The sequence below is a fragment of the Cervus elaphus genome, chromosome 10 (genome assembly GCF_910594005.1).
Source record: "Cervus elaphus chromosome 10, mCerEla1.1, whole genome shotgun sequence".
NCBI classification, from domain to species: domain Eukaryota; kingdom Metazoa; phylum Chordata; class Mammalia; order Artiodactyla; family Cervidae; genus Cervus; species Cervus elaphus.
The window spans coordinates 49,191,459-49,259,567 of NC_057824.1; the positions used below are offsets into that span (position 1 = coordinate 49,191,459).

Below are 68,109 nucleotides of genomic sequence, written 5' to 3' on the forward strand. Positions count from 1 at the left end.
TTGCGGCCTGACCGCGGGTGAGATGCCCGCAGCTGAGCGGAGCCGAGCCGGAGATCCACGGGCGGGGCAGGAGCCCGCGAGGCTGCTCGGCGACCCCGGGGCGCGGGGGTCTTTGGCCCAGAGCAGGCCTCGCTCTGCTCCTTTCAGGGTCCCGGCTTCTGCCTCTTGGGGTCTCCTCCCTTCCCAACCGTCTTGGGTTTCCCGTTTCCTCTATCAGTTTCTCCGATCGGGTCCCCAGGGTGTTCGGCTCCGTGTCCCCTTTCCAGCTGCTCTTACTAATCTGGCGGCCGGAGGTCGGAGGGCCGGGCAGACTTTGCTGGGGACCCTGGAGAAGGGGAACAGAGGGGCGGGGGAACTCCCAGGACCGAACTTAAAGATGCTGCGGGCACTATGCGATAACTCTGCCAGCCGTCACTCCACTCCACCAAAACTCAAGACACCTCCCCACCCTCAGTACCGCTCCCCACCAGGGACAACGGGGAGGTCTCATCAGCAGCCCTAGAGGCCACCCAGCTGTGCCCACCTCACAGCCCAGGGAAGCTCCGCTTTCCCCCGCGCTCTGCCACCCTATCTGCCCCGCGCCCCCGCCAGCCCCCGGCCGCAACAAAGTCCGCTCCAGATCCGCGCCGGGTTTCCTCCGCATCGCTGGGGTCTCCGCCCCTCCGAGCGCCGCCGCCGGGGCCGAGCCGGAGCGTACCGGCGGGAGCCACTCGCAACGCCGGAATCCCAAAGCGCTAGGAGCCCGAGCCCGCGAGCCGCTCTGAGCGGCGGTGCTGACCCCGCCTTCTATCAGAACTCCGAGTCGGGACCGGACGGCGCGGCCGGGTCCCCGGGCCTCGTCGGAATATGACCCTCGGAGCTCCGAGGTGACCCCTCTCTGCGCGGCCGGCCTTGATCGGCTTCTCAGCATCCCGGCCCTGGCCCTGGCTCGGGAGAGGTAGGGGGGTGCAGCGGGGTCTGGGGGCGGGAGGATGGTGTGCTCCTCCCCCGCGGGATGGGGACAGCGGAAGGCCACGCCCCCCCAGGAGAAGCAAGCAGCCGCGCCACCTACGGCCCAACCCCTGCCAGTCCCGGGGATGACAGTAACTTGAGACCCGACTTGGTTCGGGTGCTCAGAGGCACCTTTCCTTCTTCACCCCGTCACCATTTGGCTCCCACCGTTCCCCAGAGTCTGGCAGTGTCCGGGGGGACCCTTGCCAAGTAGACAGCTTCCTTTGGGATCTCCCTGCCTCCTGCTTCCCCAACAGACCGGGACGACCCTCCAGTATAACACCCCCTCTCCATGATTCCGGCCCTCTGGAGCACCCCCTCTCCCCAGCTCCATGATCTTCCTCGTCCCCTGCCTCTGCCCCACTTCGCCTTGTCTCCCTGCCTCTGCCCTCAAGTCTGTTCTCTTCCAGCCTCTCCTCTGGTTTTCTCTTCCCCTTCCTGGACCCCTTTCCCCACCACACACCTGCGGGGAGAAGGGGGTGTGTCACTCTGCTTTCTATTTCTGGTCTCCTTGGGGAGGGGGTGCAAGTTAGGAAGGTTTGTTTTGGTTTGTTTTTTTTTTTTTTTTTGGCGTCTACTGGGCTCTGAATCACCAGGTGTCATGTCTGTGACTCATTATCTGTGCCCCCCCAGATCCTCTCTTGATGGCCTTTGTCTCCTTTCTGCCTCAGTTCTGATCCTTGTCTCTCTCTTCTTTGGGCGCTTCGTGTAGCCGCGGTCTCTTTGTCCCTGCCTTTCCTCTCTCCGTTTCGTCTTCCAGCTCAGAGAAGCAGCGACCTCGGGGGCATTAATATTTCAGGTGTGTGGGGTGAGGGAGGAGGGGAGAGGGGGGTGGGCTCCCGGCATGCCCAGGGATGACTACAGTTATCCTCTCACCAGAGTGGATCATTCATATTTATGAGACTGAGAGAATGGATACAAGGATGATAAAGAAAATGCTGCTCCCTTTCCTGGAACCTGGCCCGGGGAGGGGTGCTTGGACTACATCTCCCATAGTACCCTGGGGCATAGGGCTGCCTCAGCCTCTGCCTCGACACCTAATGGGAGTTATAATTCAAGGAGCCAGGTTGGAGGGTGGGAATGGATCAGAGTGTGTAACAGGGTTGTGGGGGCCGGCTGGCTGTTTTGGCTTGGCCTGGAACCCCTAACGTACTTTGTTCCCAGCACCCACCTCCCCCAGGGCTTAAGGACCTTGGAGCCTTTCCATCTCCTGCAGGGGGAATAGGAGTAGAGAGTGCTGGGGAAGAAAAGACGAAGGGTGAATTGGTAAGCTCCCTCTTCTTTCCTGTGGCCCTGGGAATCCCCTCCCCTTAAACATATCCGTATCTGAGATGTAGACACACTCTTTGGAAATAGTCTCCCCATCTTGAAAGAGAGAGGGAAAGCAACATCTAGCTACATGTGTGGCAGTCTTCAAGTTGCTCACATTCTGCCCCCTTTGAGCAACAGTGGAGAACTGTTGGAGTTATCACTGAACTACCAGCTTGTATCTTCCAGGGATACAGGAACTGCTGGTGAGGTTGTCTGGAAATCCAAATGGGAGCCTCAAGCTAACCTACTTATCTCTGGGACCCGTCATTCCTAGAGCCTGGCACAAGGAGTCTGATTGAGCTCATTTTTGGCATAGAAATTGCTGACAGTGGAGAGATGGCAGTGGGGGTTCCTCTCGCAAGCTCATCTCTGGTTCTGAGTCAGCTCAGCCCTTAGCACTTGGAACCTTTGACTCCTGCCAAGGACCCAGTCATTCCTATCCTTGCTCTTCAGGCTGGGGTCAGAGATCTCCCCACTGGCCTCGGAGCCAGGAAAATGGAACTTTTTGCCTGGCTTTGCCTAGCTGAGTCACCTTAGGCAAGATCTTAACCATCTTGAGCCTCGATTAATTTCATCTCCATGAAAGGATGGAGCTAGATGGTCCTGATGGCCCTAGTGACCGCTCTAAGATCTTCTGAGCCTGTGCTGGCCTGAGCTATCTGACCTCACCCCAGCTTATGTGGGAGAGCCTTGAGCATCATTAGACTGAAAAAAGAAAAAAAAGGAGATGGAGCCCTTGTTTGAAACTTGCTGGTATAGGAAGCATGTTGTGTTTACATAAGCCATGTTTGTGATATGGAAACTAAACTGAAAGTGAAAGTTGCTCAGTCATGTCTTTTTGTGACCCCATGGACTATACAGTCCAGGGAATTCTCCAGGCCAGGATACCTGGAGTGGGTAGCTGTTCCCTTTTGCAGGGGATCTTCCCAACCCAGAGATTGAACCCAGGTTTCCCGCATTGCAGGCAGAATCTCTACCAGCTGAGCCACCAGGAAATCACCCCTAAGCCACCCCTTGCTGCCCTTACTGGTCCCATCTCCCAAATCCGTCATGTTTTATAAGACTGAGGCAGCCCTGTGCCCCAGGGCACTTTGGGAGATGTAGTCCAAGCACCCCCCTGGGCCAGGTTCCAGGAAAGGGGACAGCATTTTCCTTATCATCCTTGTATTCATTCTCTCAATCTCAATCAAATTAATATCGCCCCCCATAAAGTAGCAGGCACATGTGTCCCCTGGGATGTTGGTTACTGAGGCTTATGTAGGTTACACGAGGGAACAATTCTACCTGGCTGGAAGAGAGAGGAAGGGATTTGATTGGTTTATTTTGTTGATCTGGAGAAGAGAGGTCTAGAAATGAGGAGTCATCTGGGCTTGGGCAGGGAGCTTTCTCTTTGGCCCTGTCTCTGAGCAGCAGGGGGAAAGACGAACTGGATACCAAAGGGTTAGCAGATCCACAGGGAGACTTGGAGATCCAAAAAGGAGACTTGGAGGAATGGGAAGAGCAGGGGCAGGCTGAGTGGGACATGAAACAAGGATTATAGGAAGAAATTTCCAAAGAAGAAGAAGAGAGAGAGAAGGGAAGGGACTCCATCTCTAGAGGTGAAGTCAGTGGGGAGAGGGGATAGGTAATCTTGGTGGATATTTGTTTGCTGAAGCTCCAACAGAGCTTTTTTCAAAATAATCACCTAGCCAAGTCTCCCTCTGGAAAAGGAGGGAACAGACTCAAAGAGGAAGGAAAGGATGGTTTTGATCACCCTGAAAGGAACAGCTTGACATTTTCTAATAGAACTGTTCATCTGTCCACTCCTTGGTTTATGTTTGAATACGTGGGGTGGAGGACACTGGGGCAGCAATATGGAGAGATCTGATGTCTACACCCCCACTCTTTGCTCTGAGATGAGCAGTATTGGGAGTCGGAGGCAGTTGAACCCTCTCCTTCCCCACTTTCCGCCAGCTGGGAAAGACAGCTCCGGGAACCCTCCTGGGGAGAGTGGAGGTGCTGGGAATTTCTTCACCTGTCATTCTGCAGAGAGGTGGTGCAGCCCTTGAAGGGGGTGGAGTCCTTCTATTACCCCCCACAGGGGCCTTCTGTTCTTCATCTCAGTTCTGGGGGTGACCAGGGTGATCAGGGATGAAGGAATTCAAGGGGTCCTGAGTGTGTGAAGAGCATCCCAGAGGGTGGAACAGTGCAAGATTGGGAGCTCTGGGAGCTTGTGGTGGGAGGGGAATGGCCAGCCCTCTATTCCCAGAGTCTGTGAGAAGAGAAGGGGTGTTTAAGTAGGAAGAGCTTAAGTGTGGATCGGGTGGAGGGGGCCTGCTGTGGAAACAGGGGGCTCTGAACCCTGCGCTGGGTTCTCTCTTTTCTGCAGGATCATGATGCTGGGAGCCAGCTGTGATGGAGTCACCTCAGAGGTTTCTAAGCCTGAAAAAGATGTCGAGCCAGATGCAGAGGTATGCTCAGAGATCCCAAGAGGCCAGGGCCAAGTCCAATTCCAGATCAGGGCTTGAGGCTGAGTTCAAGCTCCCAGGGCTAGGGACCGAGTCAGGACCTGAGGCCAAGGCCAAGTCCCTGGGTCCAAGCCCAGGTCTGGATCAGGGCCTGAGGCTGAGGCCAGCCCTTTGGACTTCATAGTGGCCACAGAAGGAATTTGAGGAGGTGCTGGCCATCCTGGGTGTGTGTGTGGGGGGGTATCTAGTGACCTTGACTACCTTCCCAGCCCCTGCCACAGCTGGCTCTAGGAACCGACCACAGAGCAGTGCCGGCCAAGTGCAACGAACAGGTGAGAGCCGAGGGTTCGGGAAGCAGGTGAAAAGGGGTTTGGGTGCTTGGGTCTTTGGGGGAGGACAAATGGAGCCTCTCCTCGGCCCTGGTCCGGTTGCTGAGGAAATAGACTCGGCTTTTGGAACCAAAGAGCAGGGCGTGTGGATCCAGGGGCCTGCTCAGTGGGGGTGGGTGGGGGATGTGTAGAGAGCTTGGAATGGCCGAGGAACTCGAGAGACAGATGACAGCTTCAGTATTTTAGGATTCTTTTGAGGAGTTTCTGGGGGGGGTAAGAGCACAGAAAGAGGGGAGCAGTCAAGAGGGAATAGTCTGGGGATGGGAGCAGCTAGAATGGGGTCCGGACCCCTGAGTAGACTGAACTCTCCCAGCAAGAGAGCCTGTATGCAGCGTTGGCTCAGAGATGGGCTGGGGGCTGGGCTAAGAGGTAGCAGGGCGTGGCAAGCGCCTGGGGGTGGAGCCAATGCGAGGGGGCGTGGCGAACGGGCAGGGACCGATGCTCCCGGGGTCTGGAGCATCTCAAGCGGTGGGAGAGACGCCCGGCAATGATCTTTCTGCAGGCTCTCGAATCCGAGACCCAGGCACTGAGGAGAGCTCCTTGGGCAGGTCACGGGTCTGGCCTGGCGCCCCGGGGGGATGGCGACGGAGTGCGCAGCGTGTGAGAAGAGGCGAGTCCTTTGAACCGAGAGCCCCGTTGCAGAGCAACCCCCACCGCCAACAATGGCCTCGGTTGCAGATCGCGAAGGAGTCGGTACACGGGATCGACGCCGGGGAGACGGCGCCCCAGGAGCGCGGCGAGAGGGTGGCCCGGCTGCTAGAGCACTTCTGTTCGCAGCTGGTAAGAGACAGCACTCGGGGCATCAGAGTGGCAAGACTCAGCAGGGACGATCAGCTGGGGCCCCGGAAGCTGAAGAAATTCCGCCTAATCACCAAGCAGAACAAAGGAGCTCGGAGGGCCAGGCCTCTTCTCAAGGGGCCTCCGGGCTTCGTCCCCTCTCCTGCAGTCAGTCACCGCCTTTCTTTCGCTGCCCGCTCTGCCCAGTGGAGGCGCCCATGACCCCTGCCCTGGGAATCCCAGTCCTTACCCAGGCCCTTTTGCCCAGGGAAAATCAAACAGCTTCCACTTCCAATCTTTAAACCCTCGATCCTTACTCTGGGAGGCTGGAGCCCAGGAGTCCAGGCTTCGTGACCCTGCCTCCCCTACGTGGATCCCGCCTCGGTCCAGGGACTGAAGCATTCTAATCTGAGCCTTTGTCCTTAATCTCCGCCTCCCCCATCCTACCGTGATCAGGGGCCTTTCAAGATCAGCTTCCCTTGCTTCCGCTGTTGAGGCCCACATCCCCAGTTCCCCGACTACTCCACGTCAATCCCTGCTGTCCTCGGGGATCCAGGTATTCGGAGGCCTTGCCCCTGGTTCCTCCTTGCTCTCACATACCTTACCCCACCCGGCCTTGCACCGTCGGCCCTCCCCAGGGACCCAGATGGGAGCCCATGGTGTGACTGTGGAAGTGAAGAAGCCAAGAGGCGCCGGCTCTCAGCCCTCCCGCCGCTCAGAGCCGTGCTCGCTTGTGCCCTACGCAGGGCATCCTTTTGGTCCAATTCAACTCGTCGGCGCTGCTAGGCCTCCGGCGTCTTCTCGCAGCTGCCCCGGGAGGCCGTATGGGAGGCTGGTGGTGACCTGGCACGCCTCCTGCTGTCGCCCTCCTTGCAGCGCGACGGGAGGAACCATCCCAGGAGTGGCCGCCCTACTGGCCGAGTGAGAGTAACCTGCGCCTCCTGGCGGCCAAGGGCCTGGAGTGGCGCGTGGACAGCCGCGCGCGCCCGCGCGGTGCTCACGCTGTGCACGCTCCCTCCCGCATCCCTCACCGTGGCGACAGCATGTGGCGCTACCTCCGCGTCGACGCCTTCAGCAGCGACGGTGCGCAGAGGCAGAGCCAGCTTCTGTAGCATCTGCAGCGCCAGAGCCCATTTCAGCCTCAACGTCGTGTGCCAACTCTTCCCGGCGCCCCAGTTGTGGTCTCAGGTGGCTGACTTCCACCAGGCTGGCTGGGGGCTCGCGCTGGTCAAGGGTTATACTGAACAGTAGTTGCTGGAGGCCGACAACTAAGGCTTTCTCCAGTACAGTCGGAGAGGAGAGAAAATGCACTTTAGACCCACCTCCTTCCTCGGATCCCCGCCCCCTCCCCCAGCCCTGCCCCTACTGTTTTCAAGTTCCGCCCCTTCCCCCTGCTCTTGGTCCTCAGTCTGTTGTTCCGTCGCTCAGTGGTGTCCGATTCTTTGCGACCCCATGGACTGCAGCTCGCTAGGCTTCCCTGTCCATCACCATCTCCCCAAGCTTGCTCATATTCATGTCCACTGAGTCTGTTCTGCCATCCAACCATCACGTCCTCTGTCGTCCCCTTTTCCTCCTACCTTCAATCTTCCCAGAATCAGGGTCTTTTCCAACGAGTTGTCCCTTTGCATCAGGTGGCCAAAGTATTGGAGCTTCAGCTTCAGCATCAGTCCTTCCAATGAACATTCAGGATTAATTTCCTTTAGGATTGACTGGTTGGATCTCCTTGCAATCCGAGGGACTCTCAAGAGTCTTCTCCGACACCACAGTTCAAAAGCATCAATTTTTCCTCGGCTCTGATGCCTACACTTACCCGCTGTCTGTTCCTCCCTTCCCTTTTCCCCTTACCTCTGCCATCTGGATTCTAGCTCCCACAAACGCAGTTGACCACACCCTGATCTGAACCGCGGAGTTTGGGGGAGCCACTTACTGCTCTTGTCCACCCATCCCGTTTCCCGGCCAAAGAATGAGTTCCTTCACAGCTTCAGAGCCTTCCGCAGTCGGCCCCGGCCTGGGAAGGTACTTTGCCCTTTCCGGCTTCTCCCTCCTGCCCCCTCTTGGAGGGAAGCTGGCAGAAGTACGCGCAACGCCCAGCGCCCAGCCGACAGCTCTGCGGCCCAATTCATAGTACTTTTCTTCCTCCCCATCTTCCTCAGGACCTCAGAGCTTGCCTCGCGCTCCTCCCTCGCCCCGTCTCGGCCTCCTGTGCCTGGACCTCTCTTGGTTCTCCATTTCTCATTTGCCTGCCCGCCACCCCCGCCCCGATTCCCCTTCCCCATGAATCCTTTCTCACCCTGTGTGTGTAATATGGAGAAAGACTCTGTAAAAGGAAATAAATTTGTAATGCTCCATCTCCATCTGGCCCCTGCTTATGCTCCGGTGATGCACCTTTTTGAGGCTGCCTCTCCTGACTGGGGTTTCCTCCAGCTTTGCAGGATTTTGCTGGCTCCCTTCCCTATGCCACCAACCGGGAGCCTGAACCAGGTCTGTGAATCAGAGTTCTGGGTGGGGAGTCTGGTATGGCGGAGGGCAGGTCCCAGAGCCTGGTGCGAGGCTATCTCGTCCTTCTAACGGGGCTGCCTTCTAACACAACTGGAACCCCCACCTCCAGATATTTCTGGACACCCCTCCCATCCTCTGTACGCTTTCTGTGGACTTTGACAGTCTTCTATTTAAATGCAAGTAGTAACAGCTGCATTTGCATAGCGCCGACTCCAACACGGGATCCTGACGTCTCCCGCAGAGGGAGGACACGGAGGCTCCGAAAGACCGGAGTGACTTCCAAGTGCCTCACAATAGCTGGGAGCCTGGCAGGGACCAGAAACCAGGTGTCCCCAGGCCAGAGCACACGTCAGAACCTCACTGTCCATGGACAATGGACAGTCTTGTCCAAAGGGAGTCATTGAGAGCGGGCACGGCGAGGTGGGGGGGCGGGGAGGGTGGGTGGGATGGAATCAAAGACGTGGACAGAGGAGGGCGACAGGGGGGTGCGCGGGGGTGGACCAAGGGGACAGCCTCTGTTCCCCACTTTCCCCAGTTTGGGCTGTGCTGCCCTGCGTTGCTTGGCTGCTTCCTGCGCCTGGCCGAGCTGCCGAGCCTCCCTGCCACTTCAACCGTGGCTGTGTTGCAATAAAACGGGCCCCTTAGCCCACCTTCAGTGTCTGTTTCACTTCTCAGTGAGGAGGGCTGAGATGCATAGTCCTCCCCCACTTCCCCAGCAGCCTGTATTAGAGAGGATCTCTAAGCCCTGTGGCAACGGGGCTAATGACTTCCTGGAGGGCTGCTGGCCGTGGCGCGCCCCCACCCCCACCCCAGCCAAGCGGCAGAAAGAAGTGATTGCTCAGAACCGAGGCGGGCAGCGGCGCGGCGCCTGAACCGGCCCCGGGCCTCGCTTTCCCCGGGACCGGGGACGGGTGTGTGTGTGTTGGGGTAGGGGGCGGTGGAGGGGTGGTCCACTGCAGTTTCAAATTCTTGCTCTTCTAAGCAAGTTCCCCGAGGCATCCGGAACCAGCCTGCCTCATCCCCACGACTCAGGGGTCTAACTCCCAGCTGTCGGCGCTCTCGTGGCCAGCGCGCTCCCCTTCTCCCCGTTCCTGGGTGGGCACCGCACCGGAGGGGCAAGAGGTGGAGGGAGCCTGGGCGCCGCCCCGCGGGAGCCGAGCTCCGGAGCGGCGGGGACTGCGATCCCGAAAAGTACCACGCGGGGGCGCCAGGACCTGCGCGGACGCGGGCGAGGCAGCGCAAGGTGGTTTCCGTCCATGTGAGTGTGTCCATGGGCGTCTTTGTGTGTCTGTGTTTCTGTACATGTGTGTACTTATCAGGGGGTGTCTGGGTGGGATGTATTCGGGGCTACGCGCCTGGCGTACCCCAGAACCAGGCACTTCAAGTGGCTTCTTGATAAGGAGGATTCTTGATAGGTTACCATGTATGTGTGCATGGGGAGGTGGGGGACTCTGTATTGTTGCGTGCGCAAGGCATAGCCTGTGAGTCTTGGATTTTTGAAGTTATATCCCTTTAGGGCTTTTACCCCCTCCCATCATCCCGTGTAAAAGAAATCGAGGGCTCTCAATCTGAACCTCCATTCCACTGTCTTGGTTACATCTTCAACATGTGTCTGGTTGACTCTGCTAGACTAGGTGTGACATTGTGTTTGTGTAAGAGGGTGTGCCTCAGAATATCAGTGTAACTGTGAATGACAGTGGTGTGTGTGGCAAGTGGATGTTGAAGAAGTCTGGCTCAGGACTATGGAAATACACAGTCTCCTTTCTCTTGTTAGTTTGTGGCCACCATCTTCATGGTGTGATGGTGTCAAGGTGTGTGTATGTGTGTCTTCCTTTCTTGGTCTTTCCAGTAGCTGTCTCTCTTTGTGTCTCTCCTCATCTCTGTCTCTTTTCCTCTCTCTCTTTTCCTGTCCTGGTGACTCATCTCTGCGGCTTTGCCCTCCCCCGTCTTGCTGGGTCTCCCCTCCCCCACCCAGGAGTGGGTGGGGGTATGAAGTAATAGGACCCTGGGATTAAAAATCAGAGTGAGGACCCCCTTCCTATTATTCATCCTTCCCAGACCCACCAGTAGCCCCTAGCCCTCTTTCAGTCCCCTTCCCAGGACTCCAAACCCTCCTGAACTGGGGTGGGCAGGGGATAAACAATGATGCATTCTAATGGGGTCATTTCCAGGGGGTTCTTAAGCACCTTCTTTCAATTCAAAGTGAAGACCCCAGCCTCCCTCATAAAGTGCCCCTCCCTGCCGGCCCCCCCCCCCACCGGTGACGCATTAAAGGCTGCAGAGGTGAGTCACCGGTTGGGGGGAAGGGAAGAAGACAGGGGAGTGAACTGCACGGTGGGGAGGGGGACCCAACCCCCTACCCTCTTCTTTCCCAAACCTTCTCAGGGAAAAGACCCAGGGCTCTGTCCCTCTTCCTTGGTTTTCCAAACCTTCAGCTTGGATCTCTACTTGGTTGGACCCCATCTTTTCTTAGCACCCTCCTGGAGAGTATGAGACGTTCAGAAACAAAGACACAGGGATGGATTTGTACAAGTATCTCAGAGCAAACAGGCATCTCCTCCTACTCCCCATCTCAGCTTTGCCTTTTCCAGCTCTGTCTCTCTTTGCTCCTTCTTTCCTGCCATCTCCCTCCTCTCTCCAATCCCAGGAACCTGTCCCCAGCCCAGCTCTTTTCCAGAAGCCCCTAGAGGCAGTAGGATGTGAAAGGCACCGCACATCTTTGAGAGGTGGGGTGTGTGTGAATGAACTGACCCCGGGCAGGGAACTGGGGTGGAGAGAGGCACAGTCAGACCCAGAGACTCAGAGCCCATGCAGACATCATCTAGATGGTGGAATTACCAACACTGTTGCCCTTGGCTTCTACCTCACTGTCCCCTCCCCCATGCCATAATGACTGAGACTCTTGGGATGTCAATTTCTGAGAAGCTCCCCTGGACTTCTGGGCTGGGTGGAGGAAGAAAGGGTTGGAGAAGAATGAAGGAAAGAGGGAGTACGCTAAAAAAAAAAAAAAAAAAAAAAAAAACCAAGGGGAAAAGCTTGAACTTGGGGGCTGCAGAAGAGTGGCTAAGATACTGAGACTTTCCTGCACAGAAATTTAGAGATGAAGGTAAATGTGGGGGAGGGGTAGGAAAGATCAAAGGCATGTAGAAGTCACATAACAACATATATCAACAAGCACAGAAGGATCCAAAGAAATGCACAAAGACACAGGGGTACACACACGTTGTTGACACACCAAGCCAGTTGACGCTTTTCAGACACTAGCAGATGCCCAGAGTGGATGCACTCAGACTCCCAACCACACAGGCATACAGGCACTCAGAGGAATCAGGACCCACAAACACTCTTAGTTACACACAGACACCTGGAAACAGGCAAAAACACAGCCCCACAGATTGAAAGAGAAAATTCACGTATTTGAATTGGAACGCTCCCATGCCTATCCATTCTCTATCTGATTAAACACATAATTGGCCTCCCCATTCCCTTTCTTTCCACCCCTGTTTCGTTAATCTCTATACACACAAACACAATGCATACATATGTACATGCACATACACAAGCCCACGGGAACACAGTTTCTCTAGATGCCTGTCTCCTTCCTCTCACACTTGGTCTCTTAGCCCTGTCAGCCTCTCAGTCTGTCCCCCTTGCCTCCCTCCCTCTTTCCTTCTCTCTTGGATGGCCTCCCCTCCCCCCACCAGATGTCTGAGCCATCTCTCTCTGATTCATCCTCCTCAGGAAGGTAACGTGACCCCCCCTCCCCATTCCACTGCTCTCAGTAACCAGGCAGGGAGGATAAAGGGGAGGTGGGACGAAGAGGAAGAGGAATGAGGGGAACCCATGGGGGTAGGGGGAGGCCCTGGATAGTTTGAGGGGAGGGGGATGAAACCCAGTCTCAGGTCTGCTGCCCCCTCCTCTCCCTCCTTTCTTCGGCATCTTCACAGTCACCTTGGTTCTCCTTTCTTTTTTTTTTCTCTTTAGCCTGATCCTTCTACCTGTTCCAGATGCCTGCCTGCCTGCCTCCCTCTCCTGCCCCCATCTCTTCTCTCTTTCCTCTCTCTCTACTCCTCCCCACCTTTTTCCCCGCAGAGCTGATGGGCTTTCTTCTGGGAAAGTGGAGCCACTGATGGACCCGAGAAGCCACTGCTGGCTATAGAGGGAAAGCACGTGAGTGTGTGTGTGTGTGTGTGTGTGTGTGTGTGTGTGAGAGAGAGAGAGAGAGAGAGAGGAGAGGATGAGGGTCAATACTAGGAAGATGAGGAAGGGGTTGAGAACTGGCTCTGAAAGAGTCTCTGAGCTCCTGGCAGGCAGCCCCAATCCTGGTTTCCAGAGTCTTAGGGCGAGGGTGCCCTGTATGTGCCCACGGGCAGCCGTGTGTCCGCAGTTCTGGTGTGTCTGGCATGTGTCATCCACTCCCCCTCTCCCTGCCCACACCCCCGCACAGCTCTCTGCCTGCACCGCAGCCCCCCTCGAGCTTCCCTCCCACCCCCTCATTCCTGCAGTGGCTGCTCCCTTTGCCTCCCTCCCCTCTCCCTGCCCCCTCCTCATTTCCGCCCTCCCCGCACCCCCGCCTACGGCTGGTCTCCCTTCACTGGACCCGGCTGGCTGATGGATTCTCTTTGCGCAATCTGTGCGTCATCGCCCCCCACCGTCCCCCCCACCCCGAACCTCTAACTATCCAAGCCCCCAACCCCAAGCCCTCTGACAGGAGATTCGGACGAGGGGTCTGGTAGCAGAGAGGGGTGATTTCTGACGTTGCACTCCCACCCTCCACCCCCCACCCGCATCGCGTTCAAATCTTCCCTTTAAGCAACGAAGAGAGATTGAACTGAGTCACCCCACCCCCACCACCTGCACAACCCCCTGCCCACCAGGTCTGCTCTCGTCCTCCAAACGTCCTTTGGGGGGTAGCAGCGGGTGGGAAAGAAGCAGGAAGGTGGTGGGGAGAGGTGGCCTGAAAAAGGGCACAGCGGGGGCGCCAACATACGCTACAGACTCAACTGGACAGAAGGACAGACACACCTTTTTCTCCAGACACGCACCGACCATGGACAGACACGACACAGAGGCACACACATCCTCAGTCTTTCCCCTGTCTCTTCCAACTCGAATCCTTTCCGCCCAGAACACTCAAACCGCAAGATCCACCCATGTGCCCCAGCCCAGGGCACGCACCCCGCACCGCAGATCCGCGGACAGCGCCCGCAGGCGCGCAGAACCATCCCTCCTCTCTCAGGTTCACGCCGTCCTTGGGCGTGTTTCCCATGGACCCTGCAGTCAGGAGACGGAGAGTCTGGCTCCCTCCTCAGTTTTGGAGTCTTATCTTCCCCCTTCCCAGTATGGATCTCCTACTGGGGCCCAGTCAGACGCTGAGAGTGCCCCCACCCTATTCCACTCGCCGGGTTCCCACCGCTGCAGGTTGCTCTGTAACCCACCCTCCCGCCTTGAAGCGGCTCTGCATTCACCCTTCCATTCATTCTTCCATTCATTCATTCATCCTTTTCTCCTCGTCCCTCCTTCATTCATTCATAGCCCCCTGCCCCGCCCGCTTCAGCATTTCATTCATTCATTCCTTCATTCATTCATTTCCCCGGTGCTAGGCTAGCGCACGCCCCTCCAACCGAGGCTTGCAGTGCGCAGGCGCGGGCCGGGAGATGCACGCATCCTCCAATCGTTGGGCGTCCTCCCGCCTCTAGGCGCCCGCCCGCTTCCCCATGAATGAACATTGACGTCAATGGGGCGGGGCGACTCCCACGTGACCTTGCGCGCTCCTCTTTATAAGGCGGTGGCGGCGCGGGCGCTGTCCAGCGTGCTGAAGCCTGAGCGAGCGAGTCTCCCGGAGCCGCGCGGACCCAGCTGAGCCAAGCGCACTGGACGCCAGACCTCGACCATCGCTCGTATCCTAGCCACCGCTCGGAGCCGAGGCGGACGCGTCCCGATCTTCCCCTGTCCCCACCCCGCCCCGACCCTCCTCTCCACGTCCCGCGTCGTGGCACCAGCTGGTAAATACTCTGCTGTCCGTCCCTCAAACCCTCGACAGTCGTGGGCGTGAAGGGAGGGTTCTCTCTCCCCACAGATGGGAGTGTTGAAAACACAGAGGGGAGCCCCCGGGAAGGGTCCTTGTAAGTGGGGGAGTCGCCGCTTTTCTCTTGCTGCTGAAGTCGCCCACGCACCATCCGGGGAGTCCTGCGGGGAGGGAGCAGATTTTTTTTTTTCCCCCCTGCATCCTTGCTGCTTAGTATGTGGGCGCTGGCAGTGAGATGGCTCAGGGAAGGGGGCGAGGAGGCACTGGGGGAGCAAGGGTTGCAGGCGTTTCCCCATTTACACGACTCCAGAGATCGGCACAACGTCGTCCTCCTTTGCTCCTAAACGTCCCTTTTCTGGGTAAGGTTAGGGGGACAAGGGAAGCCCCGGATTTCCTGATTAAATATGGGGGAAGGGGATATAAAATCAGGGAGCGGAAAAATTCTTACAGAAACGCTTTCTTTGGTCCCTTCTATTTTTTTTTTTTAATTTTTTTTCAGTCTCCGGCAGTCCTTCGGTCATGAAATCGCTCAGGTTGCCGGCTACTATCCTCTTCTGCCTGCTCCTACTGATCAAGGGGTTGGGAGCAGCGCCCCCCGGGCACCCTGAGGCTCAGCCACCTCCTCCCAGCTCTGAGCATAAAGAGCCGGTAGCTGGGGACGCAGTGCTCGGGCCGAAGGATGTTAGCGCCCTAGAGGTCCGAGCCGCTCGAAATTCAGAGCCGCAGGACGAGGGAGAGCTTTTCCAGGGCGTGGATCCCCGGGCGCTGGCCGCGGTGCTGCTGCAGGCACTCGACCGCCCGGCCTCGCCCCCGGCGCCCGGCGGCTCCCAGCAGCGGCCAGAGGAAGAAACAGCAGAATCTCTGCTGACCGAGACCGTGCGCAGCCAGACCCACAGTCTCCCAGCGCCAGAGACCCAGGCGCCCGCGGCCCCTCCTCGCCCTCAGACTCAGGAGAATGGTGCCGAGGCTGCCGACCCCTCGGAGGAGCTCGAAGCGCTAGCTTCCCTGCTTCAGGAACTGAGAGATTTCAGTCCGAGCAGCGCCAAACGTCAGCAAGAGACGGCAGCAGCAGAGACGGAAACCCGCACGCACACGCTGACCCGAGTCAACCTGGAGAGCCCCGGGCCAGAGCGCGTGTGGCGCGCTTCCTGGGGAGAGTTCCAGGCGCGCGTCCCAGAGCGCGCGCCCCTGCCGCCCCCTGCTCCCCCGCAATTCCAGGCGCGTGTGCCAGAGAGCGGACCCCTTCCCGATGTCCACCAGTTAGGGGAAGGAGGGTCCTCCCCCAAAACACACCTAGGTGAGGCATTGGCACCCTTGTCCAAGGCGTACCAAGGCCTGGCCGCTCCCTTTCCCAAGGCGCGCCGGCCGGAGACCTCCCTCCTGGGCGGCACTGAGGCGGGGGAGCGCCTTCTACAGCAAGGGCTGGCGCAGGTAGAAGCCGGGCGGCGGCAGGCGGAGGCCACCCGGCAGGCGGCGGCGCAGGAAGAGCGGCTGGCCGACCTCGCCTCCGACCTGCTGCTCCAGTATTTGCTGCAGGGCGGGGCTCGGCAGCGCGGCCTGGGGGGTCGGGGGCTGCAAGAGGAGGAGGGGGGCGGGCAAGAGACTGCGAGGCAGCAGGAGGAGGCGGAGCAGGAGAGACGCGGCGGGGAGGAGAGGGTGGGGGAGGAGGATGAGGAGGCGGCGGAGGCGGAGGCGGAGGCGGAGGAGGCGGAGAGGGCGAGACAGAACGCGCTCCTGTTCGCCGAGGAGGAGGACGGCGAAGCCGGAGCCGAAGACAAGCGCTCCCAGGAGGAGACGCCCGGCCACCGACGAAAGGAGGCCGAGGGGGCAGAGGAGGGCGGGGCGGAGGACGAGGACGACGACGAAGAGATGGACCCGCAGACGATCGATAGCCTCATTGAGCTGTCCACCAAACTCCACCTGCCCGCGGACGACGTGGTCAGCATCATCGAGGAGGTGGAAGAGAAGCGGAAGCGGAAGAAGAACGCCCCTCCCGAGCCTGTGCCGCCCCCCAGGGCCGCTCCGGCCCCCACTCACGCCCGCTCCCCGCAGCCCCCGCCCCCCGCCCCCGCCCCCGCCCGGGAAGAGCTGCCCGACTGGAACGAGGTGCTCCCGCCGTGGGATCGGGAGGAGGACGAGGTGTTTTCCCCGGGGCCCTACCACCCTTTCCCCAACTACATCCGGCCGCGGACGCTGCAGCCGCCGGCCGCCTCGCGCCGTCGCCACTACCACCACGCCCTGCCGCCTTCGCGCCACTATCCCGACCGGGAGGCCCAGGCGCGGCGCGCGCAGGAGGAGGCGGAGGCCGAGGAGCGCCGGCTGCAGGAGCAGGAGGAGCTGGAGAATTACATCGAGCACGTGCTGCTCCGGCGCCCGTGACGCGCCCCGGCCCCGGCCCCGCCCCCGCGCGCCCCCCTCCGTGTCGCCCTCTTTCCCCCTCGGTGTTTGCATGCGCCCGGCCCCGCCCTCGGCCGCCACTCAGCCCCGCCCCCGCCCGCGGGCCGCCCCGCCCCCGCGCTGTGCCCAGACCGGTCAAGACTTCTTCGCCGGTGGGAAGCCCAAAATCCTCGAACTCACTCGCGGGGGTCCCGGGGCCAGCACAGGCGGGCGGGTAGTTTGTGCGGGTTCCCTGCCCCCCACCTCCCCGACTCCCCATGCGGGACCCTGTCCCCACCTAGTCCCTCTCTCGGGATGTCCCGACCTGAAACCGGAAAAAGCATTTCCAGTTAACTGTGTGAAGTGTCTCGTCTCCCGCCCCTTGGGCCTCCCAAGAGCCACTCTGCCCTCTCTGGATCGCTGTGAATTTACCCCTTCTTTCCCTACTCTGTTGTAAATACCCCTCACGGAGGAAATAGTTTTGCTAAGAAATAAAAGTGACTATTTTATTAGGACTTTGTTCTCGGTTATTCACCCGACCCCTTGGGCCTGTGTGGTCCTTCCCAAGGGGCGGTGAGGGCAGCGCCAGCCACCTCCTGCTCAAAAGCGAGGGTTGAGTGATAGAATCTCTTTCAGCCATATTTGAGGGGCGGGGTTAGAATAGGTTCGCATCCTTTAGAAAGCCCTAAATTCCACTACCAGCTTGACCGTTAGTCACAAGACCCCACGACCTGGGCAGAGAGATGTAGAGTAAATAAGGAACTGCAGCTCTGGGCCACCTAGTAAGATCTTTGAAGCATCTCAGGGCCACTCAGGCAGTATGGGTGGCTCCCCAACCGCCCCTGCTCCACCTTGCCCACCCACCTTCCTTAACTGCTCCCTAAATTCCCTGGTCCTAGGTACTTCACAAGACCACCACCTCCTATGGGGAGGTGTTGGCAGCTAGAGAAATATTCTGGTTTTAGCTGCTTATCAAACCTTTTCTAAGCATATACATGCATGCTTAGTCGTGTCCGATTCTTTTACAAACCTGTGGACTGTAGCCTGCCAAGACCCTCTGTCCATGGGATTTCCCAGGCCAGAATCCTGGAGTGGGTAGCCATTCCCTTCTCCAGGGGATCTTCCTGACTCAGGGATTGAACCTGAGTCTCCTGCATTGGCAGGCGGATTCTTTACCACTGAGCCACCAGGGAAGCCCTGCATAGGACATACTTATCCTAAAAAATCACTATTCATTATTATAAGAAATTGAGCTGGGTGTCCTCTTTTGTTTTTTGACCCTAAATGGGGCAATCCTAGTTCCAGGGAAGAGTGGAATGGAATGGGCAGGGTTCAGTTTCTGTCCTCACTGATCCCAGCAGCCCTGCCTACCTTCACAGAGCCTAAGCAAGCCAAAGTCCAGAAATGCTTTTCCTTTTATTTCAGAGAGAAGGAAAAAGAATCAGACACTTTCCCCACCCACCCCCTTAGCTCCTGCCTCACCCAGAATTGAAGAAGAGTGAAGGAGGGACAGGGCCCAATCTTCTGTAAAGCCTGCCCTCCCCCCAGCCCTCCCTTCCCTCAAAATAGCAAGGTTAGAAAAAAATTAACTATGTTGTTCCTCCCCGGGCACTGGACAGAGGCCCCACTGCAGCCAAGAAGGAAGGGGAGGGGCAGATGAGGGAAAAGGACTTCCCTCTGGAGACAGAGAAGTCCCCCTCCCAGGCAGAGAGGCCGCCCGCCCCCGCCCCCGGCTGGCTGCGGAGAGGGCTGGAGGTAGGTTATGGGGCAGGGAGAAGAGAAGAGCCCTGAAAACCTTTTCCCTTTAACCTGACATATTTATATATTTACAGTTATAAGGGTGGGGGGAAGTTTGGGGTGACACTGGTTCTTCAAAGGCAGGGAATGAAAGCCAAATAGCACCCCCGACTTGGTCACCTTTTCCTGCCTCCTAGCTCCTTAAAACCTTCAGTGGGAAAAGGGGAAACAGGAGGTAGGGGGTGGAGGGAGGGAATGTTTGAGGGTCCTGAGCCCACAGCTCACTGCAGAAAAAGGTGAGGCAGCAGAGCAGGCGCAGCTGGGTCCCACCAAGAGGAAAAGGGCCACCGACGCCCCACCTCTGCACCAGATCCCCACATCTCCACTCGGCCCCGGGGCGGGGGCTATGCCAGACCCATCTCCTCCAGCACACTGCGTGGCGACTCATCCTCCTAAGGCAGAGACAGACAGAGGGTGATGGGGAGACACCAGGAGAGACAGGGTGAGGGTGAGGGGCGCGGGGAGGGCAGCAATCACAAGGGCAGACCGGGGTGGGGGGGAACACAGAGAGACACGGGGGAGAGGGGAGAGAGAAGCCCAAGTAAGCCCAAGGCTGGAATGGCTGGCGACCCTTCAGGGGAGCACCCCAGCCTCCTGAGACCACCCTGTAGAGCCAACCGAGGCCACCAGGCTGAGTCCACCACCACCCAGAGAACCCAAAGCCAGGAGCTTGGTGAGCAGGGGCCTTGACCTTACTCGCTGAAGGGAAGGGAGGAAAATGGGGGCTGGGAGGGCTGGGAAACCTGCTTTCCCAGGGCTGGAGGTGGCAGATGGTTGGGTGGGACCTTTTTTTTTTTTCCTCCAGAGTCAGGGGAGGCGGTAAGAAGTTGGCATCGGGTCCCCGAGGAAAGGTGGACCAGACTGCAGAGAGATGAGTCATAAGGGTCTGAGCAGAGCACTAGTGACAGGGTGGGTGTGTGAGTGCCAGGGCACGTGTGGTGTGTGTGTGTGTGTGTGTGTGTGTGTGAGTGTGAGAGAGAGAGAAAGAGATGAGGGGAGCTGGACCAGTGAGGTGGCAAGTTAGATTCTACCCTTTCTCCTGCTGCATGGATGAGCCCCCCCCTCTTCTCCCCCTCCTCAGAGCCAGCTCAGGCCGGCTTGCTCATCACTGCAGGTTCCGGTGACTCATCTCCTTGCACCAAGGCTCAGCAGTGGCACAGCAGAGAGGGGGCAGGCAGTAATGGGGTGAGGGCGGGGGTGTCGCATAAAAGAGAGAATCAACAACCAGGTGCCCTCAACCCCACCCCCCAAATCCCCAGGGCAAAATTCTGCTTCTCAGCAGCAGAGGCTTTGAGTATGTGTGTCCCTTACAAAAAGGGAAAACCCTACGGAAGAAAAAGAATGACCTATTGTGTGCCCCTTCCCCAATTCTCCAGGCAACCCTAAAGACCAAGAGAAGCATGGGGCAAAGGTGATCTGGCTGGGATGAGACACTCTGGGTCTCGGGAGAAGGACGGGGGAATTGGTCCAGGCAGGCTGTCTGCCACCCCCACTACCTCCTACCCTGAGCAGTCAGGGCTTGAGGGCCAGCTGGCCAGCCTGGCAGCGTGGGGGCCAGACGCCACAGGGAGGGGGGCCATTTCGGTAGCGGCGGGAAGCGGGCAGCTGGGGTCCGCAGGCAAGGGGTCCAGGGTAGGGAGGGCGCCCTCGGCCACGGTCCTCTTCCTCCTCCTCACTGTCCCGGACCCGTACCTCCTGCAGTAGGTCCGCCTGCTCGATGGCCTTCAGCACACTCTTCTTGGAGGTGTCCTGGACGTCTCCCCCCATCAGAAACTCATCCAAGATGAAGTAAGCCTTCTCAAAGTTGAAGATGATGTCCAGCTCACAAACCTGGGGGTGGGGGGAGGAGGCAGAGGTGAGGGTCAAGGTGCATGCTCCCCCATCACCTGCACCCCAGCCTCCCCAGCTCTTTCCCCACCTTGGCTCCGTGGCCTTCATGACCACTCCTCTCCACCTTGGGTTCTCGCCCCAGGTCTATGTCCTCCCAAACCCTAGGCTTTCGTCCTGGGTTCAGCTTTTCCTTCTCCTTCTCTTGCGTCTCCCTCTGTGATCGTGAGATATTAGTTGCTCAAGTCTACCCTTGACCCTGACTCCTGTTGCCTTCTCTCCTAAATCTATGGCACAAATCCTACCAGAGGTCGGGTCAGCTTCCCTGCACATCCCCACCCCACCCCCTGTACCCCCAGGCGCTGTGACAGAGCAGGGAACTCAGAGACTCTGGATCACCGAATAAATGACTTCAGTTCTAGGCCGCACTCTGACACTAACCAGCTAACTCTTACTTTAGTCACTAAGTCATGTCCGACTCTTTTGTGACCCCATATACTGTAGCCTGCCAGGCTCCTCTGTCCATGCGATTTCCCAGGCAAGAATACTGGAGTGGGTTGCCATTTCCTTCTCCAGGGGATCTTTCCAAGCCAGGGATCGAACCCACGTCTCTTGCATTGGCAGGCGAATTCTTATCACTGAGCCAGGAAAGCCTAGAAGGAAACCAGCTAACTCTACATGCCATTTAACTTCTCTGAGTCTGTTTTCTCTTCCAAAAATGGAGACACCAACACCTACTCATGGAATGAGGAACAAACAGGAGAACCTGAAAGCTCTTTGTAAACTGTTAAGTAAAACACAAATCATGGAGTTATTACTATTCCCCATCTAAAATATGACCTCACTGCCAGTGCCCAGACTGTAGCTCAGATCAGTTCATTCAGAATCTCTGGGGGTGATACCCAGGCATCGCTACTGTTTAAAAAAAAACTCTACAGAAGACTCCAAAGCAAAGTCAAGGTCAGGAACCACTGATACTATCTGAATGTGGCCTCTGACCTTGTGTGGGAAGTTTGAGTTGAGCTCTAGATGGATTGATTAAGTGGCAGATTCTGGTTCCCACCCTTCTCCCGCGGCGGGTCGGTGCGGGGGGGGGGGGGGGGGGGGGGGGGGGGGGGCTGATTAAGAGGCATGGCTAATAGGCTTAAGGCTTAAAGAGGGAGATTAATTACTGTTCTCACTGTTCCAACTTCCCCATTCCTGAGACAGGACAGAGACTGGAAGGGTCCCAGAGTCTGGTAGAAAGAGGGGATTGCCAGGCGTGGAAACGGGTGGGTGGAGAGACTTACGCTGCCAAAGTATTTGTCCAGGAGCTCCACATATCGGTGGATCAGCTCCAGTGTGATGAGCTCATTGTCTTGGCCCTCGATGGCACAGCAGAAGTAGAGGCTGGCGTATCTGAGGACAGGGACACAGGAGGGATGGATGGCTGGGAGTGCTGCCGGGGCTGCTTCGGGACCCAGGCATTCTGTGTCCGAACCTCCCGTTTCCCCCCACTCCTGGATCTGTGTCCTTACTGGACACAGGTGGTGTAGCTCCAGGGTAAGCAAATAGTAATTCTGTGTCTCTTAGTGCCTCTCATCAACACAGGCAAAGACACAAGTTCTTTCCCTCTTGACCTCTGACCCATTCAGTTTGACTCAGCAAAAACCTGAGCCAACAAATTCACCTGCTCAGAGGAGGAACCACAAAGAGTTTGTGTGTCTGTGAGTGTGTGAATTGGCAAAGTGGCACAGGGTCTATGATTGTTCAGTGAGGCTGCAAGGGATGTGTGCAATCAGTAAGATCGGGCCTTTGGGACAGAGGGTAGGTGCATGAAATAGGCACCAGGCTTGAGCAAAACCAAAAGGGAACAAGAATCTCTTCAAGGTGATTTTGGAAAGTAAAGGATGGCTGGAGTTCATCACTGCCTTCCGGATGTCCTTAGCTCTCAGCTCTCCCAGACCTAGTTAGTTAAGTGTTAGCGACTCTGGACTATAGCTTGCCAGGCTCCTCTTGCCATGGGATTCTCTGGAGCAGATGGCTATTCCCTTCTCCCAGGGATCTTCCCAACCTAGGGATAGAACCCAGGCCTCCTGCATTGCAGGCAGATTCTTTACTGTCTGAGCCACCAGGGAAACTTTGCCAGACATACGGGACTGCCTATTTCCCAGCCAGCTGAACCCATCCCAGACCCCAGTCAGGCAGGATACAGGCAGGTCTGAAAGTGAGGAGTCACCTCTTGTAGACAACTTTGAGGTCCCTCCACTCCAGGAAGCTGCACATCTTGGGCTTGCGCGCCAGAACCACCTGCATCAGCTCGCGAACCATCTTCTTCCGCTCCTTGTCTGAGGTGGCCAGGTACCATTTCTGCAGCCGCAGCTTGCCCTGCCGGCTGAACAGGAGCATGAACCGCATCTGGGGGTGGGGGGTAGGGAGAGGAAGGAGGAGTCAGAGCCGAGGTTTAGAGCTTTGATTCTCTGAGCTTGTTTCCTCCAAAACCACACAGTCCCAAACTCCTCCCATTCAACTCTTCTCTCCTCATAGACCCTACTTTCTTCAAAACATCAGCCCTTCTCGTCAACTGGGGATTCCCATCAGCAAGTGCCTTTCCTTGGAGGGGGCGTCAGAGCTTCTGAGTCTGTTGTGTGGGTTTGAATCCTGGCTCTACTAGTTGAGAAGTTTGCCCTGGTCATTACTGCAGGTCTCTGGGCTTCAGTGCCCTCATGTGTCAGATGGAAATAATAAAAGTACCTACCTTACATAATTGTTAGGTGGAACTGACATAGGAAATAGTGCCTGGCACGAAGTAAGCACTATAACACCTTGGATGTCATTATTATTATTCCTGACTTGCTGTTTCCTAAACCTGGTTTCCAAAGGTCAGTAAAATGCTAGCACAGTGACTAGCAGCCCCTTAGTTGATGGCAAAGAGATGTCTGCTTTCTTTCCTGCTCTTTCTACCCACCACCATCCTAAAATCAGGTATTTTCTTTCCAAGAAGCTACCCCTCTGCCCCATCCTAGCCATATACCCTAGCCAATGTCCCCAACACACTACCCTCCATTCCTATGCCCAGTGGTATCCTTTATGTTAGCACAAGATACCAGGACCCCCTAGATTCCACCACCCTCCACTCTACTCAGCCATCCAGGCATACAGCCAGAGGTATTCCTTTTTTTTTTTTTTTTAGAGGTATTCCTTTTTTTTTTCCTTTTAGGGTGCCTCCCTAACATGCCCACACCTCCCCAGATACCAGGTGATCAATTTCCCTTTCAGTTCCTCAGTTTGGACCCAGCCATTCTGGGTGGCTCGCCTAGAGAATGTTCCTGGAATGAGCACAAGGAGGTGGAGCAGGAAGACATGCAGAGTTCTCGCTACACCGTGCACCCCCAGTTTCCCATTTCCAGGGGGTGGGGGCTCCAGGCCACATCCTGGAGTCATCTCCCTCCCCCTGTAGCTCTTCTCTCCGTGTATGCCCACCAGGGCTGGAGTCCTGGGTGTGTGGGACACTGCTAGCCTAGACGGCTACAGATCAGAATTCCAGAGAACTGTATTTTTTGCTCGCGGGGAAGGGGAAGCGCTGCTAGCGTGGCCGGAGGGCAAAAGAGTGGTGCAAGGGAGGCTAGGATGGGAGGGTGGGCCAGGGAGCAGGAAGACGGAAGGCCTGCGTTCCGGAAAGAGGATAGGGTAGGGGGGCGGAGAGCCAAGAGCACCGGAGCCGGGAAGCCAAAGCCTGGGTCCCAGAGAGCAAAACTCGAGCCCACCTGGCTTCCCCCACCTCATCCCCGCCTCCAGGTGGGCAGGACGACAAACCGAGGCAGGACGTCCACGCCTCGCACCCGGAACGATCCCCTCCCACACACCGGCCTCCCCGCAGGCCGCCGCTCCACTCTGGGCTGCACGTGGACGGAGGGTCTCGGAGACAGGCGACCCCCGCCGCCTCCGTCCGCCAGCAGGCCCCCGAGCCCCCGTTCCTCGCGCGAGTTCCCTGCAGCAGTGATTCGGACCCCTGAAATCGCGACCCGCGCGCTGCCCCTGGCTCCGGACGGTCCCGCCGCCCCCTAGTCACCTCCCTCTCGCCCTACAAATGCGCCCACTCCCCGCCGCTTCTCCCAAAAGCCATTTCCAGCTGCTCTTCCTTCCGAGGCCGGCTCGCCCACCCGCCCAGGTAAGTGAGGGCCTCTGAGAACTGGAAGAAGGAAAAGAGCGGCTCTCACAGAGGGCAGCCCCCAAGGACCCCTGCAGGTGCAGCCCACGCCCCTCGGTCCCCCCTCCCCTCCCGCTTCGCACAGCCTACCATCCTGCAGCCTCCGGCCCTGCGCGTCCCTCTTCGGCCACCGTAGGCGCCAGTTCCACTCCCTTTCTTACCCTTTCGCCTCCTTCCCTCCCTCTCGCTTGAAGCCACGCCCCGTCCGCCAGGGCGCCGGGAACCAATGCGCTGCGTACTGCGCAGGCGCCGACGCCGCGGGGCGCGCGGGCGGGGCCGGAGGCGGCGAAGCGGTGGCCATGGCAACCAGGTCCTTGACTTCAGCTTTGAGTAGCCCTGTCGTCATGGAAACAAGGCTGTCTGGTGGGCTGGTTGGAAGATGGGGGAGGAGGACAATGAGGTCCTCGCGCTTTGGAACCTAGGGGGGAAAAGGCGGGAAAAGGGGTGAGAGGTGGATAAGATGACCCCTGGAGTTTGTGAGGAAGTAGGGTGATTTAATGGAAGGGGTGAGGGCGATTGAGAGGGAGCAGGGTGGAAACTATCTGTGGAGAAGGAGGAATGATGAGGAAGGCAAAGACAAAGGGTGGTGGTGGGGCAGGTATGAGAAAAGTATGGAGCTCAAAATAGATATCTACTGAGAACCTGCTGGATGCAACAACACTCGAAGTAAGAGAAAGGTGTAGGTAATGAGGAAGACGAGAAATAAAAAGAGAAGAGGAGAAGCTGATAGAAAAGTGATGTAAGGAAGAGGATGAGAAACATGATTAAGAAGAAAGAAAGAGGAAGAAATAAAGAAAATCTTGAAAAGTTAGCATGGGTGAAAGCTAAAAGGGACAGTGTAACCCAGACACGAGTGTAAAGATGAGATGGAGGTAAATTGCAATACATGTTTTTTGACAGGATTTGCAAGTGTGAGTGTCCACATGCTAAAGGACTTTGCATATACATGGATAAGAGGAAATCTTAAATTTCGTCATGCCAAAGCTTAATGGTATATTTCTAGACAATTGTTGGTAACTGATGATGAAGTGACTTAGCAGCAGCAGCAATGATGCTATTATTTTTGAGTAGCACTTGAAGCAATTGTTGGTAAGGCCCTACCTGTCTCCACTTTGTGTTCTTTTCTTCTTACTCTTTTTTTATGGAGGTCATATGCTTTAGTTGCAAGATGGTGGGCTTAATTCACCTGTGATGCAATCTGGTCTCTGACCCTTACCTGATGTACAGTCTCGGGTGGGTCATTTAAACCTCCATTTCCTCATTTAAAAAATGAAGATAGCAATACCAACCTTGCAAGTCTGATTTGAGGCTGGATAGAAAGTATCTGAAACATTGTCAACAGTTGATATTGTAATATCAGTAGTAATTACTGATAACAGTAGTAATTACTACTATTTGCTTTTCCCAACTTCTTTCTTCTAGTACTTTTTCTTCATCCTTTCTTTTTCATGTCCTTTTCTCCTCTGCCTATGACATAGGCTTGCCAATGACATAGATGTTGGCTGAACTATCTTGGTGTTATTTTTTTAGGTCAGAAATAATATCAATAAGGTAAGTTGTTAAAGTTAGAAAGGGTACTTTGTTACAGAGTGAAAAGAAGGAATGACAGTGTGTAAGAAGGACAGAAGGCAAAATAATAGAATGTGCTCATAGGGGAGAGGAGAAGGTTGTTTATAAAGAAGTAATGAGCAGTGAGGCAAAGAAGAGATCTAGGCAACAGCCCGAGGAAGTGCAGAAGATCCAGAGATGTAAGCTCCTACACTCCTTGAAAAGATGGCATTTTCTAGAATTCCTTATCTCAACATGCTGTGCCTAGCTGCAGAGAAGATAAGATTCATGAGAGAATTGTTAGAAATATGGGTTTTGCTCATATAAAATCATAGATCTAAGTGGTTTAAACTAGCTAGAAGATGGACTATGTTTCTTCATTGTTAGTGAATGATATACATAGATAGTCTATGAGTTAGAGACTCCAATAAACTTGTATCTGCAAGTGAGTTTGGATTTGATGCAGTGGGAAGTTGGAAGTCATTATGATTGTCCAAGCTGGTGAATAACTTGGTGAAAACATTTTCAGAAGGTTAATCTTATAGTAATATGGGGATGATTTGAAAGAACAAATGGAAGGCTGCAAGATCATCTGGGACAGGAGTCCCCAACCTCCAGGAGCTAATGCCTGATGATTTAAGGTGGAGCTGATGTAATAATAATTGAAATAAAGTGCACAGTAATTATAATGTGCATGAATCATCCCAAAACCACCCCTAGGCATGCATGGAAAAATTATCTTCCATGAAACTGGCCCCTGGTGCCCAAAATATTGGGGACCACCAGTTAGAAGGCAGTTTTGGGAATCTAGACACAAAGATGAAATGAAAAGTGAAAGTCACTTAGTCATGTCTTACTCTTTGGGACCCCATGGCCTATACAGTCCATGGAATTCTCCAGGCCAGAATACTTTCCTTTCTCCAGGGGACCTTCCCATTCCAGGGTTTGAGCCCAGGTCTCCCACATTGCAGGTGGATTCTTTACCAGCTGAGCCACAAGAGAATCCCAAGAATACTGGAGTAGGTAGCCTATCCCTTCTCCAGCGGATCTTCCCAACCCAGGAATTGAGAACCGGGATCTCCTTTACCAACTGAGCTATGAGGGAAGCCCATGGAGTTCGACAAATTGGAGAGATACCTGTAATGGGCCAATCAATTGAAGCTGCGAACTCATCTAAGTAGAGAAGGAAGAAGAATCAAAGATGAGCCTGAAGGATTAGTGATGCCATTTGTATAAATGGAAAAATAGAAGAGGTGAGATTCTCCTTCATAGGTACCATTGGTCTTTGTATTGTTATCTGGCAAAGCCCATGCTGACACCTCCCTGAGCCTTCCCTCATCTGGTTGTAGAAGTAGTTCTTGCAGTGGGTGGAAGGGGGGTCCATATGGCCCCCGAAGCCTTTCATTTCTGAGTCTGTGATCTGTCTTTCTCCCTCTTCTGATGATGCTCCCTGCAACCATTTTTGGCTCATTCTTTAAGTAGTCATTGTTCTCTGATGTCATTTGGAGTCATCTCTGAGGTTTTTTTTTTTAACTTCTTTTTTTAACTAAGCAACTGAGACCTTATCATATGCTGTTCATAAGAGTCCTGAATACTTTGTGTGGTAGATGTTTGCCATTATTTCTCACTTCCCTGGCTCTAAACCCCCTTCCAAGGGTTTGGGAATCCTCACATTATGATGCCAGGGGGAAATAGCACAACCTTGCAGTGTAGCATTTGAATTTGCTTTTTGTGCCCATAGCATGAGCCTGTCTGCTGGACTCGGCCAATCCATGCACCCACCTGGACTTTGATCCAGGAGGGAATGAGGTGGGGATGGGGTAATGAGGACAGGTAAGGGTCCTGAATCCTTTGACTTCTGAATTCAAAGTATTGAATTTGAATTCTGAAGGGTCCTGAATACCTCTGAATTCTGGCAGAGGGTCAGAGGACAAAACCTAGGGTGCAGGTAGAGTGGCACCAACGGCAGCGTCCTGTGCTAGTGAGGGGTACCATGTAGGCATCCCATGATTTGTGATTTGGGCCACTGTCTCTAGCATGAGACCTTCTGCTGGTTCTCTGACCCTCCTGACAATTCCTTGAGCTCCCCAGTTTCCTTTTGTGTTTCATTTAGCCAGAGTTGCTTTCAATCCCCGGTAACTCGGGACTCTGGTAAACTTGGTGATCAGGTTGTATCATCCGTTGACCACACATGTGAGTTGGCCCCACCTGTTCAGCTGGTTCGGAAGCACCTCGTGGGATGATGTCTTACTCATCTTTTATTTTTTTATAGCACCTATCACAGTGCTGGTTGGTTGACTTCAGTTATGATTGGTGTGCATGTTACCTAATCTAGATCTTTTTTTAAATTTTAATTTATTCATTTACTTTTGTCTACGCTGGAGCTTTCTCTGGTTGCGGTGCCCACTGCGATGGCTTCCCTTGTTGCGGCCCTCAGGCTTCAGTAGCTGTGGCTCAGGGACTCTAGAGCTGGTGCTCACTAGTTGTGCACAGGCTGTTGTCCGCAGCACATGGGATCTTCCCAGATGAGGGATCTAACCTGAGTCGCCTGCCTTGGCAGGAGGTGAACTCTTCACTACCGGACCACTAGGGAAGTCCTAGATATTTAAATCTTACTTCTCACCCCAAATATGCTAAATTCTAATTTCAAAATAGTAGTACCTATATAGTATCTATTATTCCTGCTAGAGGACAAGCTGTCTTCATTTTCTTTTTCTTGTAAAAATGGTTATTTGGCTGCACCAGGTCTTTGTTATGGCAGGCAGTATTGTTAGTTGCGGGCAGGTGAGACCTAGTTCCTTAACCAGAGGTGGAACCTCGGCTCCTCTCCATGCGTTAGGAGCGTGGGGTCTTAGCCACTGGGCCACCAGGCCTTCTTTTTCTGTTGCTCCTGTGTTGAGCACAGTGCCTGGCATGCAGCAGGTGCCACTGTTTGTTGAATAAATGTACTGGATTCCCCCACTCGAAAGTTCCATTGTCATCTCAAACTTCCTTTGCCACAAATGAGTACCTTCCTTCTCCCTTCCCCTGAAACCATCCCATCTCTTGGTTTCCCAGCTACCTTTTTCTTAGTTTTCAGACTCTAAGCCTTGGACATGAAGGGTAACAAAAAGTATGGCTGTTCAAGGGATAAAGATCAGACTGCTTGGTTGGACTAAGAGAAGGTGTAAGAAAAAAGGGGAGTCGACTGGCTCGGTTATCAGAGGAGGGAGGCAGCCATCTGAAAACCACCCTGGTGACTTGGGGCTTCATTCTCAGATGACTTGAACCTGCCTTGCTGTTATTTATTTTTCTTTGTGATTTTGTTCACATTGTTTTCTGGAATGCCCTGTCATTCTCTCCCAACAAACCCAAATCCCTCTTATTCATCCTATAAGTCTGAACCAAGAAGCCAGTCCTGATGACCCTTTACACTCTAGTCTCGTCTAGTGACTATTTCTGCAGTGTTCCTTTCAACCATTTTTGCAGTGACTTCCCAGGTGGCACAGTTGAAAGAAGCCACCTGCCAATGCAGGAGATGCAAGAGACGCAGCTTCCATCCCTGGATTGGGAAGATCCCTCAGAGTAGGAAATGGCAACTTGCTCCAGTATTCTTGCCTGAAAAATTCCACGGACAGAGGTTATAGTCCATGGGGTTGCAAAGAATCGGACACGACTAACTGAGTGACTGAGCACGCAGTATACCCACATCATTTCAGCTTTTTGGTGTCTCTTCTCTGTAGAGGCAGGCAGACCTTATTTTATTATGCTTTGTTTTATTGTGCTTCACAGATCCTGAGTTGTTTTTTTTTTTTTAACAAGTTGAAGGTTCATAGCAACCCCACATTGAACAAGCCTCTTAACACTATTTTTCCAACAATATTTGCTCACTTCGCATCTCTGTGTCACATTTTCGTAATCCTTGTGATATTTTAAACTTCTAAATTACTATGATCTTTGTTATGGTGACCTGCGATTGGTGACCTTTGATATAACTATAGATGCAGTGGAAAAAGCAGGAGGACTAGAAGAGGAGCCTGAAGATGTGACTGAATTGCTATAATCTCATGATAAAACTAATGGATGAAGAGTCTTTTATTCCAGGTGAGCAAAGAAAGTAGTTTCTTGAGATAGAATTTACTCCTGGTGCTGTTGCCGAGAAGAAGGCTGAAGTGACAAGGAAGGAGTGACAGTATTACGTAATCTTAGTTGACAAAGCTATGGCAAGGTTAGAGGGCATTGCCTCTCATTTTGAAAGAAGTTCTGCTATAAGGAAAGTGCTATCAAACGGCATTGCATGCTACGGAGAAACTGTGAAAGGAAGAGTCAATCAATGCAGTCGATCATTGTTGTCCTATTTTAAGAAATTGTCACAGCCGTTGCAGCCTTTAGCAGCCACCACCCTGATTAGTTAGCAGTCATCAACATCAAGGCAAGACCTTCCACCAGCAAAGAGATTAAAATTATGATGGCTAGTATTTCTTAGCAATAAAGTATTTATAAAGTCCGTACATGTTTCTTATTTATTTATTTTGCAGTAGAATTGGTATGCAACATTATATTAGTTTCAAGTGTACAACATAATAATTCGATATTTGTACACACTAGAAAGTGACCCCCACAATAATCTAGTTAATGCCCCGCCACCATAAAATTGACGCCCTTAAATCTTTTTCCCCTCCAAATTCCTTCCCCTCTCATAAACAGATAATCTATTCTGTGTATCTGTGAGTGTTGTTTTGTTTTCTTTCCTTTCACTTATTCTCGGTTTTGTTTTTGAGATTACACAAACAAGGAAGCCATATAGTGTAGTCTTTCTCTGACTTACCTTACTTAGCAGAAAACCCTCAGCTTCCTGGGATCCGTGTTGTCACAGACAGCAAGATGTCCTTTATTATGTAAAGTCCATACATTTTTTAAGACATAATGTTATTGCACACCTACTAGGCTTCAGCACAGTATAAATATAACTTTTACATGCACTGGGAAACTGGAAAAATCTGTGTGACTTGCTTTATTTCAAGATTCTGGAACCAAAGGTGTGTATCTCCAAGGTATGCCTGTACTTGATAATAAGAAACATCACTTTATGCTCAGTTTTAAAAGTGCTTCGCACACAGAAAAGTGCTTCATCGCCCCCAGTATACAGACACGTTTAAAGAAAAACGTGTTAAATTTATTGGAGTTCAAACTTGGCAAGATGATGGTGGACGCCACAGTTGCTTTGCTTCAGAAACTTTGCACTGGAGTCAAAGCGACCTCTGGTGGCCAGGGGACAGAAGGCTGCATTCAGGATGCTGGTGTCCCAGCTGGAAGGACACAGGTGTGCAGGCGGGATGCCCTAGTGACGACACAGAAGGGCAGCACCCTTGACCCTGGCTGCGTTTGAGCCCTCCTGTGTGTTCAGGGTGACCTGGGTTAAACGATGTCCCGGAGAGGGCGGTACAGTGTCATGCCTGGGAGCCTGGGGCGAGTGATTCAACTTCTGTGTCTCTGCAGAAGTGCCTGCTACGGTTAGCACAAGGAAACTCACTTGAAGAACCGCCTTTAAAAAATGATTTGGAAAACAGATGGTGTCTCCTTGACGAGTTTCCCTCTGATAGAGTCATTTTACTATTGAGGGATTTTTAGAATCCATAGTCCTTGCCCATACGAGGGCAGACAAAATTTCCACTGGGTGAGATGAACAGGAAATTGGCAGTTACAATGGAGGCAGGGCAAATCTAGTGGGGTTTTCATCCCTAGAAATAGAGGAAGGGTGGCTTGGAAAAGCTACGGAGGGGGCCCAGGTGAAGCCGAGGAGGGCTGGCTTTGCACTCTGAGGCTGCATGCCTGTCTTTGTCCTCAAAATATCCTAGAAGAGCAAAAGGGGCTGTTAACTGGGGCACTTCCTGGAGCGAACTCCCTCGGTGGTGAAGAGGTCCTTTCTGAAGGACTCTTTTCTTCTGAGCCTTCTCAGCGGGTACGGACAGTGTTTGAACTACATCCTGCGGAATCAAGGCTACAATGTGTCCTGCTTTTGGAAGCAGCATCTTGTGCAGAAAAAGGAAGCTCTTGCGGTTTCTAAGCAGATCTGTTTCAGATGGGTAACTCCTCAACAACTAGCCCAGCACCTGATATCGGTCATCTTTTCAGGGTATAAGGAGGACAAAAGATAAATCTGGATCCTGGTGCCCTGAATTCTTGGACTTTTGCTTTCATGAGCGCAGCTACCCGCTGTGAGCCCAAAGCAGGATCTGTCTAGGAGGCAGGAAGTAGGAGGGATGCTTTGGCACCAGCTGAAGTTTTGGGCTTAGGTCTCATTATAGAAGTATCTTGTTAACAAAATGACGCCACGTCTAGGCTTTGTGCCTGTGGTCTAAGCCAGCTCGGAAGAGGCCAAGTAACCTCTATGGCCTTTTCTCCCGGCTAGTTCTGCAGTCATATCTCAGCCCTGCCAGACTTGTCAATTGCATGGTGAGAATAGGAAAGGAAAGATGGAGAAGTCACTGAGGTTAAAAGAGAGCGTCTCTCATCCAAAACTGAGAGTAGGGACTTCCCTGGCAGTCCAACTGGTTAAGAATCTGCCTTCCAGTGCAGGGGGTGGGGGTTCGATCCTTGGTCGGGGAACTAAGATCCTATATACCATGGGGCTACTGAGCCAGCCCACTCCAGAGCCCATGCGCCACAACTAAGGAGATGCCTGCATGCCGCAAGGAAAAATTCCATGTGCCACAACTAAGACCTGTGCATGTGTGCTAAATCGCTTCAGTCCTGTCCGACTCTTTGTGATCCCAAGGACTATAACTCACCGGGCTCCTCTGTCCATGGGATTCTCCAGGCAAGAATACCGGAGTGGGTTGTCATGCCCTCCTCCAGGGGAGTCTTCCTGACCCAGGGGTCGAAACCACATCTCTTTTGTCTCCCGCATTGGCAGATGGTTTCTTTTACCACTAGCGCCACCTGGGAAGTCCCAACTAAGACCCAATGCAGCCAAGTAAATGACAAAATAATTTTTAAGGGCTTCCCTGGTGGCCCAGTGGTTACGACTCTGCCTTGCAGTGCAGGGGACACTGGTTCAGTCCCTGGCCCGGGAAGATCCCACATGCCTTGGGGCGACTAAGCCCATGTGCCACAGCTACTAAAGTCTGAGTGCCTAGAGCCTGTGCTATGCAAGTAGAGAGTAGCCCCCACTTGCCACAACTAGAGAAGGCCCAAGCACAGCAATGAAGACCCAGCATAGCCAGAAATAATGAATTTATTAATAACATAAATTTTAATTAAAAATAAGAATAAAGCTGAGAGTAGGTTTGGGGAGCTACTCATCCTTGGCCTCTTTCTTCTGGGTCTTGCCCTGATTCCCACTGGATTTTTAAGAAAAGAAGACTTCCCCTCCAGGCTCGATTGCACTGTGGGGCCCCTCTCACTGCAACAGCCTCATGGGGGACAGGACAGCCTGAAATGTAAAGAGAGGAATCCACAAGGAAGAGATGTGGTTGCCACATCTCCTCGGAACATCCTAGTACATTGTGTTAGAGGCACCCAAGGATGCCCCTAGACTGACCCTTGGGAGGGAAACAGGAATGGGAAGGCTAGCGAGAAAGCCTTAGTACGTACTGAATGGTTGAGGAGGGAGGCAATGAATGAAGACACTTTCTGGATTTACTCCCCAAAACATTATAATCAAAGTTTGCTCCAAGGAAGGCTAACATAATCTTAGGGAAAATTATAATGTGAAGCTTCTTTTAGTTCAAGGTCTGAAGTCTTAGTCTTATCTTTTTTTCTTTTTTTTTTAAATTTGGCTGCGCTGGGTCTTGGTTGCGGCACGCAGGATCTTTTTACTTTCGGCAGGCAAACTTAGCTGTGGCTCGTGGGATCTAGTTCCCCGACCAGGGATTGAACCCAGACCCCTCACGTTGGGAGCTCGGAGTCTTAGCCACTGGACCACCAGAAAAGTCCTAAAGTCTGTCTTTATTCATGGCAGTGCGCTTATTTAGGAAAGTTGTGAAGGCATTTTTAAGCTTCAGAAAAGGTAAGATTCGTACCATGCAAAATGGTCACTTTAAATTGTTTTGTATACCATTTAAAGATGTTTGTGTGACCAGAATCACACACTTGTGGGATTGAGAGCTTCTTAAAACACTTAATCCCATTGCTAGGAAGTTATCTTATGGATATAGGAGCACACATGCACCGGGATAAAGGTACAAGGATGTCCATCTCCGCATTGTTGGTAACAACAATGATGTATTTTTTAAGCCAGGAAACAAAATGTCAATCAACAATCCACTTCTACTCTTTCAAACTGTTCAAATGTCTTAGTATGAGCAGGAATTCCTTATCATTAAAAAAAAAAATCACCTCCTCTACCCTGACTGCTGAATGATGCCCACCAGCAGGTCATCTTGCCTGTCCTTGAACACTTCCAGTGATGGAAAGCTCACTACCGCTTAACTATCAGACAATGTTTTGACCAACAGCCCCCAGACAAGAATGGGTTCCTATTAAGACATGATCCAAGTTTCCAGGGGGGCTGGGTCTATCAGTCCCGTCTTTAGGGCTCTGGAGCCGGAGAGCATACGATTGTGACAGCTAGTTCTTGGTATTTTTTCGATTTAAAAATTCTTGTGGAATATACAAAAGGAAAATAATTGGGGGAAGAAGGTCCCCTGGCAAGAGCCTTCAAGATAGTGGAAGAAGACAATGAAGGCCTGTTCAGGATAACATTTTAAGGAGGATATTAACAATCTATGTAACAAAAGAGCCTTCTTTCAAAGAACCTGATATGGGCAGTGGGGAGGACAACATACACACCCCAAATTAAAGAGCGTACATGCATGCAAGCACTGTTACACACCAGGAAAAAGGAAGGTGAGTACTTGCCAAGTAGACAGCGATGATGTTGACTGGATCCACTGGGAATCCACAATGGAGGAAATGGATTTAGTTTGTGTTTTGAGAAATGGGGAGTGGGGTAGGTGTGGGGAGGATGGAACATTTGGTGGGGAAGGAAATGAACAGAGTGGGAAGCGACAGGGACAGTGAAAAGGGGTGTCCGGGTGGGTGGCAGGTGTCTGGGGAACCCTCTTTCCTTTTTTTTGCCCATGCCAGGCTGCCATGTGGGATCTTCCCCAACCAGGGATGGAACCCATGCCCCCTGCAGTGGAAGCACAGAGTCTTAACCACTGGACCACCAAGGAAGTCCCTCTTTTCTTTTCGAGGATGATGCCTAAAGGGGGAATTTCATCCTACACAGTGTCCCCGGGTTCTTCTTGTGGGCCCCGGCGGCCAGCCCTGCGAATTCGCCCAGGACACGTTGGTGTGCCTTGCCCATTGCCGGTGTGTGTTTCTTCAGGTCTGTGAACTGATGGGGTCTGGATTTTGTGCTGTGGGAAACAAGGAAAGTCAAGGCCAAGGACTATTTTGGAATATTCTTTTTATTTACTTATTATTTTTTTTAAAAAACATTTTTTTTTACTTGCTTCTATATCAAAAGTGAAAAAGCAATTTCAAGAGCCATGGACCCCACAAGTGGGGGTACTGAGTGTGGCTGTCACTGTCCAGTGCATCATGAAAAAAGAAAAAAAAAAACCAACATACGCACAAAGAAGGAAGATTCTTCACTGAAGGGCACAGCAGGATGATTAGGGTTGTATTAGGTTACATTCATTCGACATCTATGTGCAATTCTTCAATCAGTCGGTCCTCTCTCTGTACCCCCTCAGCTAGCTGGCTTTCAGAAAGATTATCTGCCGGAGGTAATTGAGCCCGAGCAGGCTGTCTCTTTCTCTCTCTCTCACGTGTCCACCGCTCACAGACAGCAGCCGGAAATGACACATTGGAGTGAGTCACCAGCGCGGCTGTGAGTCACCCTGTAATTGGGGAAAGTTCTGTCCTGCTAGGTCGTGGAGCCCCTTGCACTCCTGCGCCTAAATATATTGGAAAATTTTGAAACCACTCCATCTCCCTTCACCCGCCACATCCTTTCGCTCTCTGAAAGTGAGCCGAAGTTGGATGGTCCCGCCAGGGACGTGGCTCCATCGGGTGGAAAATCCGGGAAAGGAGAGGCGCGGGGGCATTGGGCCACCACCAGGTGGCAGTGTGAGCGCCGGGAGGCTTGCCACCTGGGCGAGGGGAGGGACACTCAAGAGGCCTCCCCTGAGATGCAGTGACACAGACCCCCGGAGGGAACACGGTGAACACGTTAAACAACGTGCCTTCTCAGTAGACCTTTCTCTCTCCCAAGCGCACAAGGACAAGGATGCGATAAATATTCGGGCACACCCCTGGCATCTCCCCCTCCCCACCAGGAGACGGGAACCAAGACCAGGCACACACCTCGTCTCTCTCCTTCTGTTTCTGCAACATAAAGTGTGTGTGAAGCAGAAACCTGCTTCTCTGAGTAAACAAGTCACCTACACTCCAAAATAATATATGCACACGGTTTCCTGGGGAGGGAGCAGCCAGGCCTGCGTGGGTCTCGAACCTCGGAGCTGGGGGAGGATGGAACTTGGCATGAAAGGGTGTTTCTCGTCTTGGCCTTCTCGGGCCTGCTGCCCGCCTTCTCAGCAGTGGCAGACAGTGCAAGAGTGACGGCAACGTGACCGGAACACACAATTCTAGCGAGCACACAAACGCTCCTTCATGTAAGCCTTGTGGTGCCATCCTACCAGGGCCTTGGTGGGATCCGAGACCCAAGACCCGAACAGGCAGAGCGATGGGCAGAAGCAGCTGGGCCAGCAGTCCTGGGAGTCCTGCAGTCCAGTTGGGAGGCCGGCTGGGTGTTACGCCTCCCAGTCTCTCCCAGGGTCTCCATTGGAGGGTTTAACTCAAAGGTCCTCTTTGCCCCTCCTGAGAGAGCCCAAAGTTAGGCCTAAGAGGCAGATTCGAAAGAATTTACCATAGAAAAAAATAAATAAACATCTTCTCTTTTTCCAGAAAAATGAATTAATAAAAATTCTTTGCTCTGGACTTTCTTCCTCTTGGACATCTCCAGTTCTGTCCCAGATGAGGGCTGCCTTCCCCACGGTCAGGGTTCCATCACTTGGCCCATGAACAGGACGGTTCCTGAGGATGGAAGCATCACAGGAGATGAGAAGTGGGGGGAGGCGGGGGACAGCTCACCCAGCTGGGTGTTTATGGACGAACTGAGATAATGGGGACATGAATGAGTGTTCAGAGGCCCAGCTGCTCTAGTGACTAAGCTGGGACTGAGGGACAGACAAGCACCCTGTCTGGAGAGAGAGCACTGCCCTCCAAGAAGTGGAAGGGGAACACAGCCGTGATTCATTGCCTGGAGTCCTCTTGGGGGAAGTGGGGGCGTCTACACCTGCCTGGATGGTACCTGAGTCCAGGAGAATGGGGAGGGGGGCTGAGAGTGGCGGGGTCTCTCGGGTCCCCGGCTTACCTGTGGGGTTGTGCCGCACCACGAAGAGGAAGGGTCTGTCCATGATGATCTCCTCGGGGGCCATTCGGGCTGAGACTATAAGGGCTGGAAGAGACAGGACAGCATCTTAGAACAGAGGGACGTGGGTGCTGGCGCCTGGATCGGTCACAAGTGATTCAGTGACACCAGCGCTGGGGAGTGGGTGGTTTGGGAGGCTTTGTTGTTTCCTGGCGCGTGTGTGCTCAGTCATATCTGACTCTTTGTGACCCCATGGGCTGTAGCCCACCGGGCTTCTGTTTTGATGGGATTTTCCAGGCAAGAATACTGGAATGGTTGCTATTTTCTACTCCAGGGGATCTTCCCAATCCAGGGATCAAACTTGCATCTCCTGCATTGGCAGGCAGATTCTTTACCATTGTGCCACCTGGGAAGCCAAATAATCATAGCAGGGACTTCCCTGGTGGCATAGTGCATAAGACTCTGCCCGCCAATGCAGGGGACATGGGTTTGATCCCTGGTCCAGGAGCATTCCACAAGCCGCAGAGCAACTGAACTCATGTGCCACTACTGAGCCCATAATGTGAACCCTAAACGTGTCAAGGTGTCCTCTAAGGCAGTTGGGTAGAGATCTAGCAGCTACTCGCTTGAGTAGTGAAAGTGATAGCAGCTACTCGCTTGAGTAGTGAAAGTGAAAGTCACTCAGTCGTGTCCAACTCTTTGTGACCCCGTGGACTATACAGTCCATGGAATTCACCAGGCCAGAATACTGGAGTGGGTAGCCTTTCCCTTCTCCAGGGGATCTTCCCAACTCAGGGATTGAATCCAGGTCTCCTGCATTGCAGGCAGATTCTTAACCATCTGAACCACAAGGGAAGCCCACTCACTCGAAGTCAGGTTTGTCTAAACTCTTTCAAGGCACGTCGGAAGCAAGCACCTTTAAGTCGACTGACCGCTCTGAGAGCAAGCCAGGACCTCCCATTCAGGGGGACTTCAGAGCCAGTGGGGAGGGAAAGGGATCCCGGGGAAAGCAGGCCCATTTTCCAGTGGGATCAGGTAATGCTCTCCACACAGGAAGCCCTGTTCTTCCCGGGGAGGCCTGGTAGATAGACCAGGGCAGTGGGGTCTTCCTGGTGAACCCTGGGTGTGGGTACTACTAGATCATGGCCCCTCGTGGAAGCCTGGGGCTGAGACTCACCAGGCCTCACCTGAGCCTGACTCACCTGTGGAGGAGGACGCCAGCGTGCCGCTCTCATTCACCTCGATCTTCACTTTCTGCAGCGCCTGCGACACGTACAGAGACTCTTGATCTGAAATGGAGGCGGACCCCAGAGTGCATTAGCCTTGGTCCTCGGGGTGGGGAGAGGAAGCACCTCTGTCCTCCGGGAGACCCCACTGTCCACCAGGGGAAGAAAAGGAAAGGGAAACCTCTAACCTGAAAGACTGGAGAAGTCCGCCTGGCTTGACCTAAACATGTCAGTCATTCCCAAGTTCTCCAGCGGCCTCCTGAGGTCAATTTCAGTCTCCAGGGAGAACCTACAGACAGCAGCAGGACACAGCTCCAGCTCAGGCCACGTCTAGCCTTACCAGGTACCCCTGCCCCGCTACACACACACGACAGGAGGGGGACTGATGTGAACACAGAAGTGGGAGGCTTGTTTTTCTTTCAAATCTGTTGGCAAGGTCTCTCTCCTTGCTGGGAAGATTCTGATACTAACGAACATTTCTTCTGCAAGCTCCCCACCCCCTCGAACCTCTGACTAATTACTTTCCTCAAATGAGGCAGTGGTTGCAGCACAATTGTGTTCAGTCTCACTGGGGTGGGAGTGGGGAAGGGCAAATTCCCCTGCAAAGGCTAGCTGAACAGAAATCTGGTCTGTAGCTTGTGTTTCTGAGAGTTGAGTCCAAAGAGGACTCCAGCAGCGAGGCTTTGGGGAGCTCGCTCCGCCTCCCACCAGGGCACAACTAATTACCTCCGTTCTTTGAGAGAGAGAGAGAGGGCGTGCTAACCAACTAAATTGTCCTCTTTCCCTAAGCCTGGCATTATGGCATCTGGAAATGTGGGGTCGGCATAGTGGGAGGCTTCCCCACGATTCTGGAATGGACCCAGCCTCAGCCTCCAGCACCCTCTTCACTTCTGCAGAAGAATTTTTAAAATCTGCTTCATGGCAAGCCAGCTAGAAGCCAGAGTTCAGGCTTGCTTCATCTGCACAAGTGATTCCTTTTGTCTCCATTGTGTGAATGTTGACTTGAAGAGATGGAGGTGGGAGTGAGGGGTATTCATAAAAGGGCGCCGACCAATGTATTCCCTGGCCCTCCCACCTCCCGTCATCTCTCCAGCTCTTCCTCTGGCTAGCTCTTGCTGGGTATTCAGGGGTTGGTGGGCGTGGCGTGGTCTCGAAAAACTCCCCCCCACTCCCCCCCACCCCCACCCCCGCTGCCCTCCACCGCCAAAGGGAAGATGAGCAGAATCTTAATCAAACCCAGGCCAGAGTGTGTCCCATCCGCACCCACGCAGCAGCTCCCTGCCCTGCAAAAGTCAGTTTTGGGAAACTCCACGTGGCTGCGGGGGGGGGGGGGGGGGAGGGTGTTATTGTGTGTGGCAACAGCAGGGAGCCAGAGGAGAGGGGAGGGAGGAGGCAGAGGGGACTAGAGCAAGGGGTGGCTTACTTGGGCAGAACCAGGAGGCGGGTCAGTCTGGTCATATTCCCTTTCCACTGGCTGATGAGCTCAGCATCCAGAATGCTGGTGAGGGCAGAGAGCGGCACCTCTTTTTCATAGGGGGCAGCAATGAACATGCTGAGAGTGTTCCCGTGGTAGGGCAATTCCAGGATGTCGTAGTAATGGCCGTCGGGGGTGGTAAACTCAGCTGGGAAAGACACCAAGATAGAGCATTGGCAATAACTCCAGCTCCTGTTGATTCTAACCCGGTGTTGGCTTTCCCATTAGTCCTCCAGGCCCCTCCATCCTCTCTGGAAACCAACTCTCCATCCTGGCTTTTGAGGCTCCCCACCCACCCACCAGCACCACCACTCCCCTGTTCATTTTTTATTTCCATTTGCCTTCTCTTCTGCCAATTCACAGTGTCTTCTGGGGGTTCTCTGTCTCTGGTTGGCCATCTTTACCTTCACACCCTTCTCCCCAATCTCCAGCTATTGATTTATTCCGATCCCAACCTCCTGAATCTCAGCCTTCACATAGCTCTTCCCCAGGAGGATTTGAGAAGCCCAGGTTATCACACCAGAACCACATGAAGATGAGAGATGGTATCAGGTGGTCAAGTGGGATCCTCAGGTAATTTCTGGATTTCAGCTTCATCTTGCACAAGATATAAGCTACTTTCTGCTGCTCCGATAATCCCCGTGTCTCCTACTTGGGAAGTCTTTGTCGCAGCTGGGGTGTGTTCTAGGGTTTCTCCTCCCTTGGAGGGGACCACCCCAGGGATGAGGATCAGTCACTATGGGACTTGAGGAAGGGAGAGTCTTGCACTTACTGTAGTTGAACTTGTTGGTCTGAGCCATCATGGGCACAGAGACGGTGCTGCCGTCGGACTTGTGGAAGAGGCGGTGGTGGGTGTTCGACTCTGGGAAGGGCATCTTCCACTGGCCGTTGAAGTAGAGGGCGTTCACCAGGACCAGGCGTGTCAGCTGGTCCACAGCCCCTTCACCAAGTAAGTCGCTGATCATGCCTATGGGAAATCGAGGTGATCAGGAGGCTGGATATTGTTTTAATCCTTGTAGATGGTTCCCTTGAGCTCCCAGTCATCAAATGGATGTGTGTCAGAAGGGATCCCATCAGAAGACGGACTGGGTAAGATTTAGTGAACCCAGTCTAGCTGCTTTCAATCCGTTCCATCTTCCTAAGTGTCTCAGAAAGCCTTCCCCGGCTCACCACACTGTCTTGGTCCTGAGATCCTGTCTAGGATCAGACCTGGAAATGTAAGTTTCCCCTTTCTTTGTTCCCTAAGCTGTAATCTTGAAGGACTGTGTTTTCCCCCTGCCATGGGTTATTACTGTGCTTATAACATCTCATAGTACTTTTTAGGGATGCCTTTAGAGGTAGTTCAGAGGGCAAGTCTATTTATGGAAAAAACAAGATGCTTTGATTCTTAAAGCACTTTACCGTCTGTCTACAGAGCAGAAGGTGCTGGAAGGGAAGGGTCAGGACCCTTGAGACTTGAATCCCAATCTCTGCAGGCCCTTGGGACTGGCCTCTTTTCTCTACCTGCTTACCTTTTGTGTGTCTTTTCACCCAGTCATTGATGATGAACCTGGCTCTCTCCACTTCAGAGAAGTCAACCTGCTTGACCGTGGTACGGAACAGCCTGAAGAAGTTGGGCATGAAACCATGGATCAATTCTAGGTCCCGCTGCACGAAGATGGCATCGGCCGTGCTGATCTCATCCTTGTTCCATGGCCCCATGAGCTCCTTGTACAGTCGGTGGAGGGCAGGGGCCATGCCCTTCTCTGGGCCAAAACAGGGAGGAAAAGACACATTAAGCTCCCCTTGAACCCAGGGCTCCCAGCAGGGCCAACTTCCCCCAAACCTGTCCACATGGACAGGACTCTTCTGCTCCCCCAAGGGTCTCTGAAGGGAGATTTCATTCCAAATCTTAATCTCTCCTACACCTCCCTCTTTTCCTCAAAAATCACAGGTCCTAACCCTTGCTTTGGCTTAGCATATTTTTATCTGTTTTTAAAGTTATAAACCCTAACCGTCTTCTTTTAATAACAATAATAGTTATGCTAGGTAGGCCTTTGACATGCATCATTTTGGAGTTAATCCTTACAACAGCCCCATGGGGTAGATACTCTGATTGTCCCCAATTTGCAGGTGAGAAAACTGAGGTTCCGAGGGGTTAAGATCACAAAGTGCAGGAGTGGTGAGGCAGGGCCATCTCACACCAGATCCGCTGGCTCATACGCCTTGTGACCAGCCAAGAGCCAAAGGACACAGGATGTGGTGGGAAGAAGATGCAGCGGTCCATCCCTGTGGCTGGCGGGACAGGAGTTGGCCCACTAAGCCGGGGTCAGCCCTCCCTCTTCTTCTGGTCAGTTACACCCCTGTCCTGGGAGGGCTCCCTGAGTGCCCGCCTGCCCCTCTGCCCCGTCGTCTCTCACCTTCAATCTTGAATTGCATCGCCTCTTGGATCTGCCGTCGGGTTTCTCCTCCTGTGGTCAGCTGCAGCATGGCCAGGACTGAGGCCACCCCATAGGGTGAGAAAACCACGTTGCGGTCCTTGGAGGCCTGCACCACCTGCTGAAACACCTTCACTCCAAAGTCTGTGGCCAGGCTGGCCGCCGGAGACTGGTGCTGGTAGGAGGCAGACCCTTCACCAAAGGTGAGGGCCAGGCCCAGGGCGAGGCAGGCAGAGACCAGAGACATCCGCATCCTGGAATCAGTGGGAAAAGACTGGATGAAGTGGATAGTTCTGAAAGGACAGAGAGGGAGGAGGGGCGATGGCAGCCCAGCCACGGCCAGGCTCCTGTGTTTGCCGCTGGCATGTGATACGTGAACAAGCGGGCAAGATAGAAACCGCGGTGGGTTTAGATCCTGAGCCTTTTCCCCTTCTGTCTCAGCCCTGGCGAATCTTGAGCCCGGTGGCATCTCCCTTCCCTTCCAGGAGGCTGAAATGCTAAATTACAATAACATCTGTGATTTTCACAGTGCTTCCTAATTCTTTTCTAATGCCTTCAACAATCGTTGTTTTATTCAAGTTAGCAGGCGTGAAAACCCCCTTTCCTGAGCTGGGAAGGTAGGAATGTCTTCCATGGAGAGGGTCCTAGAGAGACGAGGCCCTTGCTTCTGGGTGGTGGGATTGTTGGGGCATCCTGACCATCTTCCCCGCTCCCGTGTGATCACCGCTGTAACGGGGGTCAACTCAGGGCTGCAGGTCTCCGGGTCGGGGGAAGAAAGAGGAACACTGGGGACCACGGACAGAAGGGACTCTGCAGATGGGAGCTCTCTGCCTTAGCCGGAGGTACGGAGCTGGAGAGGGTTGTCTTTGCTCTTACCTGAATTTCTCAAAGTGCCTTGGGATGGGCGGTTTGTTCCTGCTGCCGCTGCGAGTGTTGGCGCTGGTAGCCCTGCCTCGGCTGGAGAGGGGGTGTGGCTCTCTGGACGGTGCTCTTGGCCCTTCACCCAGTCGCAGCTCTGCTCCAGTGCAGGCTGCTGCCTCCCTTTATAGCAGATGTGGGCCGGAAGTTGATTAACTCATGGTTCGGCCCCGCCCACTTTTTGGCTGGGGAAGTCTGTCTGAACCGCGGGGAGCCCCCCGAAGGCCCCCTCAGCGCCTCCCTCTGTGGGACTTGCTGAGGCATCCGTGTGTGTACGTGAGAGAGAGAGAGAGGGCTCTGGAACAATTGAGCCAACCCTGGTTGCCCTGGGCCCCAGGGCCGCCCTTGATCTTGCTGCCCTCAGGATGTTAAGCCAGTTTGACCCCTGGCACCCAGTGTTTACCTTCCTCAGAGCTCAGAGTGGGGAGAGTTTACACTTCCTCTTTGTCCTTGGGAGAATCAGACCAGCGCATAGTTATCAAAGAAGCTAAAGATCCTACAAATTCCTTGTCCATCAGCCCGGTGCGCTGGTTAAACTGGGGAGAACACCCCACCCTCCTTGTGGCTGCATCCCAGAAGCCAGAGGGCACGGAGTGTGCCTTATTGATTGTCTGGGTTTTGACTGTCTAGGACGTGAGGATTCTCTCCCGTCTTTCTCTCTTTTCTGCCAAGTGCCCGCCCGCCCGCCGGCCGTCGGGTGATGCACGGCTGACTCCCCCACGTGTCCAGACTCTCCTGGTGCCCCCGGGGCTCTCTTTGTGTCAACAGCTCTGTCTGGCTGGGTTTTGAGGTGTGCTGGGTGGGGTGGTGGCTTCCCGGGGCAGAAGGGTAAAGCCTCGGCAGGGGATAAAGCCCTCAGTGTGTAGGCTTCACTTCTCTGAACTGCCTGCTGCGGCTGCGGAGGAATACCCCTTCACCTTTTCCTCCAGATGCAGACGTTGGGAGGGCTCGAGTAGGGATGAGATTAAGAGCGTTAATTCATGGCTGGGTTTGTGGAGTGTGCTGCTAAGGCACTGGAATTTGGGGTAAAAAGTAACCCAAGAATTCTACAGATGATGGATATTGGCTAGAGGCTAGTGAGTAAGACTGGGCTGCTGGTGGGGTCAGGCACCCTGGACGGTGTAGCTGGATGTCATGGACAGGGTGGGGCTGAAGGGGTCCTGGGGGCTGGGCGCCCTTGACTTGAGGGTCCACACACTGTCATGCTTTGTGTGGGTGGTGGGATTCAACTGGGGGTATCCATGGAGACAGCGGACAGCAGCATCATAGGAAGCTGAAGTGGGTGGATGTGTCCGGATGTTTGTTTTGGATTTTTTCAGTAAACAGATACCAAGGGCAACCACAGCTGGAGGGCTTTCCCGTTTTCACTCTGCCTCCGCCTTTGTTTTCTCCGTTGCTCCTGGGATCCAGGTGGGGGTGTGGGTAACCGGGAGAGAAGGGGAAACCTCAGCTGGAAAGTTAGGGTCACCCACCCGTTCCCAGGACCAGACTGTTCATCTGTCACTGCTTCTTGTTTATGTCTTTCTTTCTTAGTCTGGTTCAGAGTCCCTGAGAAAGTGGTTAGCCGCGAGGAGGAAGAGCAGTTATGTCTGCTGTCTCTCGGATGGAGAAAGCAGAAGTCCGATCCCCAAGCCGTCTCCGACTCCCAGAAAGGCCCCAGTGACTTGCCCTACACCCTTGGGGGCCACAGGGGGACAGAGTCCTGGGAGTCTGGGTTGGAAGTGCCAAGCCCCAAGTTGGAAGAGCAGCAGGTCCAGAGGCAGCGGGACCTGCCCTCCAGGTGCCCCGCTGCCCAGCCTCTCCAGCCGTTCAGTTGAGCCTCATCCCTCCCTTTGTGGGCTACTGCTATCTCCTTGCCAGGTCTCGGCCACAAAGGCCCTGCTGTTTTCTGGGACCACCTGGGCCCTGCCAAGGACGTGACCACTTCTGTCCCCATCCCTGGACCTGAATGATTCTGAGGTCATTCCAGAAAATTCCATTCTGTTCCTGGGCAGCAGCTGGGAGCAGCTCTGTGTCCTGCTGGGGAGAGAAGGGGCACATTTTTACTTTGGAAACAGAAAGGGCTGACTTACTAAGGGGTCGTTTCCCAAACCGGGGAAACCTTCTAAGTGTTTGGGTGTGGATTAGAAGCGGAGGCAAAGTCTAGAGGAACTGGGTCCCATGCTGGGTTTTCTGATGGTGTCCTTTTGTCTTTCTGAGCAGCTGGGGCCACCATATGATCTGAAGTCAGACTTGACTGTGGCCCCTGCCGCTTCTCTCTGTGAAATGGCCTCACCTCCCCCCGGCCTGCCCTGGGGAGACCTTCCCCACCGCAGGGGCAGCCAATGGCCCGCTGTCCCAAAGCAGTACATGCATGAGTGCTCAGTTGCGTCTGACTCTTTGTGACCCCATGGACCGGAGCCCATCAGGCTCCTCTGTCCATGGGATTCTCCAGGCAAGAATACTGGAGTGGGTTGCCATGCCCTCCTCCAATGGGATCTTCCTGACCCAGGGATCAAACTCGCATCCCCTGACACTCTTGTATAGCAGGCGAATTCTTTACCACTGAGCCACCAGGGAAGCAGGCCCTAAAGTAGACCTCCCAGGAATATCCTCCTCAGAACCTAGCCTGACTCAAGGGGATGTCACTTTCTATCCTTTCCCTGATCCCCCAAACTAACAGCTGTGACCCCATCACTTCTTTTAAGCCTTGGCTCTTTTGTAAGGGGTCAAAAGTCCCTGCTGTTGAAATAACTGATCTCTGATTCCGGGAGAATCAGAGATAAGAGGATGAGTTACACTGCTGTGGATTTCTCTGGGAAGTTCCAGTTGTAGCTAACTAGGAAAGCTGTTTCCAACTGCGCTTCAGCAGGTGGTTCGTGACAAGACCAGACGCAACGTTTCCGTGACTGTCCCCAGGCCCGCCCCCGCCCCCTCCCACCCCTGCAGCCCTGGTTCCCTTGTTGCCTTGGGTCTCCCCTCCAGCTCTTCATCTCCTGCCCTCTGGCTGCCCTCTTTGCTCTCTGCTCTTCCTCTGTCCCCATTTCCTCTCTGAGTCCCAGCCACCCGCCACTTTTTCACTTTCCCTTTCTCTGCTTCCAAGACTCCCCTGCTCTTATCTCTTCTGCTCACTCCTCCATCCTGGGACCTCCATCCTGGGGACCCTCATTACCTACCCCCTGCCCCCGCGGTGATCTCCTCTAGTCTCAGCCCCCCAAGATCTCTCCCCGTTCTCCCACTCTGCTGTCCGTGACTCAGTCCCTCTTTCCCTCTCCCTCTCCCTCATGTGCAGAATCCCTTTTACAGTCAAAGGCTCTGCTCCAGGCCTTCCTGCGGGGAGAGGAGGGGCCTCCTGTCAGTTACACAGGCTGCCTGGAATGTTGGAGCCGGCCTCCCGATTCTTGGTGATTTCACTGGGAGAGCCGGGGGTGGCAAGAGGCTGGGGTCTTGCTAATTCACAGCGCTATTTCTGGCCTGGTTGCTCTCCAAACATCACAAGGCCCAAAATAGCCTATGTTTGGGCTGGGCTCTCGCCAGCCCCACTCTCCCCGCTTCGTAAGAGTGAGCAGAGGCCAGGGCTCTGTGTCAGCCTCTTCTCGTTGAAGATCACAGCCCTGAGACAGCCTCGGCCCGTCCAGGGTCCCTCCGCACAGTGGCACCAAGCCTGATTTGCCGCCCCCACCCCCAGCCCGATTCCATGGAGCCCTTCTCCTTTCTGCCTTCTCCGGCCCCTACCTCTTGCCATCTATCTTACATTCCCGACACAGAAAAACCTGCATGCCTCCGCCATGGGAAGCTTTTCTTCTCCACTTATATCACAGAGTCTCAGAGCAGGAGGGCTCTAAGAACCATCTGGTCTGTTCCTTTGAATTTGCAGGGTGATATGTGTGAGGCCACACAGCGACCTCCCATAAGTGAGAGAACAGTACTGTCCATTGGCCTGGCCTGGCCAGGGCTCTGGCACTTAGCTAGTTATGCGTCTTTGGGCAAAACTGCACTTTGCGGGCCTCGAGGTTTTTATGTGCAGGTAGGTAGGTAGACAGAAGTTTTTCGTTAGACAGACACCGATTCCCACCCTTCAGTGTTGTTGTGAAGATGAAATGAAATACTGTAAGTGTCTGTCGTGTTCCAGTCTCTCATTGACTGGCAGCCGCTCCCAGTTGGGGCAGAAGCACGACAGAAACCCAGACAACTTGAGCTGTTAATTCTTGCCTTAGGCAAGTGCCTGGGTTACATATTTCGACTTCTCTCAGTGATAAGCAGAGTGGATGGAAGGCCTTAGGAAGTGGACTGGCTGGTTACCCAAGAGAAAGGCTGCCAGCCCCTCTGTCCATTTCAGGCCAGCTCCCGGTTTCACTTGAGTCCTGACATGCTCTCCTCTGGCTGATTTTGCAAGCTTTGTTATTTTTTTAAACTGTTTGCTTATCTTTGGCTGTGCTGGGTCTTCGCTACTGTGCGGGCTTCTTTTGCTCTACTTGTGACAAAGTGGGGGCTACTCTCCGGTTGGGGTGCGCGGGCTTCTCATTGTGGTGGCTTCTCTTGTTGTGGCTCACGGGCTCTAGAGCACGGGCTTCAGTCGTTGGGGGCCAAGGGCTTAGTTGCTCTATAACATCTGAGATCTTAGTTCTCAGACCAGGGATAGAACCTGTGTCCCCTGCATTGGCAGACAGATTCTAAACCACTAGACCGTCAGGGAAGCCCCTTTCAGGCTTTAGATCCTGGGAAGATTTTCCTCTCTGGGCTGCAGGGTCACATGTGCACCCCACGGATACATGACCCATGTCTTGAACCCTCCAACATATCAGGGAGTAGGGGGGCTTGTTTTATCAGCTGGTAAAAGCTAGGCGGAGTTTGACCTTCTCTTCTAGTCTTGGTTCTTTGGCCCCTTCTCTGCCACCCTCATCCCCTGTGTCTTTTTGATTCCTCTCTAACACTCCGTAACAATTGAACCCCTTTTACATGAATTCCCTTGCCTTACAGTCATTTCTGCGCTTATCCTTCACTTTGCTGCGGCCATCACCATGTCTCATTTATCCTCATTTGTCTGGGGGAAGGTCACTGGGGGGCAGTATTCTCTTGGAAGGGCCTCTTACAATGTGTTCAATGAGCCCCAGAGACCCTCCCCGGCCCCCAGGGCAAGAAAGAGCCTGTTCTCTTGGGAGAAAGAAGCAGAGGGAGCAAATGGGACCCAGTGTGGTCACAGGAGGAAGCCTGGGGCAGATGGCATGAGCGATTTCTGGGGTAGGTGTCCCCGCAGAGCTCACCAGTGGCTGTCAGAATGAGGTAGTGCAATCCTGGGAGCCCCCGACCCCACCAAGGGCCACCCTAGCCTGATCCCAACCTCCTCCCACTTCTCTCTCCATGCACACTGAGGTCTAACTCTGATTCACTTCTTTCCTTTTTACCAGAACTTGTTCCGCATTCCCTGCATTCCTGAGCCTCCCTTTAGCACTTTCTCTGGACACGTTCTGTTTCATTTTACCCTGCCTGCTATGTGAGTCTTCCCCGAAATTGCCAGTTATTGACAATCAACACTCCGTGATTTGATTCAGAGAAACACAGGATTCTTCCTTCCCCAAAGGCACAGACCCACGTCCTGGGACAGATTAATATATATGCAATGATTAAATTAGAACCATCTGTCAAACCATCTGTATACAAAGCGGTAAGACTCGGGCTATCAGGGTGTAGCTCTGAATGTGGAGGGAGGGCTTCCTGGAGGAAGAGGGACTGATGCTGGGTTGTGAGGGATAAGCAGAGGGCAGCACGGTTGGGGTGGGTAGAAGGGGGCAGGTCACAGAGCCCAGGACGGGAAGGGGTGACAATGTCCCCATCCCCTCTCCACCCATCTCCATCGCTGGGCAGCAACCCTTTCTGCTGAGGCATCCTATCTCTGTCATGCTCTCTTCATGGGCTTTCATGTTCTTCTAGGTCTGTTCTTTCTGTAGCCTCCCCCCACCCCCCCAAGGTTCTTGAAGTAGATTTTCCTGCTCGAATCTGCATCCTGGCTCTGGACACAACCCGTTTACTGAGCCGGGCAGACGCCCAGAGAGACGGTGACCCTGGGTCAGTGGGGAACCTGTGGGTGACGGAGGTCCCAGGAATGAAGCAGCCCAGTGATGCAACACAGAAGGAATTTGCTATTGGGGAGCCAGGGACGTCCCAAGTCGCTGACCATTCTTACTTCCTTACCATATGAAAGCAGGCCTTCTCTACGTGTCTCTTTATCTGAGTCACCCAGGGCGGCCTCAGCTGGCTTGGTGAGCAGGAAGGCAGTGGGGCTGTTGGCTTGCTTGGATCAGTTAGGGCCCAGAACCCTTCCCATGCCTTTCTGGGTCATTTGGCGGCGACTGAAAGGGCCAGTGGGGAGTGATGCAGAGTGTGAAGGAAGAGGAACAGAAGGACCTTAGTGTGGTTGGGGGGTGGGGGTGGGGGTAAGGGGACAACTGCCTTCCCCTCCACCAGCTCAGCTTCATTCAGGAGCTTCTCTGGGTCTCTTCTGGGACGTATTTGATGTGACATTCAGAGGTGCCTTCAAGGAGCTTGCAAGGCAGTCGCAGTCCTAAGCACCACTTTCTACCCCCTTGCAGGCTGGAGGCCACCTAGAAACGCTTCCTGCCTCTGCCCACCCCCCACTTTGTGAGCCCCAGTTTCCTGAACCCACTCCCTTCTCCAGAGCACCCAGCTCCTTGTAGTCACTGCTCCTGTCCTTCATATCTCCCTCGGGAGTCCTGCTTTTTCTCTCCCGGATCTTGGTTGCTGCCTCCTCTTGACTTCAGAGAGCCTGTCGTGATTGGGAAAGGAGTCCCAAGGAGATCCGTCATTGGAAGATTCCCCTTCCCTTCCTGTTGAGCACAATTAGGGCTCTGTATCTGTAGGTTCTGCATCTCTGGATGCAACCAACCAATCACATCACAGTTGATTGAATCCCAGATGCAAGATTCGCAGATGCGTTACCTGCGAATACAAAGGGCAGAGCAGGAGGCTGCTGCTGTTCAGTCACCCAGTCACGTCCTACTCTTTACGGCCCCGTGGACTGCTGCATGCCAGCCCTCCCTGTCCCTCGTCATCTCCCGGAGTCTGCCCAAGTTCACGTTCACTGTGTCGGTGATGCCGTCCAGCCATCTCATCCTCTGACGCCCTCTTCTCCTTCTGCCCTCAATCTTTCCCAGCATCAGGGACTTTTCCAATGAGTTGTCTGTTCACATCAGATGACCACAATGCTGGAGCTTCAGCATCAGTCCTTCCAGCAAATATTCAGGGTTGTTTTCCTTAAGATTGGTTTGATCTCCTTGCTATCCAAGGGACTTTCAGGAGTCTTCTCCAGTTTGAAGGCATCACCTCTTTGGCATTCTGCCTGCTCTACAGCCCAGCTCTTACAACTGTACGTGACCACCAGGAAGGCCACAGCCTTGACTATACGGACCTTTGTCGGCAGAGTAATGTCTCTGTTTTTCAACACACTGTCTGTGTTTGCCATCACTTTCCTGCCAAGAAACAATTGTCTTCTGATTTCATGGCTGCAGTCACCACCTGCAGTGATTTTGGAGCCTAAGAAGAGGAAATCTTCCATCTTTTCCCCTTCTATTTGCCGTGCAGTAATGGGGCCAGATGCCATGATCTTAGTGTTTGTTTTTTTTTAGGATTTAGTCTTAAGCTGGCTCTTTCACTCTCCTCCTTCACCCTCATCAAGAGGCTACGCCATTTTATATAAGGGTCTAGCAAGTCTGAGGGCTTCCCAGTAGCATAGCTGGTAAAGACTCTGCCTACAATGCAGGAGACCTGGATTTGGTTCCTGGGTCAGGAAGATCCCCTGGAGAAGGGATAGGCTACCTTCTCCAATGTTCTTGGGCTTCTTTGGTGGCTCAGATGGTGAAGAATCTGCCTGCAATGCGGGAGACCTGGGTTTGATCCCTGGGTGGGGGTCTACAGTCTATAAGGTCACAAAGAGTCGGCCATGACTGAAGTGACTTAGCAGCAGCGTAAACGCGGATTTGGGTACTGCAGGGCCCTTGGGCTTCCCTGGAAGCTCCGTGGGTAAAGAATCTGCCTGCAGTGCAGGAGACCTGGGTTCGATCCCTGGGACTAGAGGATCTCCTAGAGAAGGAAATGGCTACCCACTCCAGTACTCTTGCCTGGAAAATCCCGTGGATAGAGGAGCCTGGTGGGCTGCAGTCCATGGGGTTGCAAAGAGTCGGGCACGACTGAAGAGCTAACACAGGGCCCTTGAAACCCATGCCCTGCGGAGACCAAGGGAAAACTGTATTCAGTCAGACTCTTATGAGCCACAAGTGTTTGCTCTCAGGATTCTCTGGTGGTCATCACTGTGACCAGACAGTCAGGCTCTAGTTGTCTGTGTGGTCGTGAGCAAATCATTTTCCCTCCAGAGTGCCTCGGTCTCCCTAGACAGACACCATGGGTCTGAACAAGATGCTTTCTATAGAAAGAGGCAGACGTGGCCTGAGGAAAAGCAGGAGACTCTGGGCAACTTCTTTTTTTTTTTGTCTTTTAAACTTTTTATTTTGTATTGGGGTGTGCTTGCTAAGTTGCTTCAGTTGTGTCTGACTCTGCGACCCTATGGACTGCAACCCTTCAGGCTCCTCTGTCCATGGGATTCTCCAGGAAGAATACTGGAGTGGGTTGCCATGCCCTCCTCCAGGGGATCTTCCTGACGCAGGGATCGACCCCACATCTCTTACATCTCCTGCATTGGCAGGTGAGTTCTTTATCCCTTGTGTCACCGGGAAGCCCCTGTATTGGGTCTATAGCTGATTAACAATGATGTGATAGTTCCAAGTGGACAGCAGAGGGACTCAGCCATACACACACATGTATCCATTCTCCCCTTCAAACTCCCCTCCCATCTAGGCTGGCTGGGCAACTTCTTTTACTCTCCAGAATCTTACTTTTCTCTTCTGCAAAAAGGGGGAAATGATCCACTTTCATAACTATCTTATTAGAGTTTCAAAAGATGGTGTAAATGAAAAGGCCAACTGTATCTATCCTTAGGAAGAAAGCAAATCAGTAGGCTTCAGCTAACTTTAAAAAATGTGTGTGTGTCTTTTCTTGAGCCTCTTGATTTCCTGGGGGTAGAGATCAGGACCCCTGTGATAGAAGAGATTAGCTAATCAGGTCTTCAGGGAAGAAGCCCTGAAACTCAGCAGGTGGTGCCGGGGCTCTGGGACAAGGAAGGCCCATGTCTGGTACCAGCAGGGTAGGACCAGGCTTCCCGCAGATGCTCCAAAAAGGCATCTTTACTGAGTTAAGAAATTCGATCTAAAGCAGATGCTCAGAGCTGGCAATGCTTGCTGTCTCGCCTATTACCAGAACCCAGAATTATAACATGGCTTCCTCCTGAGTCCCTAGCAGTGGGGGGTTGTGTGGGGGGTGGGGAGGTATGCTTGCTATGCCCCCAACTCCCATCTGTGTCAGGAACTAACAGGGCCCTGTGAGTAAAGGCTGATGCAGGCTAACGAGTAACTGTTATTCACATGGCAGCTCTGCCTGGGGGGAGGGGCTGGGCTGCTGGAGTGAGGGGAGCTGAGGTGGCAGATATGAGGTGGCCCAGACCTGACAAGGGCTCTGGGGCCCCTTCTGCTTCATGGCTGGAAGGCCAGGGTGACCTGGGCTGCATTTGACGTTCAGGAATCAGACCTGGGCTCTTTCCTGGAACTGGCCTGTGGGCTAGGGCCTAGGTCAGGAGAGGGGAGGTGTGAGTGAGGCATCCCCCCGAACACACACTTTCCCCACCTCCCCACCTTGCACAATCACAAGTGCTGTGGGCAGAGGAGTTGGCACAAGTTGGGCAACTGCCTGCCCCCCCCCCCCCCACCTTCACCCTTTATGCCATATTCTGAGACCACCTTGGAGATTAGCCTCAGCTTAGCCTGACTGTCTGGGCTCCCTGCCTTCCCTGGAGACAGAGGGTCTTGTACTCAATCCAGGGAGGAACTAAATTGGGAGTGGGAAGTCCAAGGTTGTAGGGTCTGTCTGCATCTGTGTGGACACTCCAGGCTTGCTCCTTGGGCTTCACTGCCCACTACAGTGGGGAGGGCTTGTCCTCCCATGGACTGGCCACCCACCGTGGACACACTGCCCATGGTGAACAGGCCACCCACAGCGGACATGCTACCCATGGGGGAGACGCCACCCACAGTGGATGCCCCACTCATGGGGGACATGCCACCCACAGTGGACGCACCACCCATGGGATACACACCGCAGGCCCCACAGAAGAGGCCCGAGGCTCTGACCAAAGAGCTTCCCACTTCCTGCCTCCACCCTTTGCATCCTCGGCTGCTGTCCTCTCCACGAATGGCCAAGGTCCTGGCCGGTAGCCAGCCCTGTCTGGACAGGAGGAAACCAGGATGTGAGGAATGGCGGCGGCAGGAGGGACGCAAAACACTGAGTCCTCAAGAGCAGAAATTCCACCGGAAAGAAAACAATGCGCAGGGGACACAGTCACCTTCCAGGGGCAAGGGGGCAAGGGAAGGGACTGGGCTTTCCTGCCCCAAGCAGGTAAACAACTCTGGGGAAAACCCGGTGTGAATTGTCTTCCAGGTGTGGGCACTGGACTAGAAGGCCAGAGGTCTGGGTCCTGCTTTGGAGCCACTGGGAGAAATGGTCCCCACTTCCTTTTCTGGCTTTAGGCAGATGCGCTCCCGGGGTGGGGATACAGGGTCTCCTGCCAAGGTCAGGAGGATCCCAGGAGAACGAAAGGAGCGTCTGGTAGAGAAGCCCACCTATATGGGGACAGCCACAGCCCCCGAATGGCCAGGTGGCTGCTGGAAATCAAGTGAGACAATTCTAGATCCTAAGGCAGGATTTGCAGAAGCTGGAACCTGCAGGAGCTTCACTGGGGAGGGATGAGGTCATAGCCAGGTCAGGGTGGAGGCCAGCCCAGGGTCCCCCACTGTTAGGGGAAGTACGCTGATTGAAACCACCCACCCTGGCCAGACATCACAGTAACCATTTGTGAGTTATTTTATGACAGGAGGTCCTGGTGAGGAACATGGAATTAACCAGCCACTACCAACCAGAAGAGATTAGGAAAGGTCAAAAGGAGATGTCCTGTGTCTTTCACCTCCCAGAATCCTCTTCAGTGGAATCCATCTTGGTTGAGTGATACATGCGCCACCAGGAAGAACCCTGAGTCAGAATGGTTGGCCAGAGACAACCTTGAAACTAATCCTATCACCATAAAACCCAAGACTGTGAGCGACATGGCAGGCCAGTTCTCCAGAGTTCCCTGACCACCCTGCTGTCCAGCCAGGTGCCCCTTCCCAATGAAGTTTCTTGCTTTGTCAACACATGTGTCTCCTTGGACAATTAATTTCTGAGTGTTAGACAAGAGTCCTCCTTGGACCCTGGAAGGGGTCCCCCTTACTGAAACCTCAACTGTATGTGATACCAGAGGGGCAAGTTCCTTCCTATTTCAGGACCCAGACCTGACTGGCACTTAGAAAGAGCAAGAGTGAGGCAAATCCTGGAACCAGAGAAGAAGCCGACATATGGAAAGGACAGAAAGGAGCACCCCAGCAGGACTGCAGGGCCCCTAGCACCCCAGAGGCCTGTGTGGGCAAGCCTGGATGAAGGATGGATACTGAGCCTTTGAAGACTCGTGCCCAGCAGCCTGGGTTTGTGATTGCCCCGTGAGAGTGTTGAGGAGGCTTCTGATCTGCAAATTAATTCCTTTCTAAAGCATTGGGGTCTGTGTGCCTTTTCATTAGGGTTTTAGGAGGTGCTCTCTTCCCCAGACTACAGGCTAAGGTATGCTGAGTGGTTGCTGTCTGCCAGGCTCTGGTTTTTGTTTTGGTCATACCATGCAGCATGTGGGTTCTTAGTTCCCCCACCAGGGATCAAGCCTATGCCTTCTGCATTGGAAGCTCGCAGTCTTATCTCCTGGACCACCAGGGAAGTCCCACACCAGACTCTGACTCTCATCACCTTAGTTCATTCTCCTACAGCTCAGAGTCAGGGAATGACGCTGTCTGCATCCTACAGATGAAGAAATTGACACAAAGATGAGTTGAATTTCTTGCTCGAGGTCACTCAGCTAAAGAGAGGAGCTGGTTCCAAAGCCCTCAACTCTTAACTAGCCTCCCTCCTATTTTTCAGTGCCTCACATATCCCCCTAGCTGTCCCCCTGCATGCCTGTCCCCCAAACCTCCCAACCCAGAATGGAACCAGGCCCTTCCCTCACTGCGCATCACATAGCCACCTTCCCATTGCCCTTAATTCTTTTTTGGGGGGGTATTTATATTCAAAATTTTACTGGAGGACAGTTGCTTTACAGTGTTATGTTAGTTTCTCTGTACAGCAGAGTGAACCAGCCATACATATACATATATCCCTTCTTTTTTTTGGATCTCCTTCCCACTTAGGTCACCACAAAACACTGAGTAGAATTCCCTGTGCTATACAGTAGAGTCTCATTATCTCTTTTATACAAAGTATCAACCGTGTATATATGTCAATCCCAATTCATCACCCTTGACTCTTTCCTTTAGAACTCTTCTGATCCTGGTCTCATCCCCTCTTTCCGTTCAGATCTGCTACCAAGCAAGGAACTGATTCCCACTCAGGTCTTAAGGATTCATCATTTTAAACCCTTCTAAGTCACACTTGCTTTGGAATTATGATATTCTGTGCCTTGATCCAGCGGTTCTCACCCCCTACTTCACCTTAGACCTACCCAGGATCTTATGAAAAGTCCTGAGACCCAGACTCAACCCTGACTATTGGAATCTTGAACTAGAATCCTGGGATACTGGACTTTGTTTTGTTTTTTCAGCTCTTTGGATGCTTCTGAAATTGTGACTAGGACCTTTAGACCCGATGAGCCTGTGACGTGAAATGTTAGGCCCCCAATGCCCTGGGGTGGCTGTTGGAGGCAGAGACTTCTTTTATCACACTCGAATGAGTCTACCTGACAGGTGGTCAGTGTTCTCCAAGGCCTGGAGGCTGGGTCACTTGGTGACAGGGAGCTGCAGCCTCTGGCGGTGGGTTGGGGAGGAGGCTGGGTGTGCTGAACTTTGAGCCAGTTGCTCCGTGAGCAGTTTGAACTGGTTTTCTGCTACCTTGCACTTCCGGTTTGACTCTAAACTGGGTGGAGAAGGGAGAGAGGAGATGAGAAGTTAGTTCAGGGCTGGAGGTGCCAGAAGGTGCTTCGGATATAAAGACTGAAGGCCACTATCATAATTGTCCTCTGCTGGCATTCTTGGAGAGATGCTTTCATTGTGTTTTCTGCTCATGGGGAGAATATAAAAGTGCTGGAGCTGGAGATATGGCTTAGCCCTGGAGGGACTCAGAGTCCTGTTCTAGAGAAAGACGGGCATTTCTAAAGATAAGGGCCAAAGAGGGTTGGGCCAAATGCCTCTTGAGTGACACATGAAACCAGGCAGGCAGCCAAGGCCTGGGGCAGGTGAGGAGAAGTCCAGGGCCCCAGCCTCTAGGCTTGGGCTGAGGGGTGTGGGGGAGCATGACAGCCTGGAGAAGTAGAGGGTGATTTGGGTAGAAGGACCCCAAACAGAAGGCCAGGAGATTTGCTCTAGCGTGCACGTGTGTGTGTGTGTGTGTGTGTGTGTGTGTGTGTAGCCTGACAGCCTCGCCGATTGATCCCTGCCCACCCGCCCAGACCTGCTCTCTTAGTCAGAACCTATGCTGGGAGCTTCTGCCCCTAAGCTCTGGGGTGCTGATGAGGCCTCCATTATTCACAGCCCAGACAGACAACCGGCTCCCTGAGGCCCATTCCCTCTTCCCCAGGATGCAGCCCGGCCTGCCAGCTCACCACTCCGCGAGGCTGGCCCCAGACCCAGACAGCCTTGGGCATGCCAGGGTCAGCAGGAGCCTTGGGGGCCCTGTGGGCAGAGACCTCACCCTCCTCCTGAGTCCTCGGCTCCACACGGGCCAGCTCTGTTTCAGGGTCTAGCTCCTTCAGAGGGGACACCAGGAAATTAAGGGGCATCCCTTCTCTTTCTGAACTCCCATTTTATTTATTTATTTTTTCTGACTTCATTGTGGCTCACTGGCTTCTTTTCTGAGCACAAGCTTAGTTGCCCCCGAGGCATGTGGGAGCTTAGTTCCCCAAGCAGGGATCAAACCTGCTTTTCCTGCATTGGAAGGGGGATTCTTAATCACTGGACCACTAGGGAAGTTCCTCTGAGTTCCTGCTTTAGAAACCGTTCTGTTCTGGGTGTGTCAATGAATGCATGTAAAGCTGAACTGACAGAGCGGGGCTCAGAGGGGTTTTCTCCTCCAGCCTTCCTTCCCTCTTTCCAGAAATGGCATGCCAGACTCCATGTTCTGTGTGCTGGTAGCTTACTCAGGGAAATGGGGGTGGAGGTGGGAGCCAGATGGAAAGCCCCTGACTCGGGGACTCCCTGCTACCACTTCTGAGAATCCCAAGGGGCTGGTAGGTGAGGCGAAGAAGTCGTGTTGTGTCTAGCACCGGGGGTGGGGGATGGGGTGGGGGCTGGTTTCCGGGCTGAATCAGGTGGTGAGCTGTGCAGCAGGTGGACGGCCCAGGGCTGTCCCTCAGGGCCTGGGGTGGAGGTTCCCTGCCCTCTGACAGGGCTTTCCTGTCCGGCAGACCGTTAGTTCTGCTGTGTCTGGACACACGTGCGTTTGTGTATGTTGGGGAGAGTGGAGGAGATAAGCCTCAGCCAGGGGTCACCCCCGCCGCCAGCCTCCCTGACACTCTCAGCAAGCCCAGCTCAAGGATGGGGAAGAGGACCCAGAGTGGTGGGAGTGAGAGAGGGAGCCAGGAAGGGGTTTGTCTCGGGGGCCGGGATCTGAATCAGCCACATCTGTCCCCTTTCCATCGAGACCATCTGATTTCCATTTTTCCCACCCATTTCTTGCCTCTGGAATGTTCCACCTCCCCTGCTTTTCTTACGAAAGTCAGCTGTCCACAGAGATTCCCAAGTTGCCTCAGCTTCTGCTTCTTCTCGAAGCCTTCCAGCCTCCTCTGGGCCACCCTGGGCTATCTCTCCTTTGAACTGGATCTCTCATACGACCCACACAACCACACACTCACTTGGCACTGGATTATTCACATGCGTTTGCTTTGTTTTCCCTACCGTCTTATATATCGTTTAGAGGTAGGAACTGTTTGGGTGTAAACTTTCCGCCTATGTCCTGTGATAGTGCCCCACGTGGGCGGGACTTGGGCCAGACGGCCAAGTACCTTAAAGTTAACATCGACTTCTGAGAATTCAATTAGGAAGAAACTCAGTTTAGGAGAGGATATTAGCCCTCTGTAGAAATTACCTAGGAGACTGTCTGTCTGTGAATATCCCAAATCCAATTAAGGAAACCTGGGTGAAACCTCAGAGGAGCAGATAAGGTTGTGATTGCATTTAAGCGAGGTAACTGCATTGTCTTCTGCTCAAAGGAAGATGCCAAGACTAGGGGAAAGTTCCTTCTGTTCATAAAGGCAGATCCAAGGAGACCCAGCTTGGTGCCAGTTCTCCAGGCTGTGCAGGAGAATTGGTGTCACATCCCATAGACTGCTTCCCCGGTGGCTCAGACAGTAAAGAATCTGCCTGCAGTGAGGGAGACCTGGGTTCGATCCCTGGGTTGGGAAGATCCCCTGGAGAAGGGAATGGCAACACACTCCAGTGTTCCTGCCTAGAGAATCCCATAGACAGAGGAGCCTGGTGGGCTACAGTCCATGGGATCGGAAAGAGTTGGACACGACTGAGCAACTTACAATTTCACTTTTCACTTTCCCACAACTGCAACGGCCAGGACCCAGGACAGGTGTGTCCAGAGGTGGCGAGGATGCCCCAGACTGTCATCCAGCCATTAAGATCATCCGGCACCCCGGCTTTCTTCTGCTTCCACGCTAAAGCCACATTCTAAGGCTCCCAGGAGAGATGAGTCCACGTGCCTGGGGATGTCCAAGCCAGCATGTGGGGTCTGTAAGCTATTCTTTGTGCGTCCACTTTATGTTGAAAGTGAAAGTGTCAGTTCCTCGGTCATGTCTGACTCTTGGCAATCACGTGGACTGTAGCCTCTCAGGCTCTTCTGTCCATGGGATTCTCCAGTCTTGAATACTGGGGTGGGTTGCCATTTCCTTCTCCAGGGGATCTTCCTGACCCAGGGATCGAACCCAGGTCTCCTGCATTACAGGCACCTGAGATTGGCTGGTCCAGAGTGCACACATGTAGCCAAGAAGCAGGTGCTGGGCTGTGATGAAGCACCGTGTCAAAGCCTCTGTGTCTAGGTGACAGGTTACCTTCCCCCTGGTCATGCCTTCCCTGGACATTTTATTTTTAGTTAATTTATTTGGCTGCACCAGGTCTTAGTTGTGGCATGCGGAATCTTTAGTTTCGGCATGTAAGATCTAGTTCCCCAATCAGGGATCGAACCCTGGGCCTCCTGCACTGGAAATGCAGAATCTTAGCCACTGGACCTCCAGGGAAATCCCATTCCCAGACATTTTTGCACTTGCTGTTTGCACTGGTTACTTAGAGGCAGGGCCCAATAAATACCCGCTGCATAGTGGCCTGAGTGATGGGTGCAAGGGGTGTTTTGTCTCTAAAAGGATTGCGCCAGGCACTGTCTGAGTGCGTTTACATCCTTCATCTTTTTTACTTTTAAAAATTGTTTATTAATATTTTATATTGGAGCCTAGCTGTTTAACAATGTTGCGTCAGTCCCAAGTGTGCAGCAAAGTGATTCGGTTATACATGTATCTATTCTTTTTCAAATTTTCCCATTTAGGTTATTACAGACTACTCAGCAGCATTCCCTGTGCTATATAGTAGGTCCTTGTTGGTCATCTATTTTATTTATTTTTATACGTTCTTCATCTTGCTTATTCACGCGAGAGCCCTTGTGCTGCTGTACCGCACCCATTTTACAGATGAGGGGGGGCGGCGGTTCAGAGAGGTGAAGGAGCCTCTGCCGAGGTCACCTGCTTAGGCAGCGGTGGAGCTGGGGTTAAATGGGGATCTCCTGGCCTGACTCCCGTTCTTTTAGGAGAAGGAGGCAGAAGCCAGGAGGGAAGGCACCTGTGACTGTGTGTTAGGAGAGGGGCCTCAGGGTGGAGAGGTGGACGGGACGTGGGGGCACTCCTGGAGGGCTCTGCTGCTTGCCTACGCCCAGAATCTGCCCTCGGGTGGGGGACAGACTTGGCCACTGTGATCCTGTGCTAAGGATTAAGTGGTAGGAAATGAGCTTCAGGGAAATTCCAGGCTTGATTCTCTAATGAGGCAAAAGTTGGCAGGATGCCCTTCCCAGGAACACCCTGACAGCAAGTCCCCCACACCAGAGAGCAGGCATACACCTCACCTAAACAAACCCACACAGATGCCCGGCGGGCCCGGCCACAGGCACAAACCCACACGCGGGGCGGGGCACTGCTTCTCAACTCTGGGCACAGATTCTCCCCGACAAACCCCAATCCAGCTTCCGTCTCCCCCGATGGGCCACAGCTGATGCTCAGACATCTCAGTATCCTTCCCTTCCCCTCCCGCTGCCTCCCCCAGGCCCCCGATGGAGGAGATCTATGGCACAGGGTCTCCTTGAGCATGGATGCGCGTGTTTTCAAGTCTCGGCAGCCTTTCCCCTGCCGCCTGGCGTTCTCCGGTCTCTGTTCTCTTCTCCCGGGATCACACAGGAGCCAGCGGCTGGCCTGGGGCCAACTCCTAGCACTTTCCCTGGGGGCGATGATGCTTGCAATGCCTTCCTGGGAACCACACCCCAGTCCATCTCTCCTGGGAGATGTTTTACTTTCTATCTCCCTTTCCAGTAACTTCCCACATGACACCATTGCACCTCTCCAAGAGATACCTTTGCCCCAGAGTAGAGCTTCTTTTCAGCTATAAAAGACTTCTTCTGGAAGAGAACCACAGAGGCACAGGAGCTGAGAAGGGAACAGAGGAGCCTGGCTCCCCCTGCCTGAGCCCGGCAGGGCCGGCCTGGGAAGAAGACAGTGCCTGGAGCCCTCATGCCTAGGGTTGCGTAGGCCCTTCCCTAGGTTCCAGCTCAGCTCCCACAGACAAGTGACCTGGGGAGTTCCGCCTGCCTTGGGCTTGGGCCTGGGAGCCTCCCACGTGGTCTGTGGGGTGCCGGCGGTGGGGGCCAGCTGTTTTTTGTTTCTTGTTTACTTTGGACTTCCCTAGTGGCTCGACGGTAAAGAATCTGCCTGCAATGCAGGAAACCCAGGATCGATTCCTGAGTCAGGAAGAGCCCCTGGAGAAGGAAAAGGCAACCCACTCCAGTATCTTGCTGGTGAAGAAGGAATTCATAGGGCCTGGACTCCATCTCAGGCCTGTCTGTGCTGATCGTGCGCGGCCACCTCTCCAGTGGACTCTGAACTCTGTGCTTAGCGCCTGTGGGAATGACAATGGAAGGATAAGACCCCCCTCTGGGCAGGGGAATCTTGAAGAACAGACACTAATCACCCCTGCCTCCGGACACTAGCTATCAGAATGTAAGCACAGGCTTATCAGTTATTAACTATTTGTTATGTAACTGCGGGCTTATTGATTATTGACTGTTTGAACACATAACACGTGAATGATGGGGTTATTGTAGTTGTATTTACCCTTCCTTTGTTTATGTAAGTCTCAAGGGAATTGGGGTAGTGGGTTTGGACTCGGACACATGGGGTATAAAAGATTTTCACAAATGCTGGTCGGGGTCCTTGGCTAAGAGGAGACTCTGCCTTGGGCCCGCCGGCGTAATAAACTGCACTCCACTATCTGCATTGTCCTTCTGAGTGAGTCTGTTTCCCGGAAAGCGTGGCTATAACACTGGGAGAATCCCATGAACAGAGCAACCTGGCGGGCTACAGTCCATACTTCAGCTGCTCCTAACTCAGCATGTCTATAACTGAGTTTGCTTTTCTGCCCCCTAACTCCGCAGGAGCTACACTTCGCACCTATTTTCCTTTGACTCTATGCCTAATGCATCCTGTATCTGGTGTTTATCCTTACAACATCCTTCCCCTTGTAGTTACACATCAGAAAGAGGGCCACAGAGACATGGAACTGCCAGACTCCATTATTGGGTTGCTGACATCGGCCTGTGACTGTTTTTTGACAAGATCCAAACACCTTTGGTCCTCTTCACTGACCCCCAACTGCGAGCCCTCATCTTATATAAGACCCTAGACTCCTCCCCTAAAGGACTTCCCTGTAGCTCAAATGGGTAAAGAATCTGCCTGCAATGCAGGAGACCAGGGTTCGATCGCTGGGTCGGGAAGATCCCCTGGAGAAGGAAATGACAAGCCACTCCAGTATTCTTGCCTGGAGAATCACACGGACAGAGGAGCCTGTCGGGCTACAGTCTGTGGAGTTGCAAAGAGCCGGCCACAACTGAGCGACCAACACATACACACAGACTCCTCATGAAAGGTGGGCACAGTTCTTGAGACATATGAGCCTTCTGGGTTCCCCTCTCTGCCGGCTGAGAATTAAAACCACCTTTCTATTTCCTCCAAACCTGTCTCCATATTTTTCATTTGGCTTCGGTGGGCAGAGAAAGCCAAGATTTTGGCCAGCAATAGATGTGGCTCCCAGGAAGGCGTCGTGTGCCTCACCTCACCAGGGAGTGGTAGAGAGTTGGCCCCAGGCCAGCTGTGGCTGGCACTGACCTCTGCCCAGCTCCTCGCCCAGCTCCTGGTGATCCCATTTACATAATCTAACCTCACCATCAAGAGGAGCTACCCCACCTCCAAGGAGTGGCTGCTGCGAGGGCACAGGAGGGAAGACTTTATTTTTGGGGGCTCCAAAATCACTGCAGATGGTGACTGCAGCCATGAAATTAAAAGATACTTACTCCTTGGAAGGAAAGTTATGACCAACCTAGATAGCATATTAAAAAGCAGAGACATTACTTTGCTGACAAAGGTCCATCTGGTCAAGGCTATGGTTTTTCCAGTGGTCATGTATGGATGTGAGAGTTGGACTGTGAAGAAAGCTGAGTGCCGAAAAATTGATGCTTTTGAACTGTGGTGTTGGAGAAGACTCTTGAGAGTCCCTTGGACGGCAAGGAGATCCAACCAGTCCAACCTGAAGGAGATCAGTCCTGGGTGTTCATTGGAAGGACTGATGCTGAAGCTGAAACTCCAATACTTTGGCCACCTCATGTGAAGAGTTGACTCATTGGAAAAGACCCTGATGCTGGGAGGGGTTGGGGGCAGGAGGAGAAGGGGACGACAGAGGATGAGATGGCTGGATGGCATCACCAACTCGATGGGCATGAGTTTGAGTAAACTCCAGGAGTTTGTGGACAGGGAGGCCTGGCGTGCTGCGATTCATGGGGTCGCAAAGAGTTGGACACGACTGAGCGACTGAACTGAACTGAACTGAACTGAACCTTACCATCCCCATCTTTAAATCAAGCATGATAATATTACGTACCTGCTGGACTTTAATATACTTTAATAAATACAGAGCGGATGGAGAGACCTGTCTCTCAGAGGAAATGTTCACACATAACCTTCATTCATTTGTGCATTCATTCATCCAGAGTTTACTGCATCTCACACACTATTCTACAGGCATAGGATGTGTTAGTGCACAAAACGGGCAAAATGCCCCGTCCTGGGGCTTGCATTGTACCTGGGGTAGACACTAGGGAATGAGACAAAACAATAAACCATAAGCAGGGTAAATAATCCTATGAAACAGTGTGTTGGGAGGTCAAAGTGCTATGAAACAAAGAAAAAGTACAGAGGAGTGAGATTACCATCTTTTTTTTCCCCAGAATTTGGATCATTTCACTGTTAATCACGCTTCCTCCTAAGGAAAAGCGATAAATTCTTTTTGCCTCCGGGCCTGCCCAAGCAACATTTCCAGCTCCTCCCCTAGTTCGATCCAATGTTGTGAGTGATAGGGATGAGGTTTTAGCGCAAATTCACTCATTTGCTGTTTTCACTCACCGGTATTTACAGAACACCTGATTATGGAAGGTTCAGTGTGAATCAGAAGAAGTTCTTGACCTGAAGGGTTTTGCAGGTGAGGATGTGTGTGAATAATCGAGGTGAGAAAGTAGTCAGGGCGGCCAGAGATGGGAGGGAAGCGGGTGCTGGAGGGGAGAAGCGAGCGGTCTGAGTGCAGCCACCCTGCGTGTGGACCCGGGGCCTGTTCGCAGGCTCCTTGCTTTGGATTTTTTCTTCCAATGAGACAGTCCCTAATGTAGGGTTCAAGGCAGAGAAAATAGACGCTACTCTTTCTGAAGGGAAAGAGACATTTTCTGAATTGACCTGGAAGCAAAAGCAAGACCCCGGAGCCCTGCTCCCCCGACCTCAGTGATGAAGGGAGATGCTGTGACCATCTGTCCAGCTGTGTGCCTGGCCTGTGACATGGCCCCGCTTCCCCACCCTGCAGAGTCTGTGGCCTGGCCACTCGCAGAGGGGCCCACAGCCGTGAGCAGAGGCCACGGGCCTGCCGCCTCTGGGGCGGTGACTTCTCCAGTGCAGAGGATGAGAGGGTCATTTCCTAGGCAGGTTGATAAGAACTCTAGGGGTCCCCAAGGAGAGAGGTCTGGAATACTCAAGGAGGAAGAAAAGACAAACTTTTTACTTTTTTCCTCTACAGTCCTTAGGATTATAGAACAATAATGTATCCTGCCTGAGGACAGTCTTTGGATTAAACCTTCTGGCTAATTCTGTTATCTTAAAATGTAAATTATGGGAGTAGGTCTGGTGAGGCCTTTACAACCTCCAGACATTCTTTGGATTCATTGGAGAGTATGTGACGCCATTGCTAACACTAGGAAGAGGGTACTCTTTCTACCCCCTTCTGATGTCTATGTCAGAAGCTTTCTCTATCTCCTTTATACTTTAATAAAACTTTATTACACAAAAGCTCTGAGTGATCCAGCCTCGTCTCTGGCCCCGGATTGAATTCTTCAAGTCCAGAGGCCAAGAACCCTGGTGTCCTTGCGTGATTCAGCAACAACCTTTCAAGGAGAGACCCAGGTTTGAGGGAGGAGGCTCAGCCGCATGGCTGGGGACCTAGGCCGCGTGTTTCTGACCACAGGCACAGACGCTCCGCCTTGGGGCTTTGGAGCTAGAACAAGCCGTTCTCCCAACACTCAGCGCTCACATGGACCCGCAGGCGCTCCCGCGCCCAGCCCCCTCAGCTGCTGAGTCACCCTCCCCAGGGTTCACAGAGGCGCCGGTCCAGAGCCAGGCTGAGTCATTGGATGATGAATTGCAGAATTCTTATTCAGGCTGTCACAGCAGCAGTGGTGGGCCCTCATCCCCACCTCCCGCCTCCCCACCAGGCCACTTAGAGCATTCTCTTATCACTTGTCATGCCTGCTCCATCTGGGGGAGGGGGTGCTCTGGCAACGAGCACAAGATGGTGTTGGGGTGCATGGGGCACTGCCAAGCTTTCCTGTGTCTAGATTCTGGACCTGTTTGGGGATAGGTCCTGGCCTGTTAGCTCAGGGAAGAACCTCGGATCTCGTTTCGTTCAGCTCTCTCATCGATGAACGAGGAAACAGACACGGGCTTAGGATTCAGAGCTGCTCGAATCTACAGCTTTGGGGTCAGAAACAAAATCTGCCTCTAGTGAGCAAACCTCCCAGGTCTCGGGTTCCTCGTCTGTAACAGTGCTGGTGGTGGCCGCTTCCATTCCGGCGGTCAACGGGTGTGAAGCTTAGGGAGGCGACACTCGGTAACTGCTGTTTGATCCCTGCATTTGATGGGGAGGACAGAGGTGGAGTGAATTAGAAGTAAGGACCAAGAGAAGGAAATGGCAACCCACTCCAGTATTCTTGCCTGGAAAAGTCCATGGACAGAGGAGCCTGGCGGGCTGCAGTCCATGGGGTTACATGATTGATTGAGCATGTGTGTACGAGGGTGGAGGGAGGTGGGTTGGTAGCAATAAAGTGGTAGAACTAAAAAAAAAAGAAGAAGAAGAAGTAAGGACCGGAGATCTTCCTTCTTCCTGCTCAGGACTCAGAGGGGAGGCTCAAGGACTCCTGGAGGGACTTTGGAGAGCAAGTCAGAGGGGGTAGGTTTAGCCAGTAGGCGGATATTCCTAGAGCCTGGATACCTCCCAGCCCTGCAGGGGCCACCCTGGAGTCAGAGACGCAGCAGGTGAGGTGGAGCCCCCAAACCAGAAAACAAGCAGAGACCAGTGATGGGCACAGCCACCCCGCCCTGCACCCTCACTCACCTTCTTTACACACGTCAGGGGTCCTGCTGGGCCAGATCACCTGCTGGCTCCCTCCCACAGAACGTGAGCCTGGAAGATGCAGACCTCTGCCCAGAGGGCCCCCCTGTTCTACAGAGGCAGGAGTGGCCCAGGACGAGGACAGGGAACCACAGATGATGACAGGGCCAATCACCCTGTGCCTGAAATGTCTCCAAGGACTCCGGGTAGCATCTTCACAGTCACAGCAGGGAGGGCCATAGTATCTGCTTCCCTTCCCTACCTGGGTGTTGATCGTTCCCCACACGCAGGAACCATCTGAGAAAAGGTTCACCTTTTTCAAAAGCATTTATTAAGAAAAGGGGGGGTGGGGTGGGAAAAAGGTATAAAGTACACAAAGGAATGAAAGCGTTTACAACATAGCTTTTTCAGGCCAGTGGCAGCTAAGAAATATTTGCTGGGCCGACACCAAGGGTAGGGAGGCCCCAATTCCATTTTCAATCCCATTTCTCTCGGTTGCTAACCCAACCAGCTCAAAACACCCTCCGAAGAGAAGTCAGATTGCCTTCCAAAACCTCCCCAAACTACTTCCCAGTTGCCTTTACGGCTCTTCTCTGCCTGGCCCCAGGTTCCTTACCTAGGCTTCGGGTGAGGTCAGCCAGACCCTGCTGAGCCCTCTCCATTCTTCCAGTCACTATGTGGTCCCTTAATCTATTTCTGTTCCCATCCGGATTCATTTCATTAAACTACATTCATGAACTAGTTGGGCTGGCTTAATCTGCTGCCTTTGGTCAAGTTGCCTGTTTTTCTAAGCCTACATCTGAACTTGCTCTTTCTCCTGTTGGGAACAACTTCTTGAGCAGTGTCTCTGGCAGCTCCCTGCCCCCGTCAGTCCAAGGCTACTGTCTCCCCCAGACAGAACTCTGCACCCCCGTCCAACCTCCCACTTAACTTCCAGGTGGCTCTAGTTTTCAGCTAACCCGTCTAGGTGGTGGTTTAATCACTAAGTTGTGTCTTGACTCTTGAGGCCTCATGGACTGTAGCCCACCAGGCTCCCCTGTCCATGGGATTCTCCGGGCCAAGAATATTGGAGTGGGTTGCTGTTGCCTTCTCCAGGGGAATCTTCCTGACCCAGGAAGCGAACTCTTCACCGCTGAGCCACCAAGGAAGCTCAGGAGAGATGATCAAAATACCTTGCTATTGGCACACACTTATCACATCCTGCCCAGCTCTGGTCTCCAACCTCATCAACGTCCTTGGAAGATTTCTGACTTCTCTCTTGGACATTGGCCCCACTGGAATATTAGCTCTGTAGAATATTCTATGAATGGCTTTATAGATACAGTAATAATAAGACTATGGCAAAAGGAGAGCGACTCCCTCCCAAATTGTTATCTTCTCTAACTTACAAAAAAAACAAAACAAAACTGGGTTA

At 53.4% G+C, this 68,109-nt stretch overlaps 5 protein-coding genes and 1 long non-coding RNA gene across 8 annotated transcripts in view; 3 read left to right on the forward strand and 3 right to left on the reverse strand.

Annotated features, from left to right (window-relative positions):
- The first annotated feature begins 698 nt into the window (after positions 1-698).
- On the forward strand, positions 699-7,186 carry NAT16 (N-acetyltransferase 16 (putative)). The gene is given in 9 exon segments (XM_043915546.1): positions 699-937; positions 4,670-4,773; positions 4,861-4,950; positions 5,018-5,080; positions 5,640-6,025; positions 6,661-6,698; positions 6,700-6,794; positions 6,797-7,046; positions 7,048-7,186. Coding segments are annotated over 8 exon segments (1,161 nt in total). The 5' UTR covers positions 699-937; positions 4,670-4,673.
- Positions 7,187-9,369: 2,183 nt separating this feature from the next.
- On the forward strand, positions 9,370-17,332 carry VGF (VGF nerve growth factor inducible). 2 transcript variants are annotated; one of them, XM_043915079.1, is made up of 3 exons: positions 9,370-9,671; positions 14,199-14,418; positions 14,941-17,332. In XM_043915079.1, exon 3 carries the CDS (start codon positions 14,961-14,963, stop codon positions 16,818-16,820), a length of 1,860 nt encoding a protein of 619 aa, XP_043771014.1. In that variant the 5' UTR covers positions 9,370-9,671; positions 14,199-14,418; positions 14,941-14,960; the 3' UTR covers positions 16,821-17,332. The 2 variants fall into 2 exon arrangements, with proteins under 2 accessions (XP_043771014.1, XP_043771012.1); XM_043915077.1 differs by lacking the exons at positions 9,370-9,671; positions 14,199-14,418 and adding an exon at positions 14,782-14,800.
- Positions 17,333-18,214: 882 nt separating this feature from the next.
- AP1S1 (adaptor related protein complex 1 subunit sigma 1) lies at positions 18,215-24,841 on the reverse strand. Its single transcript, XM_043915080.1, has 5 exons — positions 24,721-24,841; positions 22,660-22,838; positions 21,731-21,839; positions 20,307-20,444; positions 18,215-19,006 (listed from the first exon to the last, which is right to left on the reverse strand). Exons 1-5 carry the CDS (start codon positions 24,721-24,723, stop codon positions 18,959-18,961), a joined length of 477 nt encoding a protein of 158 aa, XP_043771015.1. The 5' UTR covers positions 24,724-24,841; the 3' UTR covers positions 18,215-18,958.
- Positions 24,233-30,704, forward strand: LOC122701784. Its single transcript, XR_006343123.1, has 3 exons — positions 24,233-24,591; positions 27,150-27,431; positions 30,159-30,704. It is a non-coding gene; the product is annotated as an uncharacterized LOC122701784 (long non-coding RNA).
- A 4,851-nt stretch (positions 30,705-35,555) lies between these two features.
- On the reverse strand, positions 35,556-43,689 carry SERPINE1 (serpin family E member 1). The gene is made up of 9 exons (XM_043915081.1): positions 43,534-43,689; positions 42,640-42,911; positions 41,752-41,985; positions 41,013-41,207; positions 40,190-40,388; positions 38,955-39,055; positions 38,743-38,829; positions 37,544-37,627; positions 35,556-37,203 (listed from the first exon to the last, which is right to left on the reverse strand). Exons 2-9 carry the CDS (start codon positions 42,908-42,910, stop codon positions 37,166-37,168), a joined length of 1,209 nt encoding a protein of 402 aa, XP_043771016.1. The 5' UTR covers position 42,911; positions 43,534-43,689; the 3' UTR covers positions 35,556-37,165.
- Positions 43,690-67,003: 23,314 nt separating this feature from the next.
- TRIM56 (tripartite motif containing 56) overlaps positions 67,004-68,109 on the reverse strand; it is a 19,582-nt gene continuing 18,476 nt past the window's right edge. For both annotated transcript variants that reach the window (XM_043915083.1, XM_043915082.1), the window contains one exon: positions 67,004-68,109. This exon is cut by the window's right edge. The gene's annotated coding sequence lies outside the window, so the exon portion shown is untranslated.

What these genes read in the sequence shown, in the direction of transcription:
- VGF (XM_043915079.1), top strand. Translation starts at nt 14,961, where the DNA reads ATGAAATCGCTCAGGTTGCCGGCTACTATCCTCTTCTGCCTGCTCCTA.
- AP1S1 (XM_043915080.1), bottom strand. An exon ending in CTCAAAGTTGTCTACAAGAG is followed by an intron (nt 21,840 to 22,659) that starts GTGACTCCTCAC and finishes CCCTGTCCTCAG; the next exon opens with ATACGCCAGCCTCTACTTCT. An exon ending in TGGACAAATACTTTGGCAGC is followed by an intron (nt 20,445 to 21,730) that starts GTAAGTCTCTCC and finishes CCCCACCCCCAG; the next exon opens with GTTTGTGAGCTGGACATCAT.
- SERPINE1 (XM_043915081.1), bottom strand. Translation starts at nt 42,910, where the DNA reads ATGCGGATGTCTCTGGTCTCTGCCTGCCTCGCCCTGGGCCTGGCCCTC. An exon ending in GATGCAATTCAAGATTGAAG is followed by an intron (nt 41,986 to 42,639) that starts GTGAGAGACGAC and finishes GTTTTGGCCCAG; the next exon opens with AGAAGGGCATGGCCCCTGCC. An exon ending in CGCCTCCTGGTTCTGCCCAA is followed by an intron (nt 39,056 to 40,189) that starts GTAAGCCACCCC and finishes TGCTGTCTGTAG; the next exon opens with GTTCTCCCTGGAGACTGAAA.